At 37.1% G+C, this 72,089-nt stretch overlaps 1 protein-coding gene across 6 annotated transcripts; it reads right to left on the bottom strand.

Annotated features, from left to right (window-relative positions):
- Positions 1-21,020: 21,020 nt before the first annotated feature.
- Positions 21,021-59,795, bottom strand: LOC133821997 (mediator of RNA polymerase II transcription subunit 23). Of its 6 annotated transcripts, none has more exons than XM_062254191.1 (22): positions 59,583-59,795; positions 59,440-59,483; positions 58,963-59,062; positions 57,832-58,803; positions 56,653-56,887; positions 55,955-56,175; positions 55,464-55,671; positions 54,461-54,741; positions 47,399-47,482; positions 46,897-46,991; positions 46,494-46,656; positions 46,154-46,402; positions 45,419-45,589; positions 45,115-45,228; positions 44,416-44,541; positions 43,080-43,228; positions 41,780-42,020; positions 40,928-41,687; positions 40,120-40,301; positions 39,353-39,456; positions 38,999-39,262; positions 21,021-21,260 (listed from the first exon to the last, which is right to left on the bottom strand). In XM_062254191.1, exons 1-21 carry the CDS (start codon positions 59,676-59,678, stop codon positions 39,046-39,048), a joined length of 4,812 nt encoding a protein of 1,603 aa, XP_062110175.1. In that variant the 5' UTR covers positions 59,679-59,795; the 3' UTR covers positions 21,021-21,260; positions 38,999-39,045. The 6 variants fall into 6 exon arrangements, with proteins under 6 accessions (XP_062110175.1, XP_062110170.1, XP_062110172.1 ...); XM_062254186.1 differs by lacking the exon at positions 21,021-21,260 and adding an exon at positions 33,605-34,343; XM_062254188.1 differs by lacking the exon at positions 21,021-21,260 and adding an exon at positions 33,605-34,339.
- Positions 59,796-72,089: the final 12,294 nt, after the last annotated feature.

Genomic DNA, 72,089 nt, shown 5'->3' with positions numbered 1-72,089 from the left:
TTAAGCCTAGGGGTATTTTTGTCTTTTGACTTAAGGATATATGTGAACTTGAGAAAGCTATAAAATGTCATAAGATGAAGCCAAAACAGAGCACTAGTTTTCCTCTCCCACGAAGCTCCAATTGAGGATTCAAGCTAGAGAATCAAGCCTTGAGGGTTTAGGATTGTGTTCAACCATTGAAGATGGTTTAATCTTGAGCTTGAGGTAAGATTCAACCATGAAATTTCTAGTTTTTACTCTGTTTTGAAGTTAGTTTTGAGCTAGAACTTTTGATTATAGAATTGAGTAATTGGTGTGGTTTTTAATGGTTCAAAGCTTGGGTTTTGTTGTTGGAATGTTGATTGTGTTGTGGTAATGCTTGGTTTGGATTTGGAGATGTTTGAGTAAGTTTTTGGAAGGATTAAAAGAGGGAAAAAAACAAGGTTTTGATGGGAGAAAACAGAGGCTTTTGGCTGATGGGCAAGTAGGGTCGCGGCGCTTGGGAGGCATGCCGCGGCATAGGGTGCAGGAGCTTGAGGCTGGCGGCTCTGTTTGGGAGGCGGGCCGCAGCATGGTGGGGGTAGGGTCACAACTCTTAAGAGTATTTTGGCAAGAAATGTGTTTTTGTCCTGGAAACTCAAACCTTAGGCCTCAGGATCGTTCCTACTACCCGGTTTAGTAGGATTTGACGTCCCGGAGGCTAAGTCTTGGTTCGGGAACCTTTTACTATTCATTTTATTGATGGAATCCAATATTTGGTTATTACTAGGTGATCGCTAAGGGACTATATAACTGATCGTTCTCAGGGTCATTCTTTTATTATTCCACGCTCGAACCAGAGGTAAGAAAACTTCACCCCATACGTGACATGCATGGTTATTCATGAGACATGTTGAGTGTTTAAATGTGGATATTGATTACATATCAAATTCTTAGCAAATCTTGCTTACTTGTGAATGGCACTGACTTATTAGTTAGAATCGACAATGGTGTCGGTATTAATTGTGAAGCCGTGACTCATTAGTCAAGTTCGACAGTAGTACTAAACACTGGTCGTATAATATTGGCTTATGAGTCAAGAACGGTATTAGCGTGTTTAACGCAAGTCGAAAAGATTAGATCTAATCGACATAAGCATTGAATGACTCATCATGAGCATTAATGCTTGACCGACCTCAAGTTCGATGAAAACTAAAAGCGCTTGTCTAGTATAATGGCTAGTCACTCAGAGCCAGGGCCAGAAGGCCCAGGTGACTGCATCGTCACATGACTAAGGGTGTGGAACCCACACTAGTGACTCCATGGTCACTCACTTGGTTTACATTAGTGACTCGCTCATCTGGTTTAAGCTAGTGACTCCATGTTCACTCATTTACTAAGGGTGCAGAACCTAGGGCTGAGCATAAAATCCGAAAAACTAAAAAAATCGTATACATCGACCTTCCAAACATCAAAAAAACCAAAACCGATTAAACCAAACACCAAAAAAACTGCCAACGGCGCTGTTATCCCAAATATTTGAAAAGAATGACGTGGCAGTAAAATTGACACATGGCATGAGTTAGTGGGGTGATCTGGCTTAGTAATGGCCTAATACATCAGTTAAGGAATTGGACAGATAGTCAAGCCAAATACGCCCGATCGAAGAGAATATTTGGACTGGGGGTTGCTTGGCTCAGACCTCAGTTTGAAGACCCTTATAATTAAATTGGAGCCAAGTCCAAGAAGTTGAAGGGGAGGTTTGAATTTTGGTTCAAAGTATAAAAGCAATAGGTCCGATCGGACCTAATCTTAGGGGACCTCTTGTTAAGTTTGGCTCGAATGAGTTCAAAGAGAATGACCAAGGCTCAAGTTTTACTCAAGGGGAAAGCCACATAATGGCCGATCGGGTATGATGTGGAAGAGGTACACTTGGGCTTGAATGAGGTGAGGAAAAGTATACCTTGGACCATTTTGGTCCGAGGAGAAGATGTTGAAGTCCGACCGAGCTTTGGTTGAAAAGGAGATGTTGGAGTCCGATCGGACATACTCATAGAAGAGGTACCTTGGACCATTTAGGTCCAAGGAGGTGATATGTAAAAGGAGGCTCGAACCACCTTGGCCCAAGGAGAAAGGTCCAAGGTCCGATCGGACCTTGGTTGAACAAAGGAGGCTCGGACCATTTTGGTCCGAGGAAAGGAGCATTGTACCCGATCGGAGGTACCCATAGGAGAGCTACCTTGGGTCATTTAGGTCCAAGGTGTTGGTGTGTAAAAGAAGGCTCGGACCCTTCTGGTCTGAGGAGAAGAGTCCAAGGTCCGATCGGACCTTGGTTGAACGAAGAAAGGCTCGGACCATGTTGGTCCGAGGAGAAGAAAGTAGTGTCCAATCGGACATGATGCTTATGGGGTGCTTTGGACCATTTTGGTCCGAGGAGATGCTAAGAAGACATGGCTCGGACCACCTTGGTCCGAGGAGGAGAGTGCAAGGTCCGATCGGACCTTGACTGAAGGAGCCAAAGAGGGTGGTTTGAACCACCTTAAGCCAAGGAGAGAACCGTTGTGTCCGATCGGGCACAATGGGGGGGGATGCCTCGAATTTGCCCGAAGTAAGAAGCAAAGTAAGTACCCTCGGACGACCTTGGTCCGAGGAGAGCCATGCACATACCACCTTTGACCTACGTAAAGCTTGAAGAGTAGTCAACATGCATGAGAGACTACGTCAAACTGCCCGAAACTACTTCAGTGAGAATTGGTCCAAGCATCCGGGAATCTCTCAATCCTCATTTGAATTTAGGGATCAGTTGTATTTTGAATATTTATTTTGTAATATAAATATTAGGAAAATAATTAAATATCCCTATCTAAAGGGGATATCAGTTGAGAATCCCAAGTCTATAAATAAGAGTTGGGAGGATCGTAAAGGGACTTTTGGAAAAATCAAGAGTTAACTTGTGTTCTAGAGAGAGAAAGTGTTTTCCCTGAGAGAACCCCTTTTTGTATTCTGTAATATTTCACACTGAAGAAACTCAGTTGACACGGTTCATCTGATCTTGAGCGTGAATACATAATAAAATCTCTAAGTGGATTAGGCTATTACCGATCATCGGGGCTGAACCACTATAAAATCTCGTGTTATTTACTTTCATTGATAAAAACTGTCTGTTGTCGTTTATAATTCTCTTGAAGGTTTGTCGTAGTTGACGTTCTTACGTCGTTGGCTAAATTCACAGTCAACAGGCGCAAACCGCCACTGTTCGGTCGGTTTGAAAATTTTGTCCGGACCGACCGGCGGAACCAAAACCGACCGAACAATATAATATTATATAATTATTAATTATTAAAATTATTAAATAAAAATTTTAAAAAATATGAAATTATGTTCTATATATTTATATTTTAAAAATGTACAAAAAATGGATTCCAACAATCCAAAATTTTTAGTTTTTTAACTAAAACTTTCAAAAAAAAAAATTTAAATAAGAAATTCGGTTTGGTCAGTTTAACCGACCAAACCACGGTCCAAAACGGTCGGTTTTTTCTTTTAACTGGTTTGGTCGGTCAGTTTTTGGATTGCACCAATCCGGACCGAAAACCAAATTCTGGATTTTATGTTATGAAAAAATCGCCCAAACCGACCGATGCTCACCCCTAGCAGAACCTACACTAGTGACTTACACATCAGTCACTCATCTGTTTAGGGCTATAAGCTCTGGATGATTATCATAATCATCATTTGAAATTATATACATGTAGTAATGAGTTTTCTTGCTGAGCCTTGGCTCACGGGTGATATGTGGTGCAGGTAAAGGGAAAGAAAAGCTCACCCATCCTTGAGTGGAGAGCTTAGGTGGCAATGTGTACATATGTGGCCGCTTGACCACCACGGCCAAGGAGTTTCTCAAAGGAACTAAGGGTTAACCCTATATTTTGCCGCTTAGGTCGGCGGGTTGTAATTTTTACACTGTAATGACCATTTTGAATTGTAAATAACTTTGTAAACGTTTTTATGGGCCCATGCACAGTTTTATGTTTTAGATAAAATATATCATTTCCTTTTGATTGAGTTTTCTCACCTTAGCCTACTAATGACACCTTGATGCACGTTTATAACCAAATGACTCGATTAGCGAGTTAAGCACGGTTCAAAGCTCATAGTAACTGTCTTGGAGTAACCAGGGCGTTACAACTTGGTATCAGAGCGTGCCAAGGTTTAGGGTTCTTGTAAACTGGCTGGGCATGTACACTCGTCACTGAAGTCAAGCTCGACTCATGGTTTGGTAACTATTTATGTAGTTATATATTTAACTGCTTAAATGGAATATAAATGCTTGACCTGTCTACATGTGACATGTTAATAAGGCTGGGCCTTGACTACTGCATCATAAGCAAGAACGTGCTTATTAGTACTGGTATTGCTAGAACATACTTATTAGTATTGTTCATTGTGAATTATCAATTGATACATGTTAAATGCTAAATGCTATGATCATGTATCCATTTGTATATATGTATAATTGTGGAATATGGGTGATTATCTGTTGATCTTGGACCGTGAGGCGGCAAGAGGTTTAGTTATCACTACCTAACTAGCCGCATTGACTATTGCAGCAAGGTTTAAGTTATAAGAATGATTCCAAGACAGATAGATTCATCAGCTGGCCAGGGTGATCAAGGTCAGAATAACAGGTAGGGTCAAGAGAATGACCAGAGTCAGATTCCACAGCCAGCTCCTGATAACTGGAAGCAGTTGTTTAATTACCTGTAGGCCAGAGTATTGAGGCAGGAAGAAGAAATTCGCCTCCTGAGACAACGACAAGTTCCTACAGGGAATGTTTTACTGAGGCACCACCTGTAGCGGTGCCAACAGTTGAGCAGCTGCCTAAGGTTGGAAGCAAATGGAAGCCTCTTTATGAAAGGTTCAGGAAGCAGCAACCTCCAGTATTTGAGGGCAGTGCAGATCCTGCAAAGGCAGAACAGTAGATGAGTATGATTACCACCATCCTTGACTTCATGAGGGTGTCGGTAATGAGAGGGTGGCCTATGCCACATACATGTTTGGTGGGAGGTTATATCCCAGACTAGAAACATCAATGCCCTGAGTTGGGAAGAGTTTCAGACTCTGTTTAATGAGAAGTATTATAATGATGCCATCAAGGCTGCAAAGGCTAAACAGTTTATCAGATTACTTCAGGGGAGTTTATCAGTGACTGAATATGGTCTGAAGTTTGATAGATTGGCAAAGTTTTCCATGGAGTTGGTGCCCATTGATGGGACCAAAAGGAGCTACAGCCTAGATTAGCCTGGGATGTTCGTATCACCACTGTGGCTGGAGTTACTACTTATGCACAGGTGGTGGAGAAGGCGCTCACAACTGAGAGCGCAGAGAACAATATCAGGCGGGACAGTACAGCCAGAAGAGAGTTTAGGAAGATAGGTTCTCCATTTGTTGGTTCAGGAAGGGGTGGAGGCCCCAGTGATCAGAAGAGGAAGGTTCCTGACATCTTCCCAGCTCCAGGTCCTGACAGGCGATCACGTGGTATTACAATGGGTCATCAAGGTAGCAGTGAGGCCTGGAAGACTTATCCTGAGTGCCCTAGGTGCAAGATGCGCCATTTGGGAGAGCGAGGGCAAAGGCCTGCTTTTTATGTGGGGCAGTGGGCCATCTCAAGAAAGATTGCCCTAAAGAAAGAAAGGAAGAACCCAGAAAAGCGGACAGCTCGGCCCTAGCTCGAGTGTTCGCATTGACACAAGCTGAAGCTGAGGCTTCACTCTCAGTAGTTACAGGTCAGCTTCTTAGTGCTGGAACCCCTATACTGTTTTGATTGATTCTAGTGCTACACATTCTTTTGTTGCTAGTAGAATTATTGATAGACTGTGTAGACCATGTGATTATTATGCTGTGGGGTTCAGGACCTTATTACCCACTGGGGAGTTAGTAGTATCCAGGAGATGGGTCAGATCTTTGCCAGTGACAGTGGAGGGCAGAGAGTTGTCAGTGGATTTGATAGAGTTAGTTATGACTGACTTTGACATGATTCTGGGTATGGATTGGTTAGTGGAGTATGGAGTACCATTGATTGTAGAAGGAAGATGGTCACCTTTGAGCCTGAAGGTGAGGATCCTTTTGTGTTTTGTTGGTACTGTCCATGGACCTCGCAGACCTATGATTTCTGTTTTGAGGGCTAGAGATATACTACAAGGAGGTTGCATTGGATTCTTACCCAGTGTAGTGGACAGAACTCAGGTCATGCCAGTGAGACTAGAAGAAACCAGACTAGTTTGTGAATTTCTGGATGTGTTTCCAGAAGATTTCCCAGGGTTACCACCACACAGAGAAATTGAGTTTGTGATAGAATTGGCACTAGGGATTGAGCTAGTGCCTAGAGAACCTTACAGAATGACCCCAACTGAGTTAAAAAAATTGAAAGTACAGTTGCAAGAGCTGCTGGATTTGAGTTTTATTAGACCTAGTTTTTCACCTTGGGTTGCACCAGCTCTGTTTGTGAAGCTGAGGATGTGTATTGATTACAGAAAATTGAATAAGTTAACAATTAAGAACAAGTATCCTCTGCCAAGGATAGATGATTTGTTTGATCAATTGCAAGGTAAAAGGGAATTCTCAAAGATAGACATTCGTTCTGGTTATCATCAGTTGAGGGTCAAGGAGGGAGACATACTAAAGACTGCTTTTCGCACTAAATATGGGCATTATGAGTTCAAAGTCATGCCTTTTGGATTGACTAATGCCCTAGCTGCTTTTATGGATTTGATGAACAGAGTGTTCAAGGATTATTAGGACTAGTTTGTGATTGTTTCCATCGATGATATCTTGGTTTATTCTCAGTCAGAGTTAGAACATGTGCATCATTTGAGATTGGTTCTACAGAGACTGAGGGAGCACAAATTATTTGCAAAGTTCAAGAGATGTGAGTTTTGGTTATCTCGGGTATCTTTCCTTGGGCACATTGTCAGTAAGGAGAGGATTAAAGTGGATCCAACCAAGATTGAGGCAGTCAGAGATTGGCCAAGGCCAAAGAATGCTTCAGAGGTGAGAAGTTTTCTTGGTTTGGCAGGTTATTACAGACGTTTTGTGGAAGGGTTGTCAAAGAATGCTATTTCATTGACTGAGCTGAGACATAAGAACCAGAAGTTTGTGTGGTTAGACAGGTGTGAGAACAACTTCCAAGAAATGAAGTAGAGATTGGTTACAGCTCCGGTTCTAAGTCTTCCAACAGATTAGGAGAAGTTTGTGATTTACTGTGATGCCTCACATCAAGGTTTGGGTTATGTTTTGATGCAGGCAGGAAAGGTGATTGCTTATGCCTCACGTCAGCTGAAGGAGTATGAACAGAGATATCCTACTCATGATTTGGAATTGGCGGCTATGGTCTTTTCTTTAAAGGTATGGAGGCATTACCTTTATTGGGAAAATTGTGAGATTTATACTGACCACAAGAGCCTGAAGTATTTGTAACGCCCTGGTTACTCTAAGACAGTTACTGTGTACTTTGAACCGTGCTTAACTCGCTAATTGAGTTCTTTGGTTATAAATGTGCATCTAGGTGTGATTAATAGGTTAATGTGGAAAAACCAATCAAAAAGGATATAATATATTTTATTTAAAACATAAAACTGTTCATGGGCCCATAAATTTTTTTACAAGTTATTTACAATACAAAATGGTCATTACAGTGTAAAATTTATAACCTGCCGACCTAAACGTCAAAAGTAGGGTTAACCCCTAGTCCCTTTGATAAACTCCTTGGCCGTGGTGGTCAAGCGGCCGCATATGTACACATCGCTACCTAAGCTCTCCACTCAAGGTTGGGTGAGCTTTTCTTTCCCTTTACCTGCACTACATAGCACCCATGAACCAAAGCCCAGCAAGAAAACTCAATATTGCATGAATATAATATCAAATGATGATCATGATAATCATCCAAGACGTATAGCCCTAAACAAAGGAGTGAAAGTTGTAAAAGTCACTAATGTGGGTTCCGTACCCTTTACAAATAAGTGATCGAGTCACTAGCTTAAACAGGATAAATGACTGATGAGCAAGTCACCAATGTAAACCAACTGAGTGACCATGGGGTCACTAATGTGGGTTCCGTACCCTTAGCCATGTGACGATACAGTCACCTGGGCCTTCTGGCCCTGGCTCTGAGTAACTAGTCATGGAACTAGGAAAGCGCTTTTAGTTTTCTTCGAACTTGGGGTCGGTCCGACACTAATGCTCATGATGAGTCATTTAATGCTGATGTCGATTAGATCTAATCTTTATCGGCTCTGTGTTCGTGATGCTCATGTCACTCCTGACTCATAGGTAAGTAACATACGACCAGTGCTCAGTACCGTTGTCGAACTTGACTAGTAAGTCACAGCTTCACAGACGGATCTGACACCATTGCCGATTATGACTAGTAAGTTAGTGCCATTCACAAGTAAGCAAGATTTGCTAAGCACTTGGTATGCAATCAATGTCCACATTTAAACACCCAACATGCCTCAATTATAGCAATGCATGTCTCATATAAGGTGCAGTTTTCTTACCTCTGGTTCGAGCGAGAATTAGTAAAAGAACGACCATTGAGAACGATCAACCTTTTAGTTCCTTGACGGTCTCCTGGTCATAACCAATTATGGGATTCCATCAATAAATTGAGTAATAAAATGTTCCCGGACCAAAACCTAGCCTCCGAGACATCGAATCCTACTAAACCGGGTAGTAGGAACAATCCCGAGGCCTAAGGTTTGATTCCCCAAGCCAAAAACTCAATTTTGGCCAAAATTCCACTAAGGGCCATGACCCAACATCACCATGCCGCGACTCGCCTCCTCAAACAGAAGCGGCCACCCTTCCAAACCCCAACACGGGCTGCGGCCCTCCTTCACCATGCCGTTGCCCAACGGCCCTGCAGCTCCTCCCTTCTTCTTCTTCAACAAGCTTGGGCCGCAGCGCTCTAGAACAGAACCGCGGCCCCACCTGAAACTCAGCCAAAAACCCCTGTTTTTCCCCTTCGAACTCATTTCAAAACCTTATTAAAACACTCTCAATATCACAAAACAAAGCCACCAACTATTACCATAATTTATCTACTATATAACCATCAAAACCTAAGCCTTAAACCAATCAAAACTTCATCAAATTCTCATTTCCATGATCAAAACTCCAAATCTTAAAACCAGCACAAAAATCGGGCAAGAAACTATAAAATGGAACTAAAACCTTACCTTAAGCTTGAATTGAACCTCTTCAATGGCTGAACACTAGCCTAAGACCTCAAGCTTGAATCTCCAAGTTTGAATCCCCAAACTTGCTTCAAAAAAATTCAAAGGAAGGAGAAGATAAATGATCATCGTGAGGAAGGTAGAAAGGAGTCTCTGTTTTGGTTCTATTTTCTACAGCCTTCAGCTTATATATAGCCTAGGTCAAATGACCAAAATACCCTTCAAGCTTAATTCATCCCTTAACAGCCCCCAAGGGCAAAACCGTCATTTCCCGCCTATCTCGTTAATCATAATTAACACTCTCCAATTATTCTCAAATACTAATAAGATCATATCTCATTACCCTTTAATTCTCGGTAATGCTCTAGTCATCAAATCACCCCGAGACTGGCCCCGAGCCCCGAATTCAACCCAGATATGACCAAACCGATAATTTGTATTCAAAGATCGTCTCATGCTGAATAGCTCGAACAAATCCACATTATAACGTGGCCTCAACAATAGTTCACCGACATGCATACAAATATACAATTACGCCCTCAACGGGCCAAATTACCAAAATACCCTTATGATGAAATGTGGACCCAGATGCATGCATTTATCATCATATAATAATATAATTCATATAAACATGCACATAATAATTTAATGACATAATAAATCAATTATGGCCCTCCCGGCATACTAATCCGACCATTAAACCTCATTAGGGATTTTGGGGCATTACAACATTTCTTCACGCAGAAAGACTTGAATATGAGACAATGGCGTTGGCTGGAGTTAGTAAAGGATTATGACTGTGAGATTTTGTATCATCTAGGAAAGGCCAACGTGGAAGCTGATGCTTTAAGCCGGAAGGGTTCGAGACAGATTTATAGTGCGAGGCTGATAGCCAGAGAATTAGCAGATGATATGACCAGAGCTGGTATAGAGTTGTTGGTGGGCCAATTGGCCAATATTACGCTACAGTCTACACTATTGGAAATAGTTAAGGAGGGTTAGTTGGGTGATCTACAGTTGATCAAGATCAGAGAGGATGTTTTGGCTAGAGCATCTAGAGATTATACAGTGTCTGAGATGGGCTTGTTGAGCTTCAAGGGTCGGATATGTGTTCCGCTAGACACTGCATTGAGACGAGAGATTCTAGATGAATCTCATACTACTCCTTACTCCTTGCATCCAGGCACAACAAAGATGTATCAGGATGTGAAATCATTTTATTGGTGGTCGTGGATGAAGAGGGATGTAGGAGAGTATGTGGCTAAGTGCTTGACATGTCAACAGGTCAAGGCTGAGCATTAGAGGCCAGCAGGGTTATTGCAGCCTTTGGACATTCCAGAGTGGAAATGAGAGGATATCATGATGGATTTCGTGGTGGGATTACCCATGATTGTTGGTCAACATGATTCAGTTTGGGTTATTGTGGATCGCTATACCGAGTCAGCTCACTTCTTACCAGTGAGGACTACTTATACAGTTGACCAGCATGCAAATCTCTATGTGAGAGAGATCGTGCACCTCCATGGAGCACTGAGGTCGATCGTGTCAGATTGGGACCCCACTTTTACTTCCAAGTTCTGGGGGAGTTTACAAAAGGCCATGGAAACACAGTTGAAGTTCAATACTGCTTATCATCCTCAGACAGATGGACAATTTGAGAGGACGGTCTAGATATTAGAAGACATGCTAAGAGCATGTGTGCTAGACTTTGGTGGATCCTGGAGTGAGTATCTACCTTTGATAGAATTTCCTACAACAACAGTTATCATTCTACCATTGGAGTTGCACCTTATGAGATGTTGTATGGTAGGAAATGTAGATCTCCCATTCATTGGGATGAGACAGGAGAAATGAGATAATTAGGTCCTGAAGCAGTTCAGAAGACCAGTGAAGCCATTGAGAAGATTAGATCTCAGATGCTTGCTTCTCAGAGTAGGTAGAAAAGTTATGCAGATCCTAAGCGCAAGAACATGGAGTTCCAGGTGGGAGACTATGTTTTCCTTGGGGTCTCGCCATGGAAAGGGGTGAGAAGATTTGGGAAGAAGGGCAAGCTGAGCCCTAGATTTGTAGGCCCATTTGAAATCTTGGAGAGGATTTGTCAGGTGGCTTACAGGTTGGCTTTACCACCGGCATTGTCAGCCGTTCATAACGTATTTCATGTTTCAGCTCTTCGAAGGTATGTATCTGATGTGACTCATGTTTTGAGTAATGAAGATCAGGAGCTTGAGGCAGATCTCTCCTATGAGGAACAGCCAGTCTAGATACTTGACAGAAAGGACAAGGTCCTCAAGAATAAGACGATACATTTGGTTAAGGTATTATGGAGGAACAACAAGGTCGAGGAAGCGACTTGAGAGCTGGAGTCAGACATGCAAAATCAGTATTCCGAGCTGTTTAGGTAAATTTCGAGGACGGAATTTCTGTAAGGAGGGGATAGTTGTAATGCCCAAAATCCCTAATGAGGTTTATGGTTGGATTAGTAGGTCGGGAGGGCTGTAATTGATTTATTATGCCATTAAATAATTATATGCATGTGTTATGTGAATTATATTATTATACGATGATAAATGCATGCATGTGGGTCCACATTTCATTATAAGGGAATTTTGGTAATTTGGCCCGTTGAGGGCATAATTGTATATTTTCATGCATGTTGGTGATTATTAATAAGGCCACATTATAATGTGGATTTTTTCGAGCTATTCAGCATGAGACGATCTTTGAATATTAGTTAGTGGTTTGGTCATAACGAGGTTGATTTCGGGGCTCGGGGTGAGTCTCGGGGTAATTTGGTGATTATTGCATTATTGGGAATTAAAGGATATTGGGATATGATTTATTAGCATTTGAGAATAGGGAATAACAGGAATTTGAGGACGTTAATTATTATTAATGAGATAGGGGAAAAAAGATGATTTTCCCCTTGGTGGATGTTAAGGGTTTTACTTAAGCCTAGGGGTATTTTTGTCTTTTGACTTAAGGATATATGTGAACTTGAGAAAGCTGTAGAAGGTCATAAGCTGAAGCCAAAACAGAGCACTCGTTTTCATCTCCCATGATCATCTTCTCCTTCTCCTTCCCTTTGAATTTTTGAAGCTCCAATTGAGGATTCAAGCTAGGGAATCAAGCCTTGAGGGTTTAGGATTGTGTTCAGCCATTGAAGATGGTTTAATCTTGAGCTTGAGGTAAGATTCAGCCATGAAATTTATGGTTTTTACTCTGTTTTGAAGTTAGTTCTGAGCTAGAATTTTTTATTATAGAATTGAGTAATTGGTGTGGTTTTTAGTGGTTCAAAGCTTGGGTTTTGTTGTTGAAATGTTGATTGTGTTGTGGTAATGCTTGGTTTGGATTTGGAGATGTTTGAGTAAGTTGTTGGAAGGATTAAAAGAGGGAAAAAATGAGGTTTTGATGGGAGAAAACTGTTGGAAAAACTCATGGCAGGATCTTTATTTATTTTCATGCAATTTACATATTATCAAACAAACATGCAAATTCCTAGAACATGCTCCTATGAAATTGATACAAATACAAAGTAAAGTAAAAACTTACATTACGCAGCGGAACTGGAACAACTCCATCATTCAATCTCTCTAACCCTTGGTTCCTTTCTGTAGCAGAGTATTATCAAGAGATTGAACAAGATCAGCAACACAGTCTTCCTCACCAAGCCTTTGATCAACCTAGAACTAGTGTGGGCTGGTTCTCAACAGATGAGATAGAGATCTAGAAAAGAAGAAGAGATTGTGGCTAAGAAATGATTAGAGTGTCTAGGTTTTCACTTACCCAAATCAACTGAGATTGACTTGCTTTTTGAAAACCCTAGATATCATATTCCTTATATAGGCAACTTAATGGGATTTATTTAAATTTAAATTAATTAAAAATAATAAACAAAAATAAAAGCCTTGGGCTGCCATAAATGGACTTGGGCCCAATCTCTTTGTTTTGAATTTAAATCCCAAGTGGGCCTAAATTCAAAACCTTTTATTTTTTTAATTAATTAATTAAATCCTTATTCAAATTAACTAATTATAATTTGAAACTTGATTTAATATTATTTATTTATATTGATACCAATTTATCAATATTAATAAATTTACCCAAAGATTCTCTTTTATTCTCTAAATCTCATATCTCTGTAAATTTTCCAAAATTGACATAGTCAACTTTAAAAATCCTAATTGATTATTAAATCAATTAATTGAGACATTCTAGATGATTTACTCAAAGGTGATGCGGGGACCATGGATCCATGAAATCAAGCTCCAACAAGTTACCGTGAATTTATTTACGAATAATTTCACTACCTTATTAATTCCTCGTGACTCCACTATAGACTCGGAATTGAACTCTTGAATTCATAGAACATATTTTCAAAACCATAAATACGTTATCCATTGTTATAACCATTACAATCAGTCAATCCTCTATCGATGACTTACTAACGAGCTGGGTGCAAATTACTGTTTTTACCCCTCATCAGTATTTTATCCTTAACTCCCACTAAGTTCCTTATAAATGATATTTCCGTGAACTTAATCACAGAAATGAGATCTCAATCATTTAACCTTTTGAACAAAGGAATTAATGAAATCATATTTTCACTTCTCATACAGAAGTTATAGATTTCGTATCTATGAATAATACTCCCACTCAATTACATTAATAAATCTCCAAGATGTAAGTATGGGCTAGACCGTAGGGTAAGCTGGTAACGAACAAGTCAAAAGATTTAAATAATATAATTAGCAGAATATTATCACTCAGAATTAAGATCGACTTAACATATGGTCAACGTTGTGACATTGATTAGATTTGATAACAACGATACTTATTTATCAATCAATAATCAGTCCTAGTCCGATGTAACTAAATACATCCGATCTTATCTACTTGGTCAATGCCTTGGACAAGACATCACACCCTGAATGTGTAAGTAGATCATATCGTAGATTGCCTAATCAGTGAAAATCCAATGCACTGATCTAATCTTAGGACTCGTTCTTTTGAACATTTAATTACAACTATAATCCACTGTGACCTAGTCACTATAATTGTAACTATCCATATGTTCGGGATTTTATAAATGTTTGTATTATTTCAATAATCATGTAATAAAACAAGCAAGCAACACGGTTGTCAAACTAAATGATTTCTACTATTTTTATTGATAATATGAAATCATGCTACATGTCCGACATGGTTTTATAAGGGCATAAAACCCAACAAAAACATGGGCTTTTGGCTGATGGGCAGGTAGGGTCATGACACTTGGGAGGCATGCCACAACATAGGGTGCAGGAGCTTGAGGCTGGCGCCTCTGTTTGGGAGGCAGGCCGTGGCATGGTGGGGGTAGGGCCACGGCTCTTAAGAGCATTTTGGCCAGAAATGTGTTTTTGTCATGGGAACTCAAACCTTAGGCCTCGGGATCGTTCCTACTACTTGGTTTAGTAGGATTTGATGTCCCAGAGGCTAGGTCTTGGTTCGGGAACCTTTTACTATTCATTTTATTGATGGAATCCAATATTTGGTTATGACTAGGTGACCGCTAAAGGACTAAATGACTGATCGTTCTCAAGGGTCGTTCTTTTATTATTCCACGCTCGAACCAGAAGTAAGAAAAATGCACCCCATATGTGACATGCATGGTTATTCACGAGACATGTTGAGTGTTTAAATGTGGACATTGATTGCATATCAAATGCTTAGCAAATCTTGCTTACTTGTGAATGGCACTGACTTATTAGTCAGAATTGGCAATGGTGTCGGTATTAATTGTGAAGCTGTGACTCATTATTCAAGTTCGGCAGTAGTACTAAACACTGGTCGTATGATATCGGCATATGAGTCAAGAATGGTATTAGCGTGTTTAATGCAAGCCGAAAAGATTATATCTAATTGACATATGCATTGAATGGCTCATCATGAGCATTAATGCTTGACCGACCTCAAGTTCGATAAAAACTAAAAGCGCTTGTCTAGTCTAATGGCTAGTCACTCAGAGCCAGGGCCAAAAGGCCCAGGTGACTGCATCGTCACATGGCTAAGGGTGTGGAACCCACACTAGTGACTCCATGGTCACTCCCTTGGTTTACATTAGTGACTCGCTCATCAGTCACTCATCTGGTTTAAGCTAGTGACTCCATGGTCACTCATTTACTAAGGGTGCGGAACCCACATTAGTGACTTACACATCAGTCACTCATCTGTTTAGGGCTATAAGCTCTGGATGATTATCATAATCATCATCTGAAATTATAGACATGCAGTTAGGGGTGAGCACGGTGTGGTTTGGGCGGTTTGAACACTTTTTAATACACCACGCCACAAGTGCGGTTTAGTAACTAGAATACACCATGCGGTGTGATTTGGTTGCACCAAACCGACCAAACCAAACCATTTTTTGCGGTTTGGTTTGGGCGGTTTTCCACGGTTTGTGTTAAAAAATGTCATAACAAAATTTAAATTTTTTAAAAAATACTAAATCCTTAGTTCATAACAAATCCTTAATAAGTTCTAAACAACATCACAAGTTATCAATTAAGTTCAGTGAAACACAAAAAAAATATACAAGTCTCCCATATTGGGTAACTATAAAAAATGGTATATATGTAAAGTTTTTTTTTTTTTTAATAAATTTGTAAGTATGCGGTGCGGTGCAGTGCAGTGCAAACCAAAATTTCACACCGCCAAACCACGCACCGCACGGTTTAGCTCAAATACAAACCATACCGAGCCATTACACTTTTGACACCGCGGTTTGCGGTGTAGTATGGTGCGGTGCGGTCGGTCACCGCGGTTTGTCGGTTTAGATGCTCACCCCTACATGCAGTAATGAGTTTTCTTGCTGAGCCTTGGCTCACGGGTGATATGTGGTGCATGTAAGGGGAAAGAAAAGCTCACCCAGCCTTGAGTGGAGAGCTTTGGTGGAGATGTGTACATATGTGGCCGCTTGACCACCATAGCCAAGGAGTTTCTCAGAGGAACTAGGGGTTAACCCTATATCTTGTCGCTTAGGTCGGCGGGTTGTAATTTTTACACTGTAATGACCATTTTGAATTGTAAACAACTTTGTAAACGTTTTTATGGGCCCATGTACAGTTTTATGTTTTAGATAAAATATATCATTTCATTTTGATTGAGTTTTTTCACCTTAGCTTATTAATAACACCTAGATGCATGTTTATAACCAAATGACTCGATTAGCGAGTTAAGCAGGGTTCAAAGCTCACAGTAACTGTCTTGGAGTAGGCTCCTCCCATTTCATCTCTTTGTACAACAACTTTAACGCATACAGAACCCTGTAAGAATTCATCTGGAGTTGGAATGGAGCTATGCCCAAATAGTATAGAAAGCTTCGGAAGTAATCCTTTAAGGGCAGTAAAGCCCAAGCTCGTAAATGCTCATGGCTTCAGGCTGCGAGCTTGACTTTTCTATCCGGATCGTCTTCGCTCGGAGCAAAACAACTCCTCTCATCGGAGCTGGCAGGGCGACAGGCTAATTTGCCAGAGAGCTTTAACCCATGACAGGAAAGGAGCTCAGAAATTTTTCGAGTCGAAGTAATGGAACTCTGGTAGTGTTCAACCTTGAAGAAAGAACTCTCCAAGAATGGGATAGAAAAGGATTTGGGAGCTTTGGGCAGCTGGTTAGAAGGACCCTCCATAAGGCTAAATACAAGCTCACTAGGTGAAAAGTCTATGGTAACTTTGAATTTGGGGTCTAATGGAATAGGTCGGATCTCGGGATTTGGTTCGGGATAAGCTGCCACTCGGAGTCTCTTCCTTTTTCTCTCTTCGACCTTGTTGATCTGATGTCGAAAGTGGTCTCGTATATCCTCTTGCTCACACCTTTCTTTGTGCTCGCAGATCAGTCGCTGATTTCGAGTGAATGGCGATTCAAGACTGAGAGTTTATGGGTGGTAAGGGATGGAAAACTTGGGCCCCCACCGATTCTCAAAGTACTGCGACATCTAGCAAGGAATAAATAGGTGAGGGCCTATTATATATAAAAAAAAAAGAGGAAGGGATTAAAATCTTGATAACTCGATCTCGAAAGCTCGAGATAATGAGATCACCCAAATCGAGCTTGAAGGTTAGAATAGGCGAGATTGACTCGGATGTCTATCTCAAACTATTGTAAAGTTGGGCATCGAGCGTGCACCCACGTGAGAGTGGGAAAGTTATTACCAATTTTAAAAGAATCTCGGATATATAGGGAAAAAGTTTGCAGTTACCCTAATCCACAATCCTATTTCTTAAGCTACACGAAACTTATGACCAGAATACCCCATTACCAAAAAAAAACCAATTTTACATGTTACTACCAAAAAAAATTTGGTCTAAACCATGATCCTAATCATACCAAATCTACTCAAAAAAAAAACTTGCCTAATGCTAGAGAGGAGCCATAAAATTTGGTAAAAACCATAAAAGCATCCTCACGGATAGAAGAAACACATAGAAAAGAAAACAATACATATATAACTAGGAAAGATTAGAGCAATTACGCGAATTGGATCGAGGATACGATGAGATCATCAACTAAAGAAGCGGAAGCAAGAATGATTTCACAGAGCCGAATGTGGAGAGGTTGCTTTGCTTCTTCGATTTGGAGAACATGCAAAGAGAGGAAGCTCTGGTTCGTGTTTTGTTTTTTGAAAGTTAAAAGGAAAAAGTGAAAAATGGAGAAGAAAGGAGGACATATATATACGTCAAAAAGGAATGGCAAGAGTCGAGTGAATCTGGGCCCTTGGTTTTAGTTGAAAAATGATATGATGGACCAGGTTTAATTCTAGAAATTGGCAGAAAAAAGGGTCATATGAAAGGACATGTGCAGAAAAAGAGAGTACTTAAGTACTCTTGGTGAGCAATCCTCAAGTGATGCGTGTCTTCACTCGAGTGGGGTAGGTGACACATTTTTTGAAAAGTGGAGTTCAAAAGTTTCCTTCTCAAAGGATTCGAACCAACACTTTTGAAGGGACAAAATGTTACACCCAAATTTCGAGGATGAATAAATGAGCTTCGAAATGTAGGCTCGTAAAGCGTAAGCTCGAAAATAACAAGTAGTGGTTGAACACTTGTATAATATGCATGACTCCTAACCTGTTGTTGTTGACGATCGAGCACAAGTTTAAAGGCTCGAGCTTAAGTTTTAAGCTCGAAAGAAAGAATCTTCTCCGATGCAAATGGGTGTTATTCGGGCCTTAGTTGCAAACTCGAGAGCATTGGTCTCTGAAGATTGAGTTCGATGAAACCGCTAGGTGAGGAGGAGGCTGACTGGAATAACAAACTCGAAGTTATGTCGATCTCGGAAGCGCGTTAACCTTGCATTCGAGGTCAGCAACGCGTTTTGCACACAACAACTGTTAGGATATCACTATTCCTTAGGGATTTGTTGTTATCTGATATTAAATCTCAATTATCATGGGATGTTATGTATTTAATGTATTTATTTACATTTATTTCTTATTTGAATAATTGGCTATAACTTCCCTGAATTAGGGGAATATATTCTCCTAACCAGGCTTATAAATAGTCTGGTAATTTTTATTTGTATTCACGCATAAATTGGTACTGAGAATACTCTGTCGAATTACTATGAGAAAGCTTTGAGACAGTATTAAGATCAATAATATTGACTCGTGGACTAGACAAATTTTAGCTGCTAAACCACGTAAAAGTTATTCTTTCTGAAATATTGTTTAGTGCTCTTCAATATTTAATATTTAGTTTAGTTTTTCTTTTTAATATTTAGTTTTTTTATATTATTCTAATTTAAATTATAGGCTAATTTTGGGAAATGAGATATTTTTTTAGTAACTGAATAGAGGGAATATTTTAATGGATTGTATAATTAATGAGTGTATTTACCATTTTCTCTCAAAATCCATTCACTTTGCCATTCGCTTGCTTTTAATTTCTGATTGTCTTTCACATTCTAATATCTTCTTATTCATTACCCTCTCTCAAAAAAACTGAATCTCCCAAAAAAAAACCTTCCACTCTCTTCCTCTCCTCTGATGGTAAAACCTTGGAGCACCAGTGAAATACATGTTACGATCAATTGCGGAGATGTTGTATATAAGTGAGCACTCGTCCCCATTGATCTTCGAAGAAAGTGAAGATTGATGAAGCCTTCAAAACACCCATGGGTCGTTGTCAAAACTCCATAAACAACGGTAATGGATCTCATCGGAGTCTTGTTTCTTAATGCTAACCTTTTGTTTCTGTTTTCTTTGTTATCCAAGGGTCTTGCAATTCCTTTAATTGGTTGTTGAGAAAAAAATTATTGATTTATTTATTTATTTTAATGGGTCAATTAAGTTGGTATTTTTTTTATCTCAATAATATTTTTTTCTTTTTCCTTTGTTGTCATTATTAGTCTTTTGTTTTTATTTTTCCTTTGTTGTCACAAGGTTTTCATATTTTTTTTTACGATTTTTGTTTATTTCTTTTATCTTAATGCTAATATTATAGTGTTTCAAGCACTAAATTCATAAATATTTTCGTTTATATTATCAATTTGTTGTTTATGTTTCTTAATTGTTTTAATAGTAAGTGTTAATTTTTTTATATACATATAAATTGGTTTGGGACATATATTTCAAGACAGATGATAGATGGGTTAGAATGTAAACTTATTTGTTTATTATTAGAGGATTGTTTTGTATGTTAATTTTTTTATTTTTTATGAATATACAATTATTATTATATTTATTTTTATGAATTTTTCTTGCTATGAATATACTGCTAAGTTTATGTTTATTTTGTCAATGTTAAATGAATATATCATACTATAAATAATTTTTTTTTATTTTTAATTGTTATTTTTTGCTTTAAATTAGTAGATGTGGCTCTTAAATGTTGTTGATATCAACATTCATTATAAACTGTTATGTTTATGATTAATTTACTTTTTATAAGTACAACGATCTTTCTAAATATCATTGTAGTAAATGTATACAGTTATCATATTTGTATATCTCGTTTTAATAAAATAAACAGTAACGTATATGACAATAATACTATTATTAAACATCATTTTCATTTGTTTTTATCATGCTATAGTAAAATAAAAATATTATAGTTAGATGGGTAGGTTATAATTATACATAGTTATCTTTATTTAAAACATTTATCAATATAAAAAATAAATAAAAGAATACATTAGAATAACATGTTATAGTTATATAAATATTTTTGTTAATTTATTATTCATTGTGTACTTTTATATGGAATATTTTTATGTTTGTTTTTTTATTGAATTGTTTATTTTTTTTCACTATATTAGTTTATTAGAAACAATTTTATTTCATTTGTTTTTTTGAAAATGGTTATTCAAATTTCAAAGAATTAGTCGTCAATTGATTGTAATATCTCATTTAATTGAGATAATAATTTGTATATTATATAATTACTATTTTATTTATTAATTGAATTCATGTTAAATATGGGAAGTTATATATATATAAACAAATTAGAAAAGTGGCTTAATAGATTGGCTAATTATGTTTAATAAAATGGTATATATTGGATATCCTTTTGTAAATATAAATAGTATGTAAATAGTATATGTGATATTATTATAGTAAATTGTTTACTTTTGTTGTATGTAAGTAAAAATTGTCCTACTTTTTTTTATTATTTAATTGGATTTCTAGACCGGGAAATCATAAATTTTATAAAAGTACCTTACAGACGAACTTTAGATGTAACGCCCTCCTAATAAGGACTGATACATTGTGTAGTTTAAATAGTACACAACTCGCTAAACGAGTCATTTGAGTTTAAACCGTGTGATTAAACTAACTACAGGTTTAGGTACTAGAAATTTCAATCAAAGTAAATAATTTTATTAAAAATGTTTAACTTCCATGCATGGAATTTCATTGCAATTAAAAACGGTTACAACCCAAAAACGAATACAATAGCCGACCTACGTGACAAAATCAGGGTTCAACCCTAGATCCAACTGACAACCTTGGCCGTGGCGGACGAGTAGGCTGCATATGTACACTCCACCCCTAAAGCTCTCCAATTGATGGCTGATCTAACCTTTCCTTTTCTTTACCTGCACCAACTAGCACCCGTGAGCCGAGGCTCAGCAAGAAAACATAATCATACTTATAAGCAGTACATTAGCATATCATAGATTTATAACTAACTGTAGAGTCCAAGAATTTTACTTAGCTAAGATAGATAATAGTATGATAGTATTTATAGCATTATCTTTGTTACTGTGGATTTTTGGTTCAGACCGGGAATTATTTGGACACTCATAGTAGTACTTATAGATTTTCTAAGTTTAATCTATAGTTTAAGAATATTAAGTATAACCTAAGGTTTGATTAATGTGACTGATATTAAGGATTATATATTTTATACTATAAGGTTTAGATATCAACCAATAGGATTTTAAGCACATGTTATGAATGGTGATTAAGGATTAAAGATTTTTGAGGATTAAATATAATAAGGAGTAAAGTTTGAATGTTATAGGGTCAGTCAGCAGCTTTTAGTACGTTGAGGGCTTAGTCAAGGCTGTTTACTCCATTCAAACCTAGCTAAAAATGTGTAATTTCGTGTTTAAATATTCAGCGTATGCCGATATATCGCAGCTATAGGGGGCGATATGTCGCAGCACGTAGATACGGAAAACACGAAACGATGCACGGTCGCCTCGGGCATACTGGCCCAGGCGATATATCGCCTACAGGGGGCGATATATCGCCTCCTTCAGCATGGATTCAAACTCTTTTGAATTCATTTCCTTTCAGCCATTCAAAATCCTTCAACAGTCCAGCATCTTCTGAACGAGTCTTCAGCCTCTGCTGAACGATTATTCAAATGATTTTCACTTAAAAAGCCATTATTTTTATTCAAGTAAAATCAAGATATTTTCATTCCCAAACTCTATAAATAGGACCTAGTACCCAGCCATTATTCACCATTTGCTCTAAGTTCAGAAGCTGCTAGTGTTAAGTGAGTGTGAGAGTGTAAACACCTGGTTTGGGGAAAAATCATAAGCTTAAACATCATAAGCTTATCAAACACTTTGGGAAGTGAGTTCTATAGTATTTCGGTTGTGGTTAGATTGATCTTGCAAATCATTGAGGTAACCAAAACTCTAGTTCCTTTCTGTATTTTATGTTATTTCCTTTCTCAAAACCTTCTACTCAGTCCCCTAACCTTATTCTTATTTTGGTTAGGGAATCCAAGCTTTTAAGCATATAAGTCGGTAAGTATGTTTTCTATGGTTTAGTCTTTCCATCTCTTTCATTTCATCTCCTTTCTTTAGACTTACTCTTTCTTATGGTTTTAGGAGTGTTCCAACAGTCCCAACTCAGTCCATAATCTCGGTAACTTTGGTAAGGAAAATAGGCTAGAATTAATATGTTATGTGCTTATGTTATCTATATGTTTATGTTATTAAAAGTGTTATGATATGTATATGTGTATGTAGGCTTGGGCATATGACCCATATGACTAACAAGACCCCAAATGGGTTATGGGCATATGACCTACTTAGCTAGTAGGACCCCATTAATCCCATGGGCATATGCTTGTTTAGTCTATGGGACCCCAAGTAATAATGGCCATTATAATAAGTGTATTATGTGTTATGATATGTCTTTACGTTATTATGAAATTGATGTGTATGACTATGTGTTAGATTTTTCCTTGCTGGGCATTAGGCTCATTCCTTTCTGTTTATGTGCAGGAAATAAGCTTTAGAGGCGGAAAGATTCGTGACGCTTAGAAGATGTGTATCGATGGTGAATGGAGTCAAGGGGCCGAGCGTTATTCGATTCGAGGATGTAGTCTTGTTTATGTTTTTATGGTTTTAGAAGTATTTTCCGCATTTTCTATGTAACCCTTTTTAGTTTTTAAGTTATTTTTGTTTTAAAGACAATGGGTACCCATATCCTACCTATTTTATGAAAGTAACCTTTGTTTCCATAAGTTTTCAATAAAATTATGGTATTTCTGCAAAAATGTAAGATTTATGTATAGATTCGTTAATGGTCCAAGTAGTCTAGATTAGTGGGTCGTTACAGTTGGTATCAGAGAAAACGGTTCCTTCGCATAAAGTTCTCCTCGATACACATGCTCAAAGCTCCGAATCGGACCGCCAAGTAAGTGTTTAAGTTACAAGTTACAAGTTACTTTGTCTATGTGTATAGCTAACGACTTTAGTGTTTATGTTTCAGTTAAGAATGAATGGAGCTTTAAGCAATGAGGATATCCGAGCCATTAAGGCTTTAAAAAGAATAAGGGAGCCAAGAAACACCGTAGGAGCACTAGAAAAGATCACTCGAAGATTGATCTTGTTCCACAAAGAGATAGGTCACCTTCAAGAGTCTAAGCAAATCATGATGAGAGCTGCAGAACAATATGTCCTAGTAATTAGGCTTTTAAAAGATTTTCCTTCAGCAATTTTAACTTTAGAAGAAATATGGGAGAATATAAATAATGATGATGACTTACAAGCAGCCCTAAGATATTATTCTCTCATACTTAAGTTCACCTATGATTTAGAGTTTCAATTCACTAATGAGCAACAACATAGGATCTTCTTGAATCTTCCCCGAGGAAATTTTGAGGCTCAAGACAATGATGATTATAAGGAGATAGATAATGATATGCTAGATGAAGGATCGGATGTAGAAGATCCCGATTTTTAAGAATAGCTAGTTTTTCATTGTTTGTTTAGTTTATTTCTTTATTTTATGATTGTAATAAGTGAAAATTATTTTTTTTTCAAATTAATTTCATGTTATTTTATCATCATGTATGAGTTTGATTTTATTTTCGCAATCATCATAAGTAATAAATAAAATGAATAATGACTAAAGTTCAGTGAAGGTGGATACAAATCAATGAACCAAGTTTCCTTATTGAGAGTTAGGGGGCCTTAGTAGTGGGAACGATTTTACTGATCCCAGCCCTCCCTCAATATGGTTAACTTTGGAACAAAGATAAGTTTCGAGCCTGAGAATTAAGTCATATAGGATGATTAGAAACACACCTAGAAAATAAAGATGACTTGTTTTTCTAAGTATAGAAACCCACTCTAATAATAAATAAAGACCTATATAATTTTTCATAAGAAGTCATAATAAATAGGTCCGAGAAATGTTTGTTTTAGAATAAGTTTTTGCCTTAGAGCCTATTAGGGTAAGTTCTAACAAGTTCTCGACTGTTAGAACTTTTGGTGAAGATGTCGCTCCGAAGATCTGGACGCACCAACGGAAACGCCTCCAACGTTGTTCCAATGACCAATGATGCCCTCCAGTTCGCAGAAGAGGAGTGCGTGCTACTACTAGCCGCAACACGCCGACACCGCCAGCTGACAACACCGCGGAAATCGCTAGACGGCAACAACAAGTCGAGAAACTCTTGCCGCAACAACGTCAACAGGCGCAGACTCAACCTCAGCCTCCGCCGCAGCTACAACAAATGGCCCTAGCACCCCAACAAGTTGGTCCATATGGGGGATGGCCAGTGACAAACCACGCGCCACATCCAGTACCGAATATGGAGTCAGTGTATGAGAGGTTTCGCAAGCAGCACGCTCCAAACTTCGAAGGGATTGTAGACCCCTGTGAGGCAGAAGAGTGGCTAAGGAATGAGAAGCCAATTCTTACGCGCATGAACCTCAGTAATACGGACCGCATATCTTGCGTCTCGTCATTACTCAGGAAGGATGCCAGAATATGGTGGGACTTAGTTTAGCAGACTAACGATGTCACCACCATGATATGGACAAGATTTGTGGAGCCGTTCCACAAGAAGTATTACACCTCGGCAGTCATCGCTAATGATAGAAGAATATGCTCGTCAGTTCATCAGATTAGTCAAAGTTTGCACCAAAGTTGGTCCCAACCGACTTTACGAGGTTGACCAAGTTCGTCAGAGGACTTAGACCAAAGATGGAATTAGGGGTTAAGTTAGCAAACCTGGGAACCACTACCTATGCCAATATTCTAGAGACGGCAATCGAAGTAGAAAGGATTCTGATGAATGTTAGTAAGGAGAAGAAGGATTAAACGATGGTCCCAGACCAAAGTCTCTGCATTGACCCAAGGAGGAACCCATGCTAGTAACAAGGATTTACAGGTCAGATCCTATCCTCGATAGTATATGTTCTAGTATTGCTTGATTGGTAGCTGTATACTCGTAGATCTCGTTAGGAATGATAGAAAAACTAGACAAACCTAGTGAAAGATTTAGAACTAGGTTTGTAACCGAGTTGCCTTCGGGCAAAGTAGTTCTATCATCACGAATAGTACGAGGCGTACCGATCAAGATTGAGGACATAGAACTAGAAGGAGACCTGATAGAGCTAGTGATCAAGGACTTCGACGTAATACTAAGCATGGATTGGCTAGCACGGCATGGCGCAACGATCGACAGCAAACGCAAGAAGGTGATGTTCGAGACTCCTGACGGCCAGAGACGATGCTTCATGGGACAAGCTTCAGGACTACGCACACCGTTAGTGTCATCTCTCAAAGCTCAGAGAATGATGGAGAAAGGATGCCAAGCATTCTTAGCCAGCATCACGAACATGGAAAAGAAGACGCCACTTAAGGATGGAGATGTTCGAGTTATACAAGAATTTCCAGAGGTATTTTCCGATGACTTGCCAGGATTGCCGCCAACTCAAGAGATAGACTTCACGATAGAATTAGTACCGGGCACCGAGCCTATCTCTAAGGCACCATACCGGATGGCACCTACGGAACTCAAGGAGTTAAAGACGCAGCTACAAGAACTCCTAGACTTGGGTTTCATTAGGCCAAGCCATTCACCATGGGGAGCTCCGGTACTATTCGTGAAGAAGAAGGACGGAAGTATGCGCATGTGCATAGACTACCGTGAGCTAAATAAAGTAACAATTAAGAACAAATACCTGCTACCTCGGATTGATGATTTGTTTGATCAACTCCGAGGCGCGACTGTATTCTCTAAGATCGATTTACAGCCCGGGTATCATCAGCTCAAGGTAAAGGCAGAAGATATTCCTAAGACAACCTTTAGGACTCGTTATGGACGTTACGAGTTCTTGGTTATGTCTTTGGGTCTTACTAACGCTCCAGCCACGTTTATGGACTTAATGAATAGAGTCTTCAAGGATTACTTAGATAAATTCGTTGTTGTATTCATCAACGATATCTTAGTATACTCCAAGGATGAAGTAGAGCACGAGGAACATTTAAGGATTATTTTGACGCGATTGAAGGAGCATAAACTTTACGCCAAGTTCAAGAAATGCGAGTTTTGGCTTTCACAAGTGGCGTTCCTCGGGCACATCATATCGAAAGACGGAGTTGCAGTAGATCCATCGAAGGTAGAGGCCGTGAAGGATTGGCCTAGACCAAAGAACGCGTCAGAAGTAAGAAGCTTCTTAGGGCTAGCAGGTTACTATAGAAAGTTGTAGAGGGCTTTTTCTAAGATAGCCACTCCACTCACCAACCTGACCCGGAAGCAACAAAAGTTTAACTGGAATGATAGGTGTGAGGAAAGCTTCCAGTTGCTTAAGGATAAGCTTTGCTCAACACCAGTACTTAGTGTCCCAACACCCAACGACAAGTTCGTTGTCTACTGTGATGCATCAAAGTTAGGATTGGGATGCGTACTGATGCAAAATGACAAGGTGATAGCCTACGCGTCACGTCAGTTAAAGGAGTATGAACAACGCTATCCAACTCACGATATGGAGTTGGCAGCGGTGGTCTTTGCGTTAAAAATCTGGCGCCATTATCTTTACGGAGAACGGTGCGAGATTTATACGGACCACAAAAGTTTAAAATACTTCTTTACTCAGAAGGAGCTTAACATGAGGCAGCGCCGGTGGTTGGAATTAGTAAAGGATTACGACTACGAAATCCTATACCACCCAGGGAAGGCGAACGTAGTTGCCGACGCGCTTAGTAGGAAAAGATATGGAAATTTAGCAGCTTTAGCCGGAATAGAGAAGCCGCTACAGTAGGAGCTGATTAGTGCCAGAATAGAAGTGATTGTAGGCAAGCTGGCTAACTTGTCTATCCAATCGAATCTGTTAGAGGACATACGGATTGGTCAGAGGCATGATGACACACTAACAGCGCACATGGATGCAGTCAGAGAAGGCAAGACTACATATTTCGCAATATCCAGTCAAGGTTTATTGAGATATAAGGATCGGGTATGCGTGCCAGACAATCAGAGTATTAAGAAGACGATCCTAGAAGAAGCGCACAATACTCCGTACTCAGTTCATCCAGGGTCTACCAAGATGACTCATGACATCAAGACAGTCTATTGGTGGCCAGGGATGAAGAAGGACATAGCGGAGTATGTATCTAAGTGTCTGGTATGCCAGCAAGTGAAAGCAGAGAATCAGCGGCCTGCAGGATTATTGCAACCGCTTAGCATACCGGAATGGAAGTGGGATGATATAGCCATGGACTTCGTGACGGGTCTGCCAAAGACGAATAAGCAGCATGCTTATGCTTGGATAGTCATAGATAGACTAACCAAGTCGGCTCATTTTCTGCCGGTTAAGACTTCTTATACGGCAGACCAATATGCAGACATCTACATCCAAGAGATTGTATGATTGCATGGAATCCCCAAGACGATAGTGTCAGATAGGGGATCAGTATTTACGTCAAGATTTTGGAGAAGCTTATAGCAAGCCATGGGTACTGAGTTAAGTCTTAGTACAGCTTTCCATCCTCAGACAGATGGGCAGCTGAGCGTACGATTCAGATCTTAGAGGATATGCTATGCGCGTGTATACTTGATTTTGGAGGATCATGGAATAAGTACTTACCACTGATCGAGTTCTCGTACAACAACAGCTACCAGTCAACGATCGGAATGGCACCTTATGTGTTGCTATATGGAAGAAGGTACCGATCACCGTTGCACTGGGACGAGGTAGGAGAAAGGCAGCTTAAGGCTCGAAGCTGTTAGACAAGCTTAAGAAGCAGTAACGCTTATTGACAGCGTATGCTTGCAGCTCAAAGCCGACAGAAAAGCTATGCGGATACCAAGCGACGCGATGTGGAATTCCAAGTTGGAGATCAAGTCTTCATGAAGATATCTCCTAGGAAAAGTGTCAAGCGGTTCGGAAAGAAGGGCAAGCTTAGTCCCCGATTCATAGGTCCTTTTAGATATTGGACAAAGTGGGAACAGTTGCGTATAGACTAGCCTACCGCCAACATTAGCCGATAGTCACAACATCTTCCACATCTCAATGTTACGCAAATATGTGTCAGACCCTTCTCTCGTCCTCAAATACGATACGATAGCACTCCAGAAAGACTTAAGTTACGAGGAACGACCGGTTAGCATCCTAGATAGAGGGATGAAGTAGTTACGGTCCAAGAGCTTTCCTATAGTCAAAGTCCTATGGAGCAATAGTTTTGAATGCGAGGCAACGTGGGAGTTGGAGGAGGACATGCAAGGCCGGTATCCGGAGTTATGTGATAAGTAAATTTCGAGGACGAAATTCTTTTTAGTAGGGGAGAATTGTAGAGTCCAAGAATTTTACTTAGCTAAGATAGATAATAGTATGATAGTATTTATAGCATTATCTTTGTTACTGTGGATTTTTGGTTCAGACCGGGAATTATTTGGACACTCATAGTAGTACTTATAGATTTTCTAAGTTTAATCTATAGTTTAAGAATATTAAGTATAACCTAAGGTTTGATTAATGTGACTGATATTAAGGATTATATATTTTATACTATAAGGTTTAGATATCAACCAATAGGATTTTAAGCACATGTTATGAATGGTGATTAAGGATTAAAGATTTTTGAGGATTAAATATAATAAGGAGTAAAGTTTGAATGTTATAGGGTCAGTCAGCAGCTTTTAGTACGTTGAGGGCTTAGTCAAGGCTGTTTACTCCATTCAAACCTAGCTAAAAATGTGTAATTTCGTGTTTAAATATTCAGCGTATGCCGATATATCGCAGCTATAGGGGGCGATATGTCGCAGCACGTAGATACGGAAAACACGAAACGATGCACGGTCGCCTCGGGCATACTGGCCCAGGCGATATATCGCCTACAGGGGGCGATATATCGCCTCCTTCAGCATGGATTCAAACTCTTTTGAATTCATTTCCTTTCAGCCATTCAAAATCCTTCAACAGTCCAGCATCTTCTGAACGAGTCTTCAGCCTCTGCTGAACGATTATTCAAATGATTTTCACTTAAAAAGCCATTATTTTTATTCAAGTAAAATCAAGATATTTTCATTCCCAAACTCTATAAATAGGACCTAGTACCCAGCCATTATTCACCATTTGCTCTAAGTTCAGAAGCTGCTAGTGTTAAGTGAGTGTGAGAGTGTAAACACCTGGTTTGGGGAAAAATCATAAGCTTAAACATCATAAGCTTATCAAACACTTTGGGAAGTGAGTTCTATAGTATTTCGGTTGTGGTTAGATTGATCTTGCAAATCATTGAGGTAACCAAAACTCTAGTTCCTTTCTGTATTTTATGTTATTTCCTTTCTCAAAACCTTCTACTCAGTCCCCTAACCTTATTCTTATTTTGGTTAGGGAATCCAAGCTTTTAAGCATATAAGTCGGTAAGTATGTTTTCTATGGTTTAGTCTTTCCATCTCTTTCATTTCATCTCCTTTCTTTAGACTTACTCTTTCTTATGGTTTTAGGAGTGTTCCAACAGTCCCAACTCAGTCCATAATCTCGGTAACTTTGGTAAGGAAAATAGGCTAGAATTAATATGTTATGTGCTTATGTTATCTATATGTTTATGTTATTAAAAGTGTTATGATATGTATATGTGTATGTAGGCTTGGGCATATGACCCATATGACTAACAAGACCCCAAATGGGTTATGGGCATATGACCTACTTAGCTAGTAGGACCCCATTAATCCCATGGGCATATGCTTGTTTAGTCTATGGGACCCCAAGTAATAATGGCCATTATAATAAGTGTATTATGTGTTATGATATGTCTTTACGTTATTATGAAATTGATGTGTATGACTATGTGTTAGATTTTTCCTTGCTGGGCATTAGGCTCATTCCTTTCTGTTTATGTGCAGGAAATAAGCTTTAGAGGCGGAAAGATTCGTGACGCTTAGAAGATGTGTATCGATGGTGAATGGAGTCAAGGGGCCGAGCGTTATTCGATTCGAGGATGTAGTCTTGTTTATGTTTTTATGGTTTTAGAAGTATTTTCCGCATTTTCTATGTAACCCTTTTTAGTTTTTAAGTTATTTTTGGTTTAAAGACAATGGGTACCCATATCCTACCTATTTTATGAAAGTAACCTTTGTTTCCATAAGTTTTCAATAAAATTATGGTATTTCTGCAAAAATGTAAGATTTATGTATAGATTCGTTAATGGTCCAAGTAGTCTAGATTAGTGGGTCGTTACACTAACATGCCCAGTAACAATAATCCTACTAATGCATGCAATTAACTTAGCTGAGTGGCTACAGAGCCACACTAGAGCCCATCTCGATCTTTTGTACAATCGGCCCTAAAGCTGGCCAAGAGGGTGTGATGTTAACATTTCCAACGACCCTAGAAGCATTCAAGTGTGTGTCTCTCTTCTGGATTGGCTTAACCCTATCGGTCAACGTTTGGCACATTACCGCCACCCTCAACTCCTGGGTCGAGCCTTTAAACTCTCGACTAATAAGCTGAGTGCATCAGCCTTTGACTAGTAAGTCAATTCCTTTAGAATTCAACTGGTAAGTTGAGTCCTTAAACTTTCAACTGATAAGTCGAGTGCTTTACCTTTGACTAATAAGTCAAGTCTTTGTTTTTTGACTGGTAAGTTACATTTGTAACCTCAGACTAATGAGTCGAATCTGTAATCTTCGACTGATAAGCCGAGTTCCTTAAACCTTCGACTGATAAGTTGAATCCTTTTATCCTTTGACTGATAAGTCAAGTCTTTTCAATCTTTGACTGATAAGTCGAATCCTTTAACTTTCGACTGATAAGTCGAACCCGTAGAGCATGTTATAACCTTGACTATTAAGCCTGACCCTTTATCAGATAACACAAACAAATCTTTAGCTTATAAGCTGAACTTTCCCAACCAAATATACAGATTAACCACCACAGGATTAGACAAGTGTGTATCGCACTCCTTCTTATTCGTATGGCATTCGAGCCAGTCAAGTGCATGTCGCACTCCCTTTCCATCTGTTTGGCATCCGAACCAGTCGAGTGCATGTCGCATTCCCAGGGTGGCCCAGCCATAGTGGACCACACTCCATGTGTATAATGCCAATCTCAGCTCATAAGCAGAGTCTTACTGATCCTCGACTTATAAGTTGAGCCTTACAAGCCTTTGACTTATAAGTCTAAGCTTTAGGACCCTCAACTTATAAGTCGAGTCTCTCAGAATCCAACATAACCTCGACTAATAAGTCAATCCCAACTAACAACCTAATAATCCCCTGGTTTATAAACCGAACTTTCCAATCACAACTGACACTCACATATCTTATATAACATACATAACAACAATTACAATGCATTATAATACATTCAAATAGCAGTCATAGGCATAATCATAACATTCCAGTGTACTCAACCAGACATTCACAAACATAATTATAATCATGTTCATTAACACGCCCAAGCCTTAATCATATCTATATTCATCTTTGACTAAGCTCTAATCACACGTTCACATACTGGGTGCAGTTTTCTTACATTCAATTCGAATGCAAGTTACTAGTGATGCCCTTTAAGTACGATCCCCAATTCAAGCCTTTAGCGTAGACCTAGTCATAACCATAATAAGGAATTCCATCAACAACGGGAGAATAAAAGCTTCTAAACCAAATCCTAGCCTCCGGGTCATCAAATTCCACTCAACAAGGAAGTTGAATCAACCCCGAGCCCAAGAGGTTAAGTTCCCGACCTAAAAACCTCATTAGGGCCAAAAATCCCCTTAAGGGTTGCGGCCCGCCTCTAAGTCAGAGGCTCGACCTTCCTAGAAACCAACACGCGCCGCGGCGCTCCCCTGAGGCGCCACGACCCGCCTCTGCCTCCGAGCCCTCTTGGCTCTTTCTTGCTCCATAGGGTCGCGACACACCAAGAATAAGGTCGCGGCCCAGCCCTTCGAACCCAGATTTTATGGGTTTCTTCCTTAGTCGAACCCAACTAGAAACCATGTAATTATACCCCAAATCTTCCAATTAAATCCCAAAATCAATACACTTTTTTTCCAGCAACCAAACCTAGCTAATTACTAACTCAAAACCCATCAACACCTCCAAAATTCATTCCCCAAATTCTCAAATATGCAAAAACTTTAAACTTCAATCATAACCACAGAAACTTCATAATTGAACTTTGTATTTAAGACCTTACCTCATATATGATGCTTCCCTTGAGTTATTCTCCTAATTCCCAAAGCTCAACACCTCAATCCTAGGCTTTGTTCTTCAATTTCCCCAAACTTCTTCCAAGACTTCAAGAGATAGAGAGAAATTGAGGGAGAGAAAAATGAGTGAGCTGCTGAGAATCCCTTTTGATTTTCCTAAACCTTCTGATATGTTCCCAGCCCACCAAGTCCTATACTTGGACAAAAATGACTAAATTGCCCCTTTGCCCTTAGCCTTTTCATCATGTGCTCACAAGGGAAATTTTGTCTTTTGTCTCATACCCCGTTATTTGCAATTTACGTCTCATGATTCCCGTTACTTCCAATATTCTCACACGATTACCAAATAATTTCCCATTACCCACTAATTCCCGGTAATGAACTAAATTACTAAAATACCCCCAAACTCACCCTGAGCCGGGTATAAAACCCCATTGTGACTTTTCCGCTAACTTGCTCATCAAGATCGTCTCGCGTCGAGTAACCCAAATATATCCACATAATAATGTGGTCTCAATCACACAGTTTCGAATTAAACAATTATATCCCTAGCGGGTCAAATTACTGCAATACCCTTCTTATAAGAAATAGCCCACACACACATATTTAATACTTCTAACATGCAATCATAATTATATTATAATATAATTCACATAATAACACAGTTATTGCCTCCCGGCCTCCTAATCCAAGCACTAAGCCACATTAAAAACTTTGGGATGTTACATTAGATATGGAATAATGTATATAAAATTATTTATTAGGTTAAGAAATGATGGAATTTATTTAAATTTTAAAGCATTTATCTGATTGTATTTATTGTACTTTACTTAATGCCTGAAAGCTTCACGCAAAATTAAGTGTAAATTTTAGGGTTTAAATACATTTTTACCTATATGCATTTATTAGTCATGCTGCATACATTGAATGTATAAGATTTTGTTGGAAATATTTTATTAATCACACTTTATAATTTTCTTTAAAAAATATCCGATTTTAAGAGAATTTTTCGTCAATTAATATATATATATTTTGACAAATGAATGATTCCATAAATTAAGAGGTAAATCCTCACTTACCAAATAAGTATTACTAGTTGTGAATTCACATCCATCGATATAGATGCAGACTTAACTAGAGTACAAATGCATCTCAAAGTCTCAATTTTATCAAATAAATGGGCCACTAGATTCCCCTAGCAGAAACTAAGTAACATGAATCGCAAACGAACCTTCAACCATCATGATAAAACGACTAAGCCACCATACTATCACAAGTAGTAGGCACAAAACACCACCAAACATAGTGTTTTAAAACACCCACAATCGGGGAACCTTATTGGAAAACAAAACAATCACCCACAAATGGGATATTATTAACAAAACAAAGCAACCTCTACAACTCAGTTTTGAAACGTGAAAGTGACCCTGCAACACCCATTACGGCGGCCCTCCACCTGTCAAGCACCACCCCATTAGATAACCAGATCTCGACCACAATCCTCCGCCCTCCAATGCCTCACACCCCTAGAGTTGGCTTCTCTGCCACACCCCCGCCCCAACACCGCCAACCTAAATCCACGAACAAACCAAGTGCAAGAAACTCCATCGAAGTCAAGTCGCACACTATCACCAAAGTCCAAAGAGTCTCGCTGCAGAAGCCGCCCTTCCACACTAGACCCAAGTCACAAAACCCTCATTCAAAGCACATCGTCCCCTCTCGACTAGGCCTCCACCGAACGCAAGCTGGACAGGCATCAATCGCCCTAGCTGACAGAAAAAGTCAATAGAAGAAAGCCCGACAACTAGGGTTTTTAATCTAAAGAGAAAATGATTGGTCAACTAATATAATTTTAGAGCTTATGAATAAAAAACCCTCTAGTTTAATCAAATTTTACTAGCAGTTCCAGCTATGTATTTTGGATATTCATAACTTATCCTTTTCCAAATTACCCAACAAAATAAATAAAAAAGAAATATTTTATAAGTACCACGTTTCTCTAAAGTGTTGGAGGCATAATTAAGAAGTGTTTGTTGGGAATAGATCCAATAGAGCTCATTCTAGGCAAATAAGGCAAGTTATCAGATTAATTTTTTTTCTAGTGTCATAACATAATCATATATATGATAAAATTATTAAAAATTGACAATAATTATTTGTTGGACTATTGCTATGCTAGACAAAACTGGGTCATTTTCTACAACTCAAGCTACTTGATGGAAAACAATATGGTCTCTCTTTACCTCCTGAGATAAAGAGATAATGTGTGTAGAGCTTATCACCTTTTGATAGCTTCACACTAGTTCAGGGTTTAATTTCTATGATATAATCCTTCTCAAACCAAAAAAAATGGAGCACTTAAATAACATCATGTGGCGTAGAACTCATACACACATTAGTTATGGTGCAATCACCATACGAGAATAATTTGTTAAGAGTTGGGAAATTTATTCGCAACTCAATTTATGGCTGTCATTTCCAAGCCACTCCAAAGCTATTTTTAACCAAAGAAAATTGAAACAAAAGCTGTCTTTTAGCCTATGGTCCGTTGATATTGGATTGCATAATATTCAAGGCAGATGCTTTTGATTATATCCACTCTATCAACAACTGTCCACCTCCTCTTTAATCTTTGATTATATGTCACTCACGCATATAAATATGCAAATATGGTAACTAATGGTCTTGACAAATTTGCTATGAAAATTATGTATATTAGAATATGTCCATGTTGCAATCCAATACTGCATTTATTTTCATTATTGATAAGGAATCGATTTGGATTGGATACTTCCAAATCAAAAAGTTGTATGGACTCGAGAAAAAGAAAAAAGAAAAAATGTATTCGTATGTCTCTGTTGCTTAAAGTGAAGGTCAGCTGTTTTTCTATAGTTTGTTGGGGCACGTCACCATTAAAATATGGTCCTAAGATTTTCATATTTATCTGGACAGATGTACCATAAGGCTTTGTTTTAAAAGTAGCATTGATTGAAGAAATTAAACTAAGTGTCCTTTTTTAGATAACTATTTTAATTTTTTACCCATTTATTAATCATTTTACTTTTATATTCAGATTTATAATGAATATTCTCATTATATATTTTCTCTACACAATAATACATTACAACAACACCGAGATTTTTTTTATAAATATGGTTTTTTAGCCCTTAATATACAAAAATATGATAATTAAACTTTTTTTAGTTTGTATGGACAAATTTAATTAAAAAAAATCAGATTATGAGAAAAAAAATATAGCATAATAATAATTTTTTTACAAAGATATGGAAAAAAAAAAATCCCATAGAAAGGAATACAAATTTTAAAAAGCCATAAAATAATACTAATAAAAAAAAAAGCCATATTTTTTAAAACTTTATTAAAAAACCCATATAAAATGTAATTTTCACTTTTTTTTTTTTTATATACAAATATGAAAAATTATACTTCTCCCAAAAAAATAAGGAAATAAAAAAAAATCTCATATTCTAAAAAAAAAGAAGGGACAATTGACACAAACTTCACCGGATCGTTCCAGTGCCTCCAGCGAATCCTATACTGTGGAGATGTTAACACCACTGTCTGCTGTGATTGTGTGACATATACCATCAAAGATGTCCTAAAGTGGTGCCTTGGGTGGATTTTCAACCTGTCCAAACCTGTCAAGTATTTTTTTGGGGTTGATCCAATTAGGCAGGTTGGGTGGGTGGGCTGATCCACTGAACTCGATTAGCCTTGTTTTTTTCTTTTCTTTGTTTCTCTAACCGGTGAGTGAGATTGTGAGAGAATTAACCAAGACCTAGACCTAGACCTAGACCTAGAGAAGGAGCTGCTTGGATGAAAGTGGAGGACCTGGAGGTGGGTCTAACATGTTGTGTTGTCCGAGAAAGAGACAAAGAAAGGAACAAAGAAAGGAGGGTCGCATTTTATTAAAATGTTATGTATAAAAATATGCTATAAAATACAATGTTTCGAAAAATGCTCCGGTTTTTTATGTTGCAGTTTTTGTTGGCTTTTCAAGTTTAAATTGGGCCTGGTTACAAATTTCCAATTGCGCTGCTTCTTCAACCATTCGTTCTTTTGAATAAAGATTTGATGAGCTGAACTTCTCACTGTTCTTCCCCACAATTAAAGCAAGCCAGGTTGCTGTCACTTTAGGTACCAGTTGTTATTATATCATATCAGGGCTTTCGATACAGAGTAATGGGCCGCAATAAAAAAAAGCCCAAAATCAGCACTGCTGCCTCATATATCGTTTCCATGAAAAAGAGTAATAATGAAATGATAATGTAACAGGCTATGATGTTCGTGAGTTTTTTCACATGGATCAAGTTTAGTATTATTATAAATATTTTGTACCAAATGCTAACCACACACACACACACACATATATATATAACATTAGCTTTTATTTATATTCATGTGTACATATGTAACAGATTACATCTCTGTTGGTATATATATTATAATAGTTGAAGAGAACAAACGAGATGTGTTATAGCAATAAAAGAAGCCCATAAGTCACAATATATTGCAAAGAAGAAAGGGAACTTTTCATAAATATGACATTTTAGCCATTACTTCGCAAAAATATGGGAATTGAACTTTCCCTCATTAATTTGTATGTAAAATTTTAATTAATATAAACTCAATTTAAAGGAAAACTAATCGCATATAGAAACTCAAAATTAAACAAAAACACATCACCAAAAAGAAAAGTACTATGGTAATTAACATAGCAAAAACTCATCAGCTAAAACTTGACTCCAAACCCAGCCACATAAACCCATTCTTTGTGTGTATATTTCTAGGAGTAACTGATTATCTTCCCGTTCTTTGTGTGTATATTTATAAAGGTAACTGGTTACCTTCATGTTCTGATGTGTGTATTTCTGAATTTTTTAGGTAACTGGTTACCTATGTTACTAAAATCATAGTTACTTCTTCTTCATTTTTTAATAAAATATTCTTCCTCTTTTTCATTCAAATTTAATGTTTATTTTCATATTTAATGAGTAACTCGTCACCCCTCTTAAGATTAACTAGTTACCCCTCTTATGGCAGAAGGTTATTCCTCTCAAGATAACTAATAACTCCTAGTACAAATTATTTAACCTAGCTCTATGATTTATTTTACATAATTATCAAATAACTGATTAATTTACTCAGGATTTGAACAAAAAATCGTACAATCGTAATAAATTAAAAAAACAATAAACACAATTCATATTTAAAAAATTGCAAAACATCCAAAGAAAAATTTAATATAAAATTAGTTATATAAAAATAATATAAAAAAATAAATAAGCTAAAAAAATAATAATCAAATTACAAATATAATCTTCCAAATTAATAAAACTTGATTAAAAGTAAAACTATGACATAAACCAACTTTTATAAAAAAAATTGAAAAAATAAACTTATAAAAGTGAAAATTCTTAAAAAAAAAAAAAACCATAGATTATTTATTTATTTTAAAAAAAAATCATATTTTTACACTCTCGACACATTGATAAGAAAAAGGTATATATAACTACTTTAGGGTAAAATGACAAAACTACCCTAAAAATAATACAAAATTTAAACAATTAAACTTGTGATTTTTGTTTGTCAAAAAAAAAACTTTTGTTATTAAAAAAGTCTTAGAATCAACAAATGACATTATTTGAAAACTATACAAAAATATGAGAAAGTTAATCTCATATAATTAAATTAAAATTAGGAAAACCAAATATTTGGGAAAAAAATTCAAAATCACATATTTATGTAAGAAAAAACCATAGCAGGTGTACTTTCCTTTTTTCTTAATTTGTTGTTGGCAATAATCAACTCATTCATTCTTTTATATTTTTTTTTATTTCTTATTCCAATTCTATCTAGGCCGATCTCACTTTCCAGCCATGACTTAAAGGGCCACACATCCAACTATTAGCAATTAATAACTTAAAATATAATGTTACTACATAATCTATCAACTTTAAAAATGAAAGTTATGTATTCTAAACCACATATGAATGACTACATAACGGCCCTCCTGGGGAGAAATAACTAAAAATTTCTAAACACAGATATAAAGATAAGATCATAAAAGTGTAAACAAGTGCAGCAAATACTTTTCCGGTAAATCTAAATCTACGTCCAATAGAGGGAATACTTGATGTTATTGTTTCTGGAAGTGAATTTGCTTGCAAATTGTTCTCTTTGGTATAATCACTTGATTGATTCATTTAGTCATCTAGCTCAAATCAACTTCAAAAATCGATCTTGGCCTTTTTTCTTTAACAAAGTCGGAGAAAATAAAATCATGCAAGGATGAGCATTATACCCCTTTCCTAGTCATGTTTCCAAGGCTTTGCGATGATGAAAATTAATCTTGGGCAAAGAGAATTATATGGCATGAAGAGCTCTAGTGAAACAAACTTACCTCATATTTGACATTGCTACTGGTTCAAAGTATAATGCGATCTTATGTTAGGTGAGAGAGCTTTGTGATGGATTCTGGGCCAGCTTAGGATGGGTAGCAGCATAAATTGAACAGTTTACATCAGGTCTTAAGTGAGAAAGAAGATGCCGTACATCGGGATGTAGAGTGTCCAATACTCTTCCAAAAATGGCCAAAACTTCGGGTCGAGGCTTGCTACTAGACTGCACAGGCCCTCCCTGCCCTTCATAATGGACAACATGATGGCTGCAAAAAATACACAAGTAAAGTAGATGTAAGTATCTTAAGGCAGAAATATGACAAGCTTATGCAAAATATAAAGGGCAGAGAACTGACAGGAAGTCAATTAGATCTGTTATTTCTGATGCTTCGGCCGGGCTTGACGGTTGTGCATTGTTCCCAAAGACATCCACCATGGTACTCAGCAGCAATGAGAGGGTCTGAAAAAATTCACCGAAACATTTCAGGGAAAATAAGTGAATTAAGAAGGTGAAACAGTTGATTGTAGTGTTTATGGCATATGGCTTGACTGTAAATGTACAATGCTCTCTAGAGACAATCACGATCCAGATCACTAGTATCAGAGAAAAAAAGAAAGCAACCGACAATCCCTCTGTGAATACTAAAGATGATTTAAAGTCACAAAAGCAATTTCAGAAGCCACATATCGAAATAGAAAAACATGTTCTGGCGGCTTTTTCTATACTTAGGTATCTGTCAAATACATTTAAACGGTCTTGCCTTATTTTTACAGGCAGAAAGCAAAATAGAAAATATCAACAAAGAAGTCTTTATGATTTCAGAAATTGCATAGAAACACACCAAGAATTAGTTCAAAATACCATATATGTCAATGATAATACATTTAAAGCCATAGCCTTTGACATTGCAGGCTTGCCTTGGTTGTTATAACAAACCCAAGGCAGTGTCAGGTGCAAGAAAAAAGGAATAGAGGTTTAAGACATTATAGAAACAGAAACAATATTTTTCTTCTTCTTATGATTAAGAAAATTATGCATTATAAAGGCAGCTTTCAGTATTTAATCAAATATATTCTACTCAGAACATGTGTTTAATGAAGACCAAATCATTTAATCTTGTACCTTACTGAAAAGCGTGTGAGCATTGGCAAGTCTCGGGAGCAATGGACCCATTATGCGGAACACTATTCTCAACATTGCAACGGATGTCACTGGCTTGAGATGTTTGATGATGATGTGCGTCCCTTCCAGCCATTCCTGTGGAAGGTTACTGAAAACCGAATGAAGCAAAGCAACTATGTTACCTGAAACCACAGAAACCATATAGTTACAATCAGTATTCAGAGATACATAACGTAGCCAAAGATTGAGTAAAATACTCGTTAAGAACCGTCTTTGGGTGAGACTGAACAAGTAGTTTCTCATAACCCAAATGCAGTCACAGATTTTCTCAAACATAAGTTTTTTTTTTTTGGGCAAAACATCTAATTAAACCAATAAACTAAATGAAAGAACAATTAAGGAAAGGTGAAAGAAAACAAGGCTTCAAGTAGAACTTGCAGCCACCCTAAAAAAGGAAAATCCACCAAGAATAAAGAATATTCAGAGGCCTAGTCGCACACTCAAGAAAAGAAAAAACCCAGCTAACTTTAATCACGTTGACCACTATTTCTATGAGCTCAAAATGCACTTATAGGTCTGTCCTAGGGTAATATGTTAGTTGTGGGTCATTTTCAGTAAAGGTCAGTAGGGTATTTACAACGAAAATGTACAGTACCTTGTAAATATATTGACAAAGGAGCAAAATGTATAACCTTTTGAATGGGAGATTTTAAGATGCAAAATCATAGAAAGCTCAGCTTGCTTTGCAAAATTAAAATTTTAGACATCACTAAACAAGAAGTAATTTCATGATAGTTCAACATCATACCAATTGCTGTTGAGGTATTATCCTGAGCAGCCCATGTTGGATCTAATAAGGCGTAGCCAACGGCAGAGTCTAGTTCTCCAAGTGATCTCTTCCCATCAGAAAGCCACCAAGTTTCTTTTATAATTCTTGATGTTTCTATATAAAGTTGTATGTGAAAATCAGGAGGAAGCTGGGCCAATAACAGACCACAGGCTTGAATCATTAAGCAAGACAATTGCTGGCTACTATAACCACTTCTGGAAACCATGTTAGAGGTATTTATTCCTGAAACTGAAGGAGTTGATCTGCTTGCACCCAATGAATCTGTGCTTCCCCCGGAAGGTGAGGTTGGTAAGACTGAGCCTTGTCCAACAATATTTGGTGCTCCATGCAGTCCATTAGATTGAATTAGTGTTGCTTGAATATTAACAACAACTTGTACCAGTGATGATACAATTTGGGATGCAGATACTGGGAGTGAGAGTATCTCAATCACTGCAGTTTCAAGGACCAGCTGAGTATATGTGCCAGGATCTTGGATTTGATAAAAAGCTTTTTGGCTATCAGAAGCATTTGATTGCCCAGACTGTGATGTTGCCTGGTTCTTGCGCAACAAATTACTAGAAGTGTCACCCAATGATCCTGATTTTGAGTTGCTATGTAATGGGGGTATAACATTATTTACTAGTCCCAGCAAAAGAGTGGCAAAATATTCCAGAGGTGGGCACATGACAGGATTTGCTGAGCTGATATGTTGTGGGAATGACTCTGTAAATGGGATCTGAAACAAAATTAAGTCAATAGAGGAATTAAAAGAAAAAAAAAAGTAAATTCCATATTATGAAAAAGATGAACAGAAACATTGGTCTTCACCTTGTTGAGATCAAGTACATTCAAGATTCGAACTATGAGCTTTCCAGGCAGATGGCCATAGAAATATGCAAGAATGTCACGAACAAATGAAAATCTTAGGGGGTGATAAGCAAGAAATGGTGTATACATGGCCAGAATTCGATCCGCTGAGTCAATGGCATCATTTTCAATAAGTCTGTAAACTATTAACGGAATGACTGGAAGTAAACGTGCAGCAATATCATCGAAGAATGTGGGATACCTGTGGGTGTTAGCAACTGATTAGATGCAGCAGACATAAGACAATTTTATACGATAGGACTCAAAATGGAATCTAATAGGTCTATCATTATATTCTAATAAAGACGAGCTGAAATGAAGAAAAATGATATTTGACAACTGCAAAGCAAAACTGTGCATATGAATCTTAACCATCATGCATAAGTCACACAAGGGTTGGAACCAATGTCACTTTAAATTTGATGGAAGCATAAAGCAGGTACTATGGTCATAAGATTTCCTCCCTTTAGAGTAAAGTTCATAGTATAACCTAGGTATCACACTTTCCATTGTAATAAATTAAACAATTAAAAAAGTAAAGATCTCGTTTGGAAGGTATATGAGGTTGAAATTCATGCAAAAAGTATAATGAAACATAAATATTGGGATCATAGGAAAAAAAACCTGCAAACGGCTATTAATATTATGTAATTTTTTTGTATCACATATCTAAATAATTATATCTCTATCTCGAGAACTGGATGCACATGACACAGACTTCATCTCGCCAAACATACATACAATGTACTACATTTCCAACAAGCAGGGATGATTGATCTCCATTTTGAAATGTTAGTTTAAAAGATTATGATTTGTAGAGGTTGTTCAAAAACTAAAATTATTTGATTTTAAACTTTGATTGATTAGTTGTTTCTAAATAAAATTGAGAGATAATTGATAAAATATTGTTTTTAATTTTTATGAAGGAATTGGTGGGTGTTTTTGAAAAAGTTTTGAGCACTTCACAACACATGCAACCTATTCAATTTTTTGGAACATGTTTTATACTTCTGAATTTGTAATGTCATTGTCAAATTATCTAACCCAATCAAGCATTGAATTTACGTGTGTTTTGACTTTTCTTGTGAGTGCTAATTGTCTTTTACATGCTAATTTTAATTTATTTTTAGTTTCCTGATTGAACTCTATACACTTTCTCATAGACTAGGTTTTTCTACATGTACTCCTGTTTTTCAATGATTAATGAAGGTTTTGTTACTTTCTCCACATATTTTCTTCATAATTTTTTAAGATCCATTACCTGTCCTTCCAAGAAAGATGAGTCCCCAAGGCCTTCTGCAAATCATTTCTCTTGAACATTCCCGAATAAAGCCAATGCTCAGAAGGTCCGCGATTCATACAGTATAATTTCACTCTTTGTTGAAGTTCTTGCCTATCAAGCAGAGCAATCTGCAAAACAAATTTATTTCACCGTGAATGCCTCATCAGACACGCATATGCCACCTTAGTTGTAATTTAATTCTGAAACATAAAAGATCTTCTATTTGAAAAAATCAAATTAAGATTGTTTCTAGACTGATTTTCAAGGAAAAAGCCATCTGAAACTGAAAATAGTCCTTAAAAAAACACTCAACCATAAACCGAAAGCAACAATTACTAACTTCCTGCATAGGAAAGTATTAAATTGACATTTAATTTGGACTGGGTTGCTCCTGAATATTGTATTGATCTGTAGGGTTAGGGAATGATTTCTTCTTATCTGGGATGCTCGTGACAAAAATCCCTTACATTCTCATCTCTATCAATTGTTACACCTAAAGACCTTATTTTTTCCATGGGAATAGAAAGGCTGTACATTACCGGAAAGATGAGGCCATTAGTCTTGAGTCTATTCTGCTATTAAGTGTTGACATGTCGAAAAATAACAAAGCAAAATCACCTAAATTATTTTTATTTGTTGTGGTACTTTGAAAGAGATCTATTTGTTGCACTTATATCCCTTACATTTTACCCTAATGACAAAAATTCCGTGTCACCAAAACATTAATGGCCATGAGAATTAAAGGTTGCACATTATCCAACACAAATCTACGATTCCATTCTTTATAGCCCTCTATGGGTAAAACCAATCTCCAAAGTCGAATACAAATTTCTAGGAATTCCTGATATTTTTGGAAACATGAGGGTTTATATGATAACTTACCTCAAAGGATTGTATTTGACAATACAACCTAAATTCATTTTGATGAGCCTGAAAACCCCAATTTCTATTAGATTCTATCTTTTGTTGTACAAAGGCCTTCTAGGTTTTACTGATTTATATAATTCATCTGAAATAGTATTGATAATAATATTAAGTTTAAATGCCTTTATTCGTCCAAGTAGTCTGTATCATTTCTCATAAGCAAATTTGAATTCTTTTAAAAATACTAGAATTTAACAAGCAAGTAACATAGAAGAAGAGGAAAAATGGAGTACGCGCAACATTGAACAGTTCTGGACAACATGACAAATTTTATAAATCATAAAATTCAAATCCTCAGATCATATTGAATGCTGCTACAAAAGCTTTAAAGTGATATGAAGGCTATATTAACTGATAATTCTTAGTAACATAGTTAAAGATTCAAACTTACCACAATACGCAAAGCGTGAGGATCATCATCACGGTCAATAAGTGCCAAAAGCAAAATATCCAAAGGAAGTAATTCATGAATCCAAACAAAAAATGCCAGGTTTGCACAAGTTTTCAGTAAAAGATCCTACAAAAGAAAAAAAAAACTGTTAGAAAAATTATAATAATAAAATGATAACACCTGAGGCGTGCAAATAAGACACTGTCCTTAAGGATTTACAAAGTAATCCCCCAAGATACAACAAGCCTTCTGAATTCCAAAATAAAGAAATTCAGGAGTAGAAACAGCAAAATAAAAATAAATAACCCAGCCAAATAAAAGTTGTATATTTCGTATATGTATATGAAAGTATTTCACTATATATATATATATATCAGCTACTATTTATATATATATATATGAAAACAGAGCATTAATGTTATTCTTAACGTTAATCTGGAGAATAAAAAGGAATAGTTGCATAAAAATAGGAACAACATTTAGTGACAAGTTGGGAATAGTTGCAAAAAATTAGGAAAAGCATTTACTAATAAATGAAACTAAGTCAATAAAACAACCCACTTCTTTCATACATGTATAATTCCTTTTGAAATATAAATTATATACATAATTTACAACAAAAACTCAATGAAAAGTCTGATAAAATGTGGCACATATTAAAAATTTCAATGAAATTTCTAAAGGGCGCAACTTTTGAACCTGTAAGGAGTGTCCATGCTGAAGTTCCAACTGAATGTGGTGAAGTAGCACATCTACCATTGTGTAAATGTTTGTTGTCACCTCTTCAGGGGAAAACTCTCTCAATACACGTGCCTGACCTCCAAATTATGAAAAGTTAAAACAGTCTTTTTCAAAATTAAAACTACATATATACAAAACTTAAGAAAGAGGAGAAAAAAAATCCTAAAAAAATAAAGATCAAATATTGATACAATATGTGGCCAAGGAATGTGTCAAGGTGACAACTAACATTCATAAATTAAATTCAGTTTAAGTAACATACCAAATTACCACTGTTAATATTTTCTGGACGCCCTTGCATCAGAATCCATGCACCAGCACATAGGTAGTGTCGATGCTGAGGATAACTACGACTGATATAGGTCATTAAATAATTAGGCTCAGCCGATGGAGAAAGAAGTTGAGTGCATTGATTAAGCACAGTGGTTTCTGCCTGTAAAAGAAAATGACATACTGTTGTTATGACATACCCAAGGTAGCCCAACTTAAATATGCAGTAAAGGAATGGATCAACTGACTTGGGAAAATTTTCAAGTGCGTATAATTTAATAATTACAATCACAGGAGAGCACAAAATGAAAATGATAGACATCTTTGCACTAGCTTGAAAGGAGTGTGGAAAACAAAATTTGGTTATTTTTAAATTTAAATAAAGATTAGATACTGTGAGGATTTTATCCTAACTATCTAGTTAGTTTAGAATTTTTTTTTAAAATAACACCCGGATAAAAATTAATTGGATTAAGTTCCTTGGGTCTTTGTTGTACTCTTGAGTTCACTAAAAAGTCTTCTACCAATTTCTTTTCAAAATACAACAATGTATCAACACTCTCTGGCACTATGACCAAGTTTTAAGTTTTTATAAATAAAAAATAATTGTAGCTAGAGGAAAAGGAAATTACAGCTTAAAATAGATTTGAAAACAAAAGCACCATCTTTTTCAAGCAACAAGGGAACAATTTTTAAGTGGGTAAGAGTTTTAAGGAAGGGAAAGAACCTGTTGCCATTCTTGAATTGCAAGGCTCCTCTTATCCAAGCGACCAATCACAGCATCACGAAGGACAGATGGGAAATGGCGCAGTGTTTTCTCAGACCATGTATGCTGACTAGTAGCTCCCATTATTTGTTCTACCATGGTTTGAAGATAAAGCACGTGATCAGCATCAGCAATTCCACGTGTTTTAATCATAATAGCATAAGTAATGACAGTTATTCGGTTCAATGTTTCTGTAAATTCAGTTGGACCCTGCCAAAAGGTAATGAAACGCTATTGTCAGTGTATCTAATTGGGAAAAAACAAATAACAGAAACAGAGAGTTCAAGTTCAAAGAGAGCACCTTCCCTTCCCTTTTCACCCAGAAAAAGTCCCTCAATGACAGAATAAGGTTCATGCACAAGTTTTCAGCCAACCTAAATGCACGATGGTCTCCACGTTTCCCTTTGAGTGCAGAAATTATTTTTGTAACATCGTACATTAAGGCTTTACATTTGCCTTGGTACCTACACAGAAGACCATTTTGCAACTTGATTTACCATGTCCACATACCAAATAAAATAGAAAATTAATATTTAAGTACAAACTCTAAATATATATATACAAAAAAATAGTACATTAAGCAAGTAACAGGTCATGTAGTCAAAAGACAATCCAGATAATTTATAATGGATAAAAAGTAGTCACCATGTACACATTACTTCAGTTATGTGTTATTTCTCTATCTAGATCAATTAAATGATTACCTGTAAAGTGGAAGCAAACGGTAGTTCATAATTTCAAGCAACAAAAGAGTAACCCCAGGCTTGCTCAGTATTGATGGGTTCCTTTGCGCTAAATTCTGAAGTGGTATTTTCATGAGTTTAATAATTAACAATATTAAGAAATGAAAAAAGAAATACTTAAACGGATAAACCATGAAATTTACTTGGGAAGAAAGTACATAAGGGGAAAAAAAAAAGCTAATGATTGCACACAACAATATCTAAAAACTGAAGAAGGAAAAAGAAAAGCTATAAGCAGTTTTAGTGCTAGTTGAGACTCCAAACAATTATGAAAATTAGATTGAGTAGACCTTAAGGATTAGGAAAAAAATACTTCAAAACACATAAACTATGTATGTGTATGAATAATGCTATCTTGTCACTGGAACAAAATATATTAAAAAATGAAAACAGGTGTAGGCAAGAAAATGAGAAGTTCAGATAAATACAAAAAGCAGCAGTAGTCTAAAAGCAATAAAATTACGCTGAAATGAGAGCGAATTAAGGAATGAGGTGCAAGAAGCAGCAGTCGTGTATAAGTTTCAGCCAGAGCAATGCTCGGTACAACCTGTGACATTTATCAAAAGAATAAAAAAAGTCGAAACAGAGTAAGTAAATTTAACCAAAATTGGAAATGATTCTAATTAGGCCCCCAATACATATAACCTACGCTAGAAGAAATACGACAACTTTAGAAGGTTACTTTTTAGCATATTAACTAATGTTATGTTGTAGCTAGAAGTCGATAAATAGATCTTTCTAGGAAAGGATTAGGGATTCGAATATTTGGGGATTGGGATCCTAAGGGATTGGTTTTGGGAGAGCCGAAGGTCTCTCGAATTACCTTCACCACTGTATTCGAACACTTAATCTCAGTACAATATTATTTATTCTTTACTGGTTTATGATAAACCCCCAGTCCAGTTTGTATACAAGAGGAGACCACAATACACTTAGTTAGTATGGTTATGTATTTAATTTGATGTATTTTCATTTTGTTGTTTTTCTGGGTTTAGTGGCTGTTTAGTTTAGTTTATATTTTATTTTTGTCCTAGGTGGCATTATTACTTAACTTGTATATATAGAGGGGGTTTGTTTCTTGGTAGGGGAGATTAGAAAGTTTTCTGTGAGGAACTAAGGAGAGAACAGCCCTCTCGAACTGGTTGTACCTTGGAGAGTCTAGCCTCTCGAACGCTAGCAAGTTCTGTGTAATTGTTCATCATTCAATAAAGATTTCAGAGGTTTATTCATTCATTCTGGGTTTAACTACTAATAGATTGTTCTCTACTAAGAAAAGTCTATCAAATTGGTGCGGCAAGCTGCGGACATGGGACCCAAGAAGGCTGTGGAGAGGAGCGCCTCCACTACTGTATCCGAGAAGGACATGGCAATTTTGAAGATAGAGCTCTCTGAATTTAAGAATTCCATGGAGGAGATGGCAAGGGAGATTCAACAATCTCAAAAGAATTTCCAAGAAAGTATGCAGCAACAACTCAAGGCTCTTTTGGACATCCAAGAAGGCTCAAGAACTCATCATCACACCACTGGGGAAAACGAAAATGGGGGATCCGGCAGCCAGAAGAAAGGGAAATCGAAGGAGGAAGCCATTCCAATGGAATTCCAGCAAGGCGGCATGAACCCAGGGTTCTGACGCGGGTCAGCGGGTACTTCACCCACGGCTGGCATTTGAGGGACACAACACACGGAGGGGACTTCTTATGATCGCGGGCAACAGGAGATAAAATTTCGGCATGAAATACGACTTAAAAAATTGAAGATGCCTAACTTTGACGGTGAAAACCCAGATGGCTGGGTAATGCAAGCAGAACGTTTCTTTTTGTGCCAGGGGTATGATGAAGAAGAAAAAATTGAAGCAGCCTTCATATCCTTTTATGGGGATGCCCTTCTATTGTACCAATACGAAAATAATAGGAGGGAAATTCTAAGCTGGGAACAACTGAAACGAATGTTACTTCGCCATTTCCGAGACACCCAAGAAGGCTCCCTCCACGATCAATTTCTGACCATCAAACAGGAGGGAACTGTTTCAGATTACAAGAAAAGGTTATTAGCACCTTTGACAAATGTGGATTCTGCTGTACAGTTAAGCACCTTCATGAATGGCCTAATTCCGTCGCTGAGGGCAGAATTGCGAATCATGAGACCCAAGAACGTTGATGAAGCTATGGACATTGTTCAAGACATCGAAGACAAGAATAGGGTGGCACGACAACGTTACAATCATGCGAATAAGTCTAGCTTCAGCGACACATTAGTGAGAAGTGAAAGACCCTCGTCAAGTACAAACCCAACACCAACAACCACGGCTGTTCGGAGACTTACTGATGCTGAGGTCCAACAAAAGAGGCAAAAAGGATTGTGTTTTAAGTGTGACGACAAGTGGTCCCCAAGCCACCGTTGTAGGAAGAAAGAGCTGCAAGTAATAATGGTACCCGAAGAGATTGAGGATGACCTTTTTAACCAAGAAGAGAACGATGACAAACAGGAAGAGGCGACATTCGACTCTACTGAAGTACATGACAATGTGGCTGTTTCATTTCAGTCGGTGGCTGGTCTATCCTCAAATTTGACCATGAAAATCAAAGGAGATCTGGGGTCTAGAGAGGTAGTACTCCACATCGATTCCGGGGCAACTCACAATTTTATTTCTAAGACCCTAGTGAATCATTTACAACTGCCTATAACCAGAACAAAGCCATATGGAGTTACTTTGGGCAATGGGGATTCGCTGAAGTGCGATGGGATTTGTAAGAACCTGAACATCCACTTCCAAGGCGTGGAAATAACTGATGATTTTTTACCACTACCTCTTGGGAGTGCTAACATAATCTTGGGGTTACAATGGCTAGCCACATTAGGCACCATGAAGATAGATTGGAAGCTACAAACCATGGATTTCCAACTTGGCAAGCGCACGGTTACTGTCAAAGGGGATTCATCGCTGGACAGATCAATGGTGTCGCTAAAAACCATGATTAAGACTATACAAGCCGAGAAACAAGGCCTCGTTCTAGATTTCAACTACACTAGTTCGGAATCCGACCAGTTGGAACAGCAGGTACCTGAATTTTTGTCCAAAATCATTGCTGAATTTTCTGATATTTTCATTATGCCTGCAGGACTTCCTCCAATCCGTTCCCATGAGCATTCGATCACATTACAACCCGGAACAGCACCAATAAGTGTGAGACCTTATTGCTACGCACACTTCCAAAAATCAGAAATCGAAAAGCTCATTTCAGAAATGCTTAGGGTGGGAATAATCCAACCCAGCACCAGCCCTTTCTCAAGCCCGGTTCTACTCGTAAAAAAAAAAAGATGGCTCATGGCGATTTTGTGTTAGATTATCGAGCTCTTAATAGAGTTACCATTCCAGATAAGTTTCCAATACCCATCATTGACGAACTAATAGATGAATTAAATGGAGCTCTAATTTTTTCTAAATTGGATCTTAAATCAGGATATCATCAAATAAGGGTACGACAAGAAGATGTGCACAAAACAGCGTTCCGCACTCATGATGGCCACTATGAATTCCGTGTCATGCCTTTCGAGTTGACCAATGCACCGGCCACCTTTCAATCCTCAATGAACGACATCTTCAGGCCTCATCTTCGACAGTTTGTGCTAGTATTCTTTGATGACATCCTAGTATACAGCAAGACTCGAGAGCTCCACCAACAGCACTTGGCCCAAGTTTTAGAACTCCTACGAACACATAAGCTTTATGCCAACTCCAAAAAGTGTGCTTTCTGACAGTTGCAAGTAGAATACCTCGGCTACATCATTTCGCAAAAGGGAGTGGCGGTTGATCCTCAAAAGGTGTCGGCAATGCTCCAATGGCCCATTCCCAAGACAATCAAGGGGCTGCGCGGATTTCTAGGCCTTACTGGGTACTACAGAAAGTTCGTAGCAAACTACGCTTGCATAGCACAACCTCTCACCGACCAACTGAAGAAAGATCAATTCCATTAGGGACCAGCCCCCGAACAAGCATTCCGTCAACTCCAAAAAGCAATGACCACAGTACCTGTTTTGGCTCTACCAGATTTCTCCCAGCCTTTCATCATTGAGACAGATGCTTCGGGGCACGGATTAGGGGCTGTTTTATTACAAAACCAGCGCCCAATTGCCTATTTCTGTCAAGTTTTGGGAGTTCAGGCAAGGAAAAAATCCGTCTATGAGAAAGAATTAATTGCGATTGTTTACGCAATAGCCAAATGGTGACCATACTTATTGGGAAAAAAATTTGTGGTGCGAACTGACCAACAAAGTCTGAGACACTTGCTTAGACAGCCGGTCATCGGCTCGGAATATCAAAAGTGGGTATCGAAGTTAATGGGAATGGATTTCGAGATAGAATACAAGCCTGGGACCAACAATAGGGTGGCTGATGCCTTATCACGACAGGTTGAAACACCCACTTTTGACTCTTTAGTTACCATGGAGTGGCAACTATGGCCTGAATTGGCCAAAGAGATAGCGGCTGATCCCGTTTTGAGACAAATTCGGAAGGATCTGTTAAAAAACAGCAAGGAACATCACAACTTCCAGATCTATAACGACCTCCTCCATTACAAAAATCAACTAGTAATCCCAAAGAAGTCGCCACCAATACCAAGGATTTTGGCGGAATTTCATACTACGCCATTTAGTGGTCATTCGGGGGTTCTCAAAACATATAAGAGGGTGGCCGCTGAGTTATTTTGGGAGGGGTTAAGAATAAACTGCTTACAACCTCTCCAGCTGGCCTTTTACAGCCCCTAGCGCTTCCAGCACAAGTATGGGACGAAGTGACTATGGACTTCATAGAAGGGCTTCCAAAATCTGAGGGTTGGGACACCATATTAGTAGTCATTGATCGCCTCTCCAAGTATGCTCACTTTATTAGGCTGAAGCATCCTTTTACGGCCCCGATCGTAGCGGAAGTTTTCACCAAGGAAGTAGTAAGACTCCATGGCATTCCACAATCTATCATTTCTGACCGAGATAAAATTTTCCTCCGCCTATTTTGGAGCCATCTCTTTAAACTCCAAGGAACTACTCTCAAGAAGCGTATGGCATACCACCCACAAACCGATGGACAGTCCGAGGTCCTTAACTGTTGCCTTGAGACATACTTGAGATATTTTTCCTACAAGCAGCCGAAACAGTGGTCAAGGTGGCTGGCCTGGGCAGAATATTCCTACAACACCTCCTATCATACTTCCCTAAAGAGCACTCCTTTCCATGCTTTATATGGGAGAGATCCACCACCACTATTACCATACCGCAAGGGTACAGCCATAGTGTCCGGGGTTGATGAACTACTCTCCAGGCGCGACGACATCCTGAATGACTTACGCATGCACCTACTCCGAGCCCAACACCGCATGAAGCTACAGGCTGACCTCAAGAGAAGACCCGATGAATTCGCCATTGGAGATTTGGTCTACCTCAAACTTCGCCCATACCGCCAGAAATCTCTTGCAAAACACTCCAACGAAAAGCTGTCTACCCGCTATTACGGCCCTCTCCCCATCATACAAAGAATAGGTTCAGTAGCCTATAAGCTCCAGCTTCCGGACCATGCCCGCATACACCCAGTTTTCCACATTTCGCAGCTTCGACGGGCCATTGGCACCTCTCCAGCCGCACCTACCATTCCACCGCAACTTACACCAGAATTAGAGCTTCATGTCGAACCCGAGGCAGTGCTTGACCTGCGATTTCCTCATGCTGCTGCAACCACACCATCAGAGGTCCTAATTAAGTGGAAACACCTGCTAGATTTCGAAGCAACTTGGGAGCCGTTCACCACTATACAGAACCAATTCCCTCTATTCCACCTTGAGGACAAGGTGATGGTTTTTGGGAGGGGTATTGATAAACCCCCAGTCCAGTTTGTATACAAGAGGAGACCACGATACACTTAGTTAGTATGGTTATGTATTTAATTTGATGTATTTTCATTTTGTTGTTTTTCTAGGTTTAGTGGCTGTTTAGTTTAGTTTATATTTTATTTTTGTCCTAGGTGGCATTATCACTTAACTTGTATATATAGAGGGGGTTTGTTTCTTGGTAGGGGAGATTAGAAAGTTTTCTGTGAGGAACTAAGGAGAGAACAGCCCTCTCGAACTGGTTGTACCTTGGAGAGTCTAGCCTCTCGAATGCTAGCAAGTTCTGTGTAATTGTTCATCATTCAATAAAGATTTCAGAGGTTTATTCATTCATTCTGGGTTTAACTACTGATAGATTGTTCTCTACTAAGAAAATTCTATCAGTTTATTCTTCTCTTCTTCTCTGGACTCTTATCTCTATTTCTGATTATTTTCGAAATTCTAGTCAGATTATTTAGGTTCCTATCATTGGCATCAGAGCCATTCCCTCCTCCGACCATGGCAGTTACACATTCCGAACAGCAAGAATTTAGCACCCTCAACATTCCTTTGGTTCAAGAACGCATGAACCACATTCCTTCTCTTCAAGAGTCTGTCTCTGAAATAATCTTACTAGAATTTCACAATGATCAGAAATAGAGATAAGAATCCAGAGAAGAAGAATAAAGAGGAAATATGAGCTAAAATAATATTGTACTGAGATTAAGTGTTCGAATACAGTGGTGAAGGTAATTCGAGAGACCTTCAGCTCTCCCAAAACCAATCCCTAAGGATCCCAATCCCCAAATAGACGAATCCCTTATTCTTTCCTAGAAAGATCTATTTGTCGACTTCTAGCTACAACATAACACTGGTTAATATGCCAAGATTACAAAAGTAACCTTCTAGCTTAAGTTGTCTTATTTCTTCTAGCGCAGGTAATATGTATTGGGGGCCTATTAGATTTAGTCTCAAGACCAAGAAAGTCTTGAAGAGTGCAGAGACATAGCATCTACCCACACCTTTGCTATTGAACAAATTAAGATTTATTTTTCCATTTAAGTGTTTCATATCCATGAATAACAATACTAAATTAACATATAGCACTGATGTGTTCATTTTCCATTCCATTATTGAACAAGTTAATTAACATATTTCATGTTTGCACTAATTTGTCTATTTTCCATTCATTTAATGTACAACTTAGGCATATACTTCACATTAAAGCTACAGTGTCACATTCTTGCAATTAGATATCATCTATCAAGTCTCTCTCCTCTCGCATATTGCTTTGCTTCATTTAAGCATTACTTTACTATTTCAATGTATATGCATCAAATATGGATCATCTCCTTGATAAGCCTATTTCATTTCTTCTTTTATCAACAGGATGGATATCAGTAACAAAGAGGGATTTGGAACCAACAGAAGTAAATAACAAGAAGTCCTTCACAAAAAAAAAAAATTAAAACTTGACATCTTTCCTAGCAAGACATGAGGAAGTAAAGCATTTATCCTACAATGGTCCTATGCACTTGATTGAAAATTAAACCATAGATTTTAGTAAAGACATATAACTACGAAGAAAAAAATAAAGTACCCCAAGTATCAAAAAAATCTTCATGGCTTAAACCCAAGGCAGTATAGCTAGCAAAAAGGAAGAATACCTGTCCAGAAAATAATGATTCTTCCATTTGATATGCCAGCTTCAAACACATGTTCATGGAGAAGCCAGATAACAGTGACATTGGCAGTGGACTTACTTCCCGCATCACCATTAACCTGTCATTGGCCTGTAGGCTTGATCCTGGTAATAGTTCTGTAACTCCAGCAGAAGACAACCATTGCATTACTTTTTCACAAGCTGGCTGCGCCATGGTGTAAGTCACAACCCAGAACATTCCAATAGACCTATCATCCATGTTCATGTAATCCATCATACGATCTCCTGGATTGAAAAAGAAACATAAAAGAGGAATAAAGGCCATGAATAAAAATTCTAAGGCAAAGTTCCTTTAACACAAACACTGCAGTTCAGAATGAATGTTACAGTTGCATCTCATTCATAAGAACAAAATTAAGAAATTAAACCAAGTGATAACAAAGGCTTAGTCTCCAATAAATAGCCTCAGAAATTAAAAAAATATATATTCCTAAAACCTCTTCTCTATTGGACATAGAAAACAAGCTAAAAATGATGCCACAATCTAACAATTAAACCAACTCTCTCCATTATTCAAATCTTTTCAAGAATCTTCCCATGCTTGAGAAGAAACCTGTATCAACCATAATTAATAACATGTGCACCTTATTACCCTGGTGGAGATACTGATTTATCCACAAGAATAAACAATTTTATTGAGGACATAAAAAATTAACATTCTTCACATCTGTATCAAGCACATTTCAGTTTCTATCAGAAAAGTGTACTGTGCACGGCAGTAAAATGCCAGGGCTACTAAGAGTAGAAATATCCTACTCTAAAGCCACGAAAACCACAATCAATATAAAAAGACATGTAAACCATAAATAGATCATGGATGTGCAACATAAATGGTACATTCAAGCATTCAACAACAATGTTTCTCAGCTTTCATTACTAGCAGCAGTTACTTCATTAAATAAATACAGCTGTGACACAAAAAAGATGACATAATGATCTAGAAGTACCTTTGCTCGACTGCCTCCACCATTCATCTATTTGTTTTCCTTTCTGAAGCTGCTCACTGTTTAAATATTCTCTGGTAGAAGTGTTCAATGACCAGATGCGCAAATTCTGGCAACTGCTTATAAAGTCAAGCAAGATCCCCTGAGGACTATTAGGGTCTGAGCTTCTATCTTCTCTATGAAAGGACATAATCTTTCTTGTTGTTTCCACCTACCAGACATATGATGCAATGTTAAGTTTATCTGTCTGAACAATGCACCCAAGACTAAAATATTGACCAGTCACTGCTGAGGAATCATAACGCATAACAACATAGGTACATTCTCTATGAACATAGTGAATTAATGCTCTATCCATTAGTGCAGTAGCTATGATTCACAAAGTCCTACTACGACTAGGGAAAAAATGTCAATAATATAGTAATCAAAAGAAGAAAGGCGTGATTACAATGTTGCAGAAGAAAGGCAAGAAAGTTTCACATTTCAAAAACAACCTTTCTAGCATCATTATTCAAAGCATTGATCACAAGCTCAACCCGGATAATTTCTGCTATTAGCAAAGTCACATGATTTGTCCTAAGAATATGGTGGTCACCTCCCTCTGTGAGGCGTAAAACCATTTTGTCCACAAAATCAGCAAATTCAATGCACCCACTTTTAATAAGAAAGTAGAATATATCCGAAAAAACACACCACTCTTGCCAGCAATTGATATCTGCAAGAATCAAGGTATGAGTTATCAGCTTAGACAATAACCATGACAAATATTTCTTATAATCCTAATTATTGACCACAAGTACCCACTACAATGAACATATATAGCATGGTGGTTTCAAGCAATGAGAAATTAGGACTAAAATGATTAGTAAACTGTTCTGCAGAATATCGACTTCTGTCAATGTAACTAGACCAAAGGAAGTCGCATTTTCAAGCAAGCTTGGTATGAATTTCAGATGGATTTTTTTTCCTCCTATCTTTTTCAGAGTGTTTTCACATTTAGAGCATTTTAGAATTAAAAAACAGATAAAGCAAACTTAATAAAAATGACAACTACACTTACTGTAGAGGGGAAATCTTGAAAAAAACGAATAAAAGAAGTACTACAATACTTCAGTAGTAAACATTATAGAAAACAATCACTTTTAAACCTCTTCTACATATTTATAAAAAATTAAATTAGTGAAAGTCTTGCCTGAGTTAGTTAACTTCAATAGCTCAACAAATCTTTCAATCGTTCCCTCACAAATCATTTCAGAACTGAAAACAGCACCCGGAGTAGGTGCTTGAGTTTGAGACCTATGGCATGGAGCAACAAGCAGCACACGCTTCCACCAATCAGGAGATGGAGTGGTGCGAAAAGCATGTCTTATACAACGCAAAGCTCTCTCCCAATCTAAACTTCCTTTCTGAATGGAAGTTGCAAGATCCTAAACCAGCAAAAACAAATCAATCCAATATGTAATACAAGAAAAGAAGCCTTTCCACAAAATAGTCCATGACTAAACACAAATACTCAAAAGATAAAGTTAGAAAAGTTACTACTTAGTCTAGTAAAACAAATAGATGAATATAATAAAAAGACAAATGTTGTACGCAAAAAAACTATTTTCACATCTAAAAAGTTACATCTGGACATACATAAATATATTACATTGTATTAGTTTGTAATTTTTTCTATTAAAAAACTGGAAATGCCCTTACTTTAAGAACTACTAAATATTAACAAAAGTTAAAAGAAGCATGACCTAAATACTGCAGATATTGAAATTTTAACTAAAATGAAGGGTGACTGAAGCTGTAATACATAAGTAAAGCATGATTTTAGATTTTCAGATTTATGGCTTTTTACCACAACATCACCCAAGATCAAAATAAAAGGCCAAACAAACTCAAAAGATTAAACAAAAATGAAATTAACTTTATACTCAACGCTTGCAAAAAGACGTAAAAAAAAAACGAAACATTCTTTTTGACCAAATTTGTTTCAGATTATGGCTCTCTAGCACATCATCACCCCCTCATCAATCCATTCAAGCACCATGCTTAAAATCAATTGGAAAAGGAAACTAAACAATAATAAACTGCCAGTTAAAATAAATTGTATGTATTTTGATTTACCCATTTGTTTAATGTTCATAGAAAACATAATGATAGAAAGTAGTATAAATTGCACAGATTGTCTATCATATCGAAATCCTAGCTTTACCCTCAGATTTTCTGTCTAATTAAATAATCAACAACAATAATAATATAAGGTATTAGGAGTCAAACTACCAAAAAACAAGAATATCATTACGCTACTAGGTTATGCTAGATTATTTCAAGAAACATTAACGGTGCATATAATAGTTTTTTTAGATAACTTCATTACCTCTCCGTGCATTGGTTCTCCAAGTACACTCGGATATGTAATTGGTGAATATCTCATGCCTGTTACTGGTTCACCTGAACTATTGGGAATAATCTGTGAGAAAATTCGTTGAGTTCCAAATGTAGGGCAATGAAGGTGTTGATCTAACATTTGCATGTGCATAGCCATCATATCTCGCCTCCTATGGATCTCCAAAATAAGTGTAAATAAGGCTTCATCATCAGGTATATTTTCTATAAACTGCAAGCCACTACGCAGTAATTCGTAAAAGGGAACTCGACATTTATCCTCCTCAACCAAAAGCCAAATTACATCCAAGCAGCTATGCAGCCACTCTATTAAAGCCTTGTCAGGTTTCCAAGATTTTAAACCATCAGATCCATCAATCCCCTGTTGTCTCTGATCCCAATTAACCAGCCAATTCAGCATATGAGTAAAAATGTCAGCAAGAGTCACTGGTTTTAGATTAAATTCAAGACCAGCTAAGATAATCTTGCAACAGAGTTGCCGTAGACTGCTAATGGCATTGTCTCTTATAGATGAATTCACCCTTGATGTAGACTGCTGTGTCACACAGGAAATATCAGATGACTTGACTGGTGATAAGGTTGCACAAGGAGCTGGTTCCAAGGATGATTGAACAGGGGACCCAATACCATGCACAGAAGGCAATGGAGAGGCAGGATTTGAAGACTGAAAATTAGATGAATTGGAGATTGTGTTTGAAGATGGCAGCACCGCAGGCTGTGATGAAACTGAAGCAACTGTTTGAGTTCCCTGACCCACAGTCGTTTCTGCCATAGAGACTGAAGAAAGAAGTGATGGCAAAAAAGTGTCCCAGTTAATATAACCAATACTACACAAGCTACGTAAAGCAAAGAGAAGAAATTCTGCTCGAGGTACATGTCCACTACACTGCACAACCAAAGATATAAGAACAGATTCTGTCACAGCTCGCAACTGTTCTTGATCCTGAAAATTAAGGGGCAGCACAGACATACAAAAAAAAGATTATCAAGATGCCAAAGATATGACTGATTAAAAACAAAAGCAAACGTGAATTACCACTAAGAAAAGTAAATAAATAAACGGGACATCATGATAAATTGATAATCAAATTATGTAGCTTACAGAAAACTGGCTCTGAATTTGTTCAAAATCCGAAAGGAACTGCTCGTTTCTAGGAGCTAGCTCTCGATTAAGAGCGACCACACGCTTTTGTGTCTTGTTTCTGTACTAGATCAGAGATGCAGTCAAATGCCACTAAATAAAGAACTCATAAATCAAACTATAATCAATACAAGCAAGCACAATAAATCCCAAATTCAGAGTAAGAATTTTGTATCCAACTCAAAATCACAATTTATATTATTTATACTTGTCATCTTAGCAGTAAGGTTCAAACACTAGTACCAGCATAAATATAAATGAAGCTCTTTCTGCTGAATAGTGTTTATAACCCTCCAAATTTTGCAAAATTTTCAACATAATTTTCATATATTTCATCATCATATATAAGCTAATAATGGAACACTGTTTATGCTATGAGATTTTGACCAAAAATTAAAACTAGAAAGGAAAAGAAAGAAATTAATAACATAAACTTACGGAGGTTCTCGAATGTGATCATCTGGTTTTTGGCGACTACTTCTCTGCAATAAATACATCAAACAAAGCAGAATTACACCAAATTCTGAGAGAAAATATACAAAGAAAAAGAAAGAAAAAACAAGCGAGCGAGCTGAAGTTACTCCTAAATATAGGTCAAAGAGATTGATAATGTTGGCTCGGCCTGGGTGGAACTGGTAAGCCCTCGAAGCTGAGGAAGGTCTCTGGTTTTGATCCATTTTCGCAGTTCAGAGCAAATATGGTGTTAGAGCGCCCGGGGTTTTGGCAAATTCGCCGAGCGAGTCGGGGCATAATACTGATTTTTTTATTTTTTTTGAAAAGTTGATTTATTATTATTCTTATAATTATTTGTTTCCCCTGAATAATGTTTAATTATTCCAATTAAGTTTAATATTTTGGAAAAGGCGCACACATGTTTTTGGAAGCATCAGTATAGACGCACATATTCCCATGGGATGGGGTCGCGTGAACTCACCATTAGTAGTAGAGTGCAGAATTCTCGTCTAAATAGAGAACGAGATGGTAATAAAAATAATTTTTAATTTCGGAATGTTAAAATCTCCACTTCCACTTTGATAGGACTCCAATTAAATTATTATATATTTTTGTAATATTTTATATGTATCATATATCTTCTTTTATGGGTTACTATAATATATTAGTAATTTTTTTAATATTTTAAATTTTATTTAGGATTATTTTTAATATTTTAAATTATTAATATTGTGTAATATTTTAATTTATATATAATTTATTATTGTTTATTCAAAATTGATTTTTTTTAAATAAATCAGTTCCCCGTGGGGATTCCCGGTCCCTGTAGGAGATTCTCCACCCCTTCCTCGACGGGGAATAAGCAGGGATGGGGATTAAAATTATAAATGGGGACGGGGAGAGCACTCCCCGCCAATTCCCCACCCCGTATGCATCAATAAGCATCAGTGCACCATTTTCCTATTTTCGGTAATGGAATAATTTTCGGCGTTGTTTTTGTTATGACTGTGTACATTGTAGTTATTTAGAACATTGTACAAATTTTCAGGAAATTCTGAATAATTTACAATATCAAAAATATGGTTCAAACAGGTTATCTTCCACGTGCATAAGAAAAAACAGTCACGCGTGCAACAGACTATTTGAACATTATTTTCGGTACTGTAAACTATTAGAATTCCGAAAATTTACAATATGCTCTAAATAATTGTAATATACATGGTCATAAAAAAATTTACCGAAAATCATTCCGGTATCAAAAAACAAGAGGAGGTGCACCGATATGTCCATTTTTAGGGGTGCATCCTAGTCTTACCCTAATATTTATATTTATATATATATATATATTAGAAATAATATTTTAATTTTAATTTATATAAGAAAGGAAATTAGATAATGTAAAATATTCAAAATTAATTAGCAATTAAAGTAAAACTTCTTGAAAACTCTACATAAGAATAATATTTTATTCAAAAAAAAATTAGTCTTAATTTGGGCTAGTTATAAATAATAATAACTTTTAAAATGTAATTAGTTATACGTTATTTAAGTACGGTATACATCTATATAGTAATAATTATGTATAGACTCAAATAAATATATATTATGTCATTTATTTGTACTAATGGGAAAAATCAAATATGTATTCCACATTTGAATATGTTAGGTATACTAGATGCAAGTATCATGCAATGCATTTTTTTGTTTAGTTTTATATATAAAATTTATTAAATTTGTATCATTATTGTATAAATTTTAAATAAATATATAATATTATGTATGAAATAATAACATGAATATATTAAAAGAAAAATTAAACTAATATATTGTTTATGATTTAAATATATATAATATGATAAATGATAGTATTTTTCATAAAAATTAAGATTATATATTATATATCATTGTTATAATGATATTTTATAATATTTAAATTTATATTAAAATAAATATTAAATGCCTAATTTTGTATTAAATATTATTATAGTAATAATATTTGAATTCATATTAATATAATTTGTAAAAAAAATAGGATTATATATTTTATAATATGTAATATTATCATGATTAAAAAATCAAATGCATTTAAATCAATTCATGCTCACCAAATTGTTTCATTACAATCAATCAATATCATTATTGTTATTGTTAACGTCGTTTTTCGTCAACTTAAGAAAGAAGATCAATTAAACAAAAATATACCAGAGGAAGAAAATTAAAAGAATGTAGACAAGATTTTTACGTGCCTCAGCAGTTAAAATCTGCCTAGTCCACGAGTCTATATTATTAATTTTTAGGAGTTTTCTGGAAACTTTTAGAGAACAGTTACCCAGAGTTTTCTCTCCAAATCTTAATATTTCGGTCATTTACAAAATGAATTATCCCTCTCTATTAGTAAAGAGGTTTTCAGAATGGCTTCCCATATATTTCGGGAAGTAATTTGATAAATCAAATAATATAATGCCTGTTGACCTGTGAAATTGGCCAACAGTCGTATGTACAATATACGACACCTTTTGAACGGAATAAGTAATATAAATGACAGAATACGATTATCTTAAGTAAACACACTGAAATTTATAATGGGTCAGCCCTGTTCTGATGAACAGTAATAACCTAATCCACTTAGTCTTTAGTATTGAGTTACTCGACAATTACAAGTATGAACTCAGTAATTCACTTCTCATAAGAGTTTTTCCAGTCCAAAAAAGAGAGTCCGAAAAAAAGTCATTTTTATGAAGCCCTGCGTCCTTTATTTATAGTACCCAGGAGTTGTTACACGATCAGTCGTACTGGAGATCGTGGTTTGGTACACGATCGTTGTGAGTGGAGATACGTGCCCACCTTCCCATGATTATGAGATCGCGGGTCTTCTCTTGTTTCTATAGATCGTGGTGGATAATGCATGATAGAAACCTCTGGGAAGTGCTAAGTCTTTGTTGGTATGTCAGACTTAGGTGCTAGGCCCGACGACCAAAGCTTGGGTGTTGGACCTGTGACCTTCTGGATGCTAGGCCTATTGATCTTCGGGGTGCTAGGTCTATTAATCTCAGTTTGAACGAGAGTAATTACTTCTCAGTGAAGTGTACTTGGGGGTTTAGGGCGACCACCCTATGGAGGATAGGGTCAGGTCGACCACCCCTAAGGTCCTTGAGCATATTGGGCCGACCACCCTGGGTAGGGTCAGGCCGACCACCCCTAGGGGGTACAAGGCTTGCTTGGGCCGACCACCCCTAGAGGGTATAGGGCATGCTTGGGCCGACCACCCCTAAGGGGTATAGGCTTGGTCGATCTTCCTATAGGTCCTGGACCTATCCTTTTTGTCCGTCGGTCTTTTCTCAATACTTTGTTGTTTTTCCCTGATTTGTGATGTCACGTGTCACATTCTTATTTGCCACGTCATCCTCGTATTTTTTAGGGATAACATTTGCCCCCCAAGTTTATTGTAATGTACTTAACATTATGGTAAACTTGATCTAGGCCTGAGAAACATGCTATAGCAGTACTTAAATAGTCAAGTCCCTCGGGACATTATATAGTACTTTTTACTATCGATACTTTGCTCGGTACAAATTTTTCAGGGAAAATTAGTAATTCCTAAAAATAATTAGGTTTTTCTAGGAAAATTAATTTCCTAAAAATCCACTATATTTTTCAAGGAAATTTGAAATCCTAACAATATAATATATATTTTCAAGTATATTAATTCCTAAAAATAATAAATATTTTTCAAGGAATTTGATTTCCTAAAATTATAAATATTTTTCAAGGATATTAATTCCTAAAAATAATAAATATTTTTAAGGAATTTGATTTCCTAAAAATATAAATATTTTTCAAGGAATTTTAAATTCCTAAAAATATAGATATTTTTCAAGGAATTTAAATTTAAACCATATTAGATATTTTTCAAGGAAATTTGAATTCTTAAAAATATCTTGTCTCGTGAGAGGTTATAAATAGATCTCTCTTTCATTACTGTTCCATGCGCCACTTTCATCTTCTCATCTGCTCCATGCGCCACTTTTAGAAGGATCTAGGTCTGATTTTTACAGGTCCTCATCAAACTCAGATATTTGGTAAGTATTATCTTCTAATCATCACATCTTTTAATTTACATGTGCTTAGATTCATAAGAAACACTTTGTTCAAGCTTTTCTCTATAAAATTCCTTAGCCTATGCGATTTCCAGGGTTATAAACCCTATACTAAGCGATTTCCAGGGAGTAGGGGTGAGCATCGGTCAGTTTGGGCGGTTTTTTCACAACAAAAAATCCAGAATTCGGTTTTCGGTCCGGATTGGTGCAATCCAAAAACCGACCGAACCAAACCAGTTTAAAAAAAAACCGACCGTTTTGGACCGCGGTTTGGTCGGTTAAACCGACCAAACCGAATTGATTATTGTTTTTTTTTTTTTTAAAGTTTTAGTTAAAAAATTAAAAATTTTGGATTGTTGGAATCCATTTTTGTGCGTTTTTAAAACATAATTATATAGAACATAATTACATTTACAAATTTTTAAGTTTGAAACATAATTAAAAGTACAAATTTTAAAATTTTTAATAATTAATAATTATATAATATTATATTATTATTTTATTATGTTCGGTCGGTTTCGGTTTTATTGGTCGGTTCACCCAAAATTTTAAAACCGACCGAACAGTGGCGGTTTGCACCGTCGGTGGTTTTTTCGGTTTAAATGGTTTTGGTTTTTTCGGTGTTCGATAGGTCGGTGTACACGGTTTTTCGGATTTTATGCTCAGCCCTACCAGGGAGAGGTCGAGCACCTCCTTGGCATGGGCCGAGTACTCCCTTAGAGGCTTTGGGTCGAGCACTCCCTTAGAGCCCTTGGGGCGAGCACTCCCTGATGGACCGAGTACTCATAAGTCACAGGCCGAGTACTCCCTTCCTTCCTTTAGGCGATATCCAGACCTAGAATTAGGGCTAGGCCGAGTACTCACAAGTCATAGGCTGAGTACTCCCTTCCTTCCCTTAGGCGATTTCCAGGCCTAGTATTAGGGCTAGGCCGACTACCTTAGGGGTTCATGGGCTGAGTACCTCTAGAGCTTGGTGAGCCGAGTAGTGTATGCCTTATGGGCCGAGTAATACTGGCAAGCATAAGCCGACTACCTGGAACCCTAAAAATAATTATTTCACCTCAGCTGACTTCCTTAGTGGTCTTCCTTGTACTGTAAAAATTACTTTTCTAGAGACTTGAACAGTCCTCTTGCACTTTTTTGAGGCTTGCGTCTCCGAGGTTGTCGGCCTAAGGTGGTAGGCCGACCACCTATGCCCATTTTTCTTGCTTGTGGATTCATGGTGTGTAGAGTCCAAGAACTTTACTTAGCTAATTGTTTAGTAGTATTATAGTATGTATAGTATTATCTTTGTTACTGTGGATTTTTGGTTCAGACCGAGAATTATTTGGACACTCATAGTAGTACTTATAGATTTTCTAAGTTTAACCTATAGTTTAAGAATATTTAGTATAACCTAAGGTTTGATTAATGTGACTGATATTAAGGATTATATTTATTATATTAGAAGGTTTAGACATCAACCAATAGGATTTTAAGCACATGTTATGAATGGTGATTAAGGATTAAGTATTTTTTAGGATTAAATTTAATAAGGAGTAAAGTTTGAATGTTATAGGGTCAGTCAGCAGCTTTGAATACGTTAAAGGCTTAGTCAAGGCTGTTTACTCCATTCAAACTTAGCTAAAAATGCGTAATTTCGTGTTTATATATTCAGCATATGCCGATATATCGCAGCTATAGGGGCGATATATCGCAGCACGTAGATACGGAAAACACGAGACGATGCACGGTCGCCTCGGGCATACTGGCCCAGGCGATATATCGCCTACAGGGGGCGATATATCGCCTCCTCCAGCATGAATTCAAACTCTTTTGAATTCTTTTCCTTTCAGCCATTCAAACTTCTTCAAAAGTCCAACATCTTTTGAACGAGTCTTCAGCCTCTGCTGAACGATTATTCAAATGATTTTCACCTAAAAAGCCATTATTTTTATTCAAGTAAAATCAAGATACTTTCATTCCCAAACTCTATAAATAGGACCTAGTACCCAGCCATTATTCACCTTTTGCTCTAAGTTCAGAAGCTGCTAGTGTTAAGTGAGTGTGAGAGTATAAACACCTGGTTTGGGAAAAACATAAGCTTAAACATCATAAGCTTATCAAACACTTTGGGAAGTGAGGTTCTATAGTATTTCGGTTGAGGAGTAGATTGGTCTTTCAAGTCTTTGAGGTAACCAAAACTCTAGTTCATTTCTGTATTATGTTATTTTCTTTCTCATAGTCTTCTACTCAATCTCTAACCTTAATCTTCATTTTGGTTAGGGAATCTAAGTTCTTGAGCACATAAGTTTCGGTAAGCATGATTCTCAAATGGTTTAGTCTTCCCATTTTCCTTTTCATCTCTTTTCTTCCTTCAACTCACTCTTGTTCATTATGGTTATTAGGAGTGTTCCAAAAGTCTCAACTCAGTCCACATATCCCGGTAACTTTGGTAAGGAAAATAGGCTAGAATCAATATGTTATATGCTTATGTTATCTTATGTTTTATGTTGTTAAATGTGTTATGACATGTATGCATGTATGTTTGTAGGCTTGGGCATATGACCCATATGACTAACAAGACCCCAAATGGGTTATGGGCATATGACCTACTTAGCTAGTAGGACCCCACTAATCCCATGGGCATATGCTTGTTTAGTCTATGGGACCCCAAGTAATAATGGTCATTATAATAAGTGTATGTTATATGTATTATGTTAAGTCTTTATGTTTCTTATAAAGTTATGTTTATGACTATGTGTTAGATTTTCCTTGCTGGGCATTAGGCTCATTCCTTTTTGTTTTATGTGCAGGAAAATAAGCTTTAGAGGCGGAAAGATTCGTGACGCTTAGAGGATGTGTATCGATGGTGAATGGAGTCAAGGGGTCGAGCGTTATTCGATTCGAGGATGTAGTTTCTGTTTTATGTCTTTTTACATGTATTTTCCACACCATTTATGTAATGTCTTTTATTTTAAATCATGTTTTGTTTTTAAAGACAATGGGATCCCATATCCTTCTTAGTATTCTATTTATTTGTAAGTAACTCTTATTTTACAAGTTACTCAATAAAATTATGGTATTTTCGTAAAAATGTAAGTTTTATGTATAGTTTCGTTAATGGTCCAAATAGTCTAGATTAGTGGGTCATTACATGGTGGTCGGCCCAGGCTTAGGCTCACTAAGCCGACCCCTATATAAAATTTTGTTCCTGACATGAACATGCCCCCAGCTGTTAGCTTTTTTATGCTCATTTATTAACTTTAATCTTTATTTTTCTTTTGTTGCAGATTTCCAGCTCCTCTTCATCGGACAAGTCAGTAAGTGAGCGTACTCCCCAGGAGTTTTTGGAAAGGTTGAAAAGGATTCTCCCTTGTTCCGCTTTATACTTATTTAGTGAGGAGAATTGTAGAGTCCTAGAACTTTACTTAGCTAGTTAGGTAGTAGTAGTAGTAGTATGATAGTTACTGTGGTTTTTGGTTCAAGTCGGGACTTAGTTGAACACTCGTAGCAACACTTATATATTTCATAAGTTTAACCTATAGTTTAAGAATATTAATTATAACATAAGGTTTGATTAATATAGTTGATTATAAAGATGTCATTTATTATACTATAAGGTTTAGATAGAACTAATAAGAGCATGACACTTGTCATAATCTTGTTTATTTGATGATTTAAGCATTTTAAGTGGATAATTCAAAAATAGAAGTTTGTTGAAGCTCTAGACCCTTCTAGAAATCGTTGGAATCTCGTATTACTCAGTCAAACTTGATTAATCAATTCAAATTATGCCGAAAAAGTGCATTTACGTGTTTAATATATTCACATATGCCGATATATCGCAGCATAGGGGCCGATATATCGCCTACGAAAGATACGAAAAACATGTCGACTTTGCACGAATGATCGAACCAACCTCGAGAATACTGGGAGAGGTGATATATCGCCTATAGGGGGCGATATATTAGCCCCACCTATGTATTTTTGAAAGTTCAGTTTATCAATTTTAAAAATAGCCTTAACCTCTTGACTAGCCTCTGAACGTTTTTGACTGAGTCTTAAGCACCTGTTGAACGAATATTCAAATATTTTTCAATTAATATTCATTATTTTATTAAAGCTAAAAGGAGGTAGTTTCACTCCTTGAACTCTATAAATAGGACCTAGTACCCAGCCATTTCTCTCATTCTTCAAGTTGTGTTCAGAGCCGTCAAGCTGCTAGGTTTACTATAGAGTGATACACTTGGGTATGGGATAAAAAGCTTTATCATCTTAAGCTTTATAAACACTTGGGAAGTGAGATTTAGAGTGTGTTTTCAATATCGAGGTGTAGATCGGTTCTAGTACATCCAAAGGTATTCCTATTCTTAAGTTCATTTCTGTATGGTTCTTTAGTTTCATTTAGTTTTCTTTACTTAAATCCTAACTTGTTGTTTTCGATTCTTGGCTAGGTATTTAAGTTCTTTGAACTTAAGGTTTCTTTTCGGTAAGCTTCTTCTTCTTGATAGTTTAGTACTCTCCTTTTCATCTCTTTTCTTTAGAAAAACTCACCATTCTTATTGTTGATTTTAGGAGTGTTCCAAATCCCGTCATTGTTATCAAATATCTCGGTGTTGGTAAGGAAAATAGGATAGATTTTATATGTTTATATGATATTGTAACGCCCTGGATAGCCAAGACCGTTACACTGTGTGTTTATAAAGTGCCAGACTTGCTAACCAAGTCGTTAAAGTAAAAATGTGTTACTGAAACAGTAGAGGAACTAGGGTTAAAAGTGTTTTGGTCTCAAAAGTTACATTTTCGTTACATGGGATCCCAAAAATGACAGTTTCAAAGGTCATTTACAAAATTTACAAGGTTTAAATACATTAGCGGCCGTACTAAGGCAAAAATGAGCAGTTAGGTAATCTCTGTCCTGACATACTCCTCGACCATGGTGATCGAACGGCTGGCTATGTACATTTCACCTCGGAGCTCTCCATCTCAGGCCTGGTCCAGCTTGCCCTTGCCCTTACCTGCACCACGTAGCACCCGTGAGCCAAGACCCAGCAAGAAAACACAACAATAATAGAGCATACACATTTAGCTGTCAAGTCAATTACACATATAGCATCTCATAAACTCAAGCCTAACAATAGTCAAGTATTTCATATACCAAGCATCTCATAAACTCATAAAACACAATGCACAGACGATAACCAGGGCTAGCGCTCACAGGCTGCTCCCTCTGTTATCCTAATGTTTATGGCTCCCAGTGGCCAATTCGCGCCCCGTGCGCTAAAATCATGAACGGTACTCTTAGACCGCTTATACGTGTTCCTTGGCATAATACCAACAATGACACAATACAACTCTCGGGAGCACTTAGTCCCATTCACAACCATATATTCGGGTACAGTTTTCTTACCTTTCAATTCACTGGTTTTCGATGCCACGTAGCCGCAAGCACGGTCCTCTACCCCGAGCCTCTCCAAAGTCCTAATCACAACACAAATAATATTCTTTGTCATTAACCAATCCAAGACTACCTTCCCGGAACCTAACCCACACTCTCGGAACCCCCAAAACCTTAGAATGACACCCCGAAGACATCCCCCGAACCCCCGGAGCAAAGGCCCAAAAATTTCCAAATGTGATACCCTGAAATTAGCCTTGTGCCGCGGCACCACATCCTTGTGCCGCGGCACCCACCAGTCAGAGCCTCCAAGCCGCGGCACACAAAACCCGTGCCGCGGCACGCCTTCGCAGCCTAGAATTCTGGGTTTTTCCTTCGCATTTTCCCGAGCTCCAACCTCTCCAAATCACCCCAAACTCCATCCTAAGTCCCAAAACCAACTCTAAACCCCTAACAAACCTCACAACAACCCAAAGACATCATGCCCAAGCTCACTCACACCTTCAATCCTAAAATTCACTCTTGAATTTCCCACTTAACAACTCAAACCAGAAAAATTATGAATATCTTGAACTCAAACACAACCCACACTTCAAACTCCCTATACCTTAACAAAAACAGCCTAATAAACATACAGAAACCTTACCTTAAGTGATGGGTTCAACCTCCAGCTCTTGACCTCCTTCCCCCTTGATTCCTAATTCTGAAATTACATAAAACCAGCCACCAACTTGCCTCAATTCACCTTCCTTAACTAAAATTCAGACTTAAAACTTAGATATAGCATAATCAAAATCTTACCTCTGAGTATTCTTGATCTAAGCCTGCTTGACAACTTCAATCACTCTTGATTCTCCTTCCAAAAGTTAAATTCAGTCTCTCCCTTCTTCCTCTTAAGTTTGCTCTTCCTCTAGGTTTCTAATTTCAGCATAAACCCATCTCCCCAAATATTATACGTATATGATATTCCCCCTTCAGCTGATTATCATCCATCCTACCAAATGTCTACTCTACCCTTCCACTAATACCCCTTCCTAACTTAACCTCAAGGCCATACTTGTCTTTTCACCAGCTTTGCAATTCTACCACTTTCCCATAAAACCTGTTACTCTCTAGGTTACTAACAGTTACGCAGGTTACCAAATCACCAGTTACCCCTATCTAGTTTCCTAGGACCGTCTCGGCACGTGCATCACGTTGGTATCACAGAACCCACGCGGTACAATTCACACATCATAATTATCACATAATCGTATAACATACCTAAATCATTATCATGCATCTTAATCATAAAAATCACACATAATTCCCATCATGCCCTCCCGGCATTCTAATCAAGGCCCTTAAGCCTTCTTAGTGAATTTGGGTCGTTACAGATATGTTATGTTTACGTTATGTATAGTATGTTTATAGTCCTTAGGCATATGACTTGTCTAGCTAGCAAGCCCCAAAAATTTATGGGCATATGACTTGCTTAACTAGCAAGCCCCACAAATCTATGGGCATATGACTTGCTTAGTTAACAAGCCCCAAGAAGTATGATGGCCATTGTAGTTTTATATGATGTATGTTTTATAGAATATGCTTTGTAGTCTTATGTTGTATATGCTAGTAGATTTTCCTTGCTGGGCAATAGGCTCATTCCTTTAATTTTTATGTATGCAGGAAAATAGTTATGGCAGCAGAAGGATTCATAGTAGCCTAGCTTGTGTATTAAGGATGAAGGGATTCGATGGACTGCGTGACGATTCGAGGAAGATGTTATTTTTAGTCTATTTAAATTATGTTTTTATGTATTTTCCGCATTTAACTTTGTAAACAATTTCCTTTAGTTTAAAGTTATGTTTTATTTTAAAACAATGAGATCTCATACCGCTCATTTATGTATTTCAATATTTACTTTGGAGTTTTTAATAAAGTAATAAATATTCCTTATGTATGTTTTCTAAAAAATAATGGCTATGTCTAGTAGTTTTAATGGTCCAAGGTCTTAGAATTAGTGGGTCCTTATAAATGGTCATTAACTCATTACCGTAGTATGTGATAGAATCATCTAGGTCATCTTGCTACTATTTAGAGGTAAATTTAAACACAACTATAGTCTACGATAATGATAAAAATATCGAGATTTGCTTATTTGCTATCTAAGCAACTATATTTCCCAATCAACTACAAACATAAAAACAACATGCATACATACATAAAGCACATAACATATAAACATAGCACATAAAATCTAACTTATTTTCCTTACCAAAACTGGGGTATTGGAGACAAGTGCGGGATTGGAAACTCCTTAAACCAAACAGTAAAACCATAAGTTTCCTAAAGAAAAGAGGATGAAAAAGAAGATCTAAACCACCAAGATAAGAACTTACTGAAAAACCTTAATTTTCAAAGAAATTAAACACCTAACCAAAAGCCATTATAACAAGTTAGGATTTGAAGTAAAAGAAAAGAATAAGAGGAACTGTGATGAACTAAACTTGAGGATTGAGGGTACCTTAGACAGCTTAGAACTTCGATCTACACCTCAATACCAAAATCACACTCTATCTTACTTCCCAAGTGTTTAGAAAAGCTTAGATTTGAAAGCTTCCAACCCCAAAACTCTAGTGTTTCTCTCTAGAACGAATTTAGTAGCTTGGAGACTCTGAGAAGTGTTTGAAAGATGATGCAAATGGCTAAGTGAAGGGTCATATTTATAAGGTTTAAGGAGTGAAACTAACTCCCATTAAAATGAATGAATAAATGAATAAAAATTGAATTTTCTTCTCAACAGATGCCCAGAACTCGGTCAAAATCATTCAAGAGCAAGTCCAAGTTGTTGAGGACTGTTTCTAGCTTGGATTCCACGGACTTTCAAAATATGCAAGTGGAGCCGATATATCGCCCCATATAGGCGATATATCGCCTCCCCCATATTCCTGAGGCTCCGTGTAACACCCTGAATAACCAAGATCGTTACATTGTGTGTTTGAAATAGTGCGAGACTTGCTAATCAAGTCATTTAAATAAAACGTGAATCTAAAGACATAAACAGGTTAGGTTTAAAAGATTTTGGTTGTAACGAATAATTTTCATTAAAATAAATGTTTGATACATGGGATCCCAAATCAGGGTTTAAATGATATAATTACAGAATTTCCGAATGTTAT

This window comes from Humulus lupulus, chromosome 3 (assembly GCF_963169125.1).
Source record: "Humulus lupulus chromosome 3, drHumLupu1.1, whole genome shotgun sequence".
NCBI lineage: Eukaryota > Viridiplantae > Streptophyta > Magnoliopsida > Rosales > Cannabaceae > Humulus > Humulus lupulus.
This window is presented reverse-complemented; position numbering and strand designations above follow the sequence as displayed.

Bases quoted from the DNA above. Each gene is read 5' to 3' on its own strand.
- LOC133821997 (XM_062254191.1), bottom strand. From the start codon at position 59,678: ATGGATCAAAACCAGAGACCTTCCTCAGCTTCGAGGGCTTACCAGTTC. The intron at 46,403-46,493 runs GTGCTCTCTTTG...ACCTTTTGGCAG, and splicing joins GGGTGAAAAGGGAAGGGAAG to GGTCCAACTGAATTTACAGA. The intron at 40,302-40,927 runs GTATGATGTTGA...CTGTGGTTTCAG, and splicing joins TAATACCTCAACAGCAATTG to GTAACATAGTTGCTTTGCTT.